At 35.4% G+C, this 64166-nt stretch overlaps 2 protein-coding genes and 1 pseudogene across 4 annotated transcripts; 1 reads left to right on the top strand and 2 right to left on the bottom strand.

Moving 5' to 3' along the window:
• Positions 1-1454: 1454 nt before the first annotated feature.
• NIP5;1 (NOD26-like intrinsic protein 5;1) lies at positions 1455-7449 on the bottom strand. 2 transcript variants are annotated; one of them, XM_010253426.2, is made up of 4 exons: positions 6355-7449; positions 2653-3072; positions 2520-2581; positions 1455-1950 (listed from the first exon to the last, which is right to left on the bottom strand). In XM_010253426.2, the coding sequence occupies exons 1-4, from the start codon at positions 6577-6579 to the stop codon at positions 1755-1757; spliced, it is 903 nt and encodes a 300-aa protein (XP_010251728.1). In that variant the 5' UTR covers positions 6580-7449; the 3' UTR covers positions 1455-1754. The 2 variants fall into 2 exon arrangements, with proteins under 2 accessions (XP_010251728.1, XP_088747817.1); XM_088891691.1 differs by lacking the exon at positions 6355-7449 and adding an exon at positions 3805-4241.
• A 30813-nt stretch (positions 7450-38262) lies between these two features.
• LOC104593534 (pollen-specific leucine-rich repeat extensin-like protein 4 pseudogene) lies at positions 38263-41049 on the bottom strand (annotated as a pseudogene). Its single transcript, XR_016078638.1, has one exon. The product of XR_016078638.1 is annotated as a pollen-specific leucine-rich repeat extensin-like protein 4 pseudogene (transcript).
• A 12358-nt stretch (positions 41050-53407) lies between these two features.
• On the top strand, positions 53408-54759 carry LOC104593699 (pollen-specific leucine-rich repeat extensin-like protein 3). Its single transcript, XM_088892248.1, has 2 exons — positions 53408-54579; positions 54687-54759. The coding sequence occupies exons 1-2, from the start codon at positions 53408-53410 to the stop codon at positions 54757-54759; spliced, it is 1245 nt and encodes a 414-aa protein (XP_088748374.1).
• Positions 54760-64166: the final 9407 nt, after the last annotated feature.

Here is a 64166-nt window from a genome sequence, read left to right as displayed (position 1 = left end):
ATACCCCCCTAAAAGTAGGGGTGTCAATTGGATTGGATTTGGTCCAATCCGGTCCAGTCCAATGTGAGTCCATTATAAATGGATCAGGCCCAATCCAATCCAATGAATATTTTGGACCAGTCCAATTCAATGTCTGGATCGTCCAATCTGTTCAAATTCATTTTGATTTAGATTGGTTTCAACCCAAACCTGGTCCATTGACACATATATTCTTATCTTGTATCAATAGACCAGATACTGGCTTAGTCCAACCCAATCCAATATAAGTATTTTATAGACGGACCAGGTCCAATCCAATTTAATAAATATTTCAGAACGGATTGATTGATCCAATCCAATGTCTTATTGGTCCGTCCAATTCATCCAAATTGATTTTGGACTGGATGGGTCCAATCCAAAACTGGTCCATTGACACCCTTACCTAAAAGTACCCTCCTAAATCTTTGTTAAGCCATTCAAATTTGCCTCAAGAACTATGCTTTTGGCGTGGAAACCATAAGTAAGGGTGTCAATGGACCCTCAAGACCCTATTGCCCTATTGTTTTTGTTTTGAAAAACAAAATCAGTCATGTTGTCCATCGCCCCAAAGTATTGGTTTTGGAGTTATGGATATGGAGGTGGAGTGGGCATTAAGTTTATATATTTGGGGCATTTTTGTTTCTTACATGCCACTAATTAAATTCTCCCAATTATTGTTATTCCCCAATCAATTATTCTATACTCCATAATTTTTATGGTATAGAAAACAATTAAGATTAATTATTCAAATAGGCCCATAATTTTCATGGTATAAGAACTACAAGTATATAAGATTATTCAAATAGGTTGTGAGACAAATGTTCCAGTTACTTGTCATAACAAAGTAAATTTGAAAATTTGACATTTAAACATTTCTCATTTATGTCAAAACATTAAATAAAAACAATTGATTATTAAAATTTATATATTTATAGATATTAGCAAAAAGTATTGGTTTCATATAAATATATGCATATTTAAGTTCTATGGTTTTTCCACATTTCCCAAGTGTGAACCATCATCTAAAAACTTGGATCTTGTGTATTGATGTACTTTTAGAGATTTAATTATTCGAAATCCCCAAATATATCCATATTTATTTTAAATTTTCTCACTGTGTCCATACATATCCAAAAGGCTATCTGATATATTTCTTAAACTTGTCTTTTTTATTATTGCTCCTTGTACTTCCATGCTTTGAAAATTGAGTTTAGCTCTTCCTGACTACTTACAATCAGCGTGGGGCCTCATACATTATTAGAACACAACAACAAATTAAGTCTAATTTATTAGTATTTTGGTAGGATATGTCTCTCACTAGATTATTTTATGGGTTTTATTTGTATTATATACTTCAATAATAGAGGTGAAAAGGGAATCAAAGCAAAACCAAAACAAAACAAAGCAAAGCAAAGCAACTTCACACAACAACAACAAACACGAATCATCTCACTTTTTTTATTCCAAACTCCAAACATCACACAACCACACAAACGTAACAAAAGCAAAGCTAATATCACAGTAGGTTCATGGCTCAACCCACTATAATGCGACGACAAACATTCACCTTCACACATCCAGTCAATGCATCTCCACCCATGTCAACGACATAGATTGATGGGATGCCAACAACCAAACAAGCAACCATTATTTCAGAGCTCACTACTACTGTCACGTCCCATCTTAATCACAACAGCAAACACCACTAAGGCCCCCGCCCAGATGAGACCGGGCGCTTAACGACGGAAACTCCTGACCGGCCGTGATGGCTCCACTTCGTCCTCTCGCAGCTTCACCAGAGTGTAGACACCCGCTCCTGCCACGGCCCCAAGAGTTGGTGCCACCAGATAGACCCACAGCGCCCTGTAGTTCCCGGCGGCAACCGCCGGTCCCAACGTCCTCACCGGATTCATGGAACCTCCGCTCGATGGCCTGTCAGTTGTCACACAAATTTTGGTCAGCCATGCAGCATAGCAGAGTCGGACAATATACTGTCTTCTATACAAAAAAGTCAAAAGAAGGGAGCTTTGTCTATTTGCCCAGAAGAGCTGATGAACCATCTTGTCACCAGGCCAAGCCATTTAGCCATTTGACCGGGTGACCAGGTTCAAGGGTCCATGACAAAGCCAAATCACTCATCATTAATTGGTTTATGCACACTTGGATCAGGTTCTATCTGTTAGGTGAAATGTCTTTAGTCTTTGGATGTTAGATTGCTTATCAAGTGGCAGAGTTTGTCCAGACAACAAGAGCGACATATTCGTCTCTTTGCGATCAAATTTCCCTTGCACCAGTACAAAATGCATGGAAGTACAAATCAGAAAAGTGCAATTCTGATTTTTTTTTTCTTTTCCCTTTGGATTCAACTTCATTCACACGGGAAATAAATAAAACAAGGTGAAAATTTGCATTCAACTAATTTGTAATTCCATACTCTTGCACCAGTGCAAATGAAATGTATAGCAAACAAATCAAGCCAAAAGTGCGTGGTTAGTACTAACCCGGCTATCAGAATGTTAAGCATCACTGTTGCCCCAACTGCTATTCCTGCTAATTCTCCCACCTGCAACAACACCAACGCCATGAGAGAGATCTAGAGATAGAGAGATAGAGAGATAGAGAGAGAGAGATTACCGCACGGGTGTCAGTGGCAACAGCAGTGACGACGAACAGGAGATTGAATGTGATGATGAACTCGAGAGCAAAAGCCTGGCCGTGGCTGACGGAGGGGACGGTAACTCCACCGGACAAGTAAGGATGGAAGACACCTTTGAGGGCAAAAGAGGCGCAAATGGACGCTGAAACTTGTGCAACGATATACGCAGGCACCTGCACCCAAGGGAAGTGCCGGAACACCGCAAAAGCTATAGTGAGCGATGGATTGAGGTGGGCTCCGGAGAGATGGCCGGTCGACAGGATCACGACCATCACGCCGAGGCCTGCACAGGCCGCGTTTCCAATGAGTGTCTCCGCCCCATTATACTTCTGGTTCACTATTGGCCCCGCTGTTGCCGCAAACATAAGGATGAAGGTTCCCACAAATTCAGCTCCCAACTACAAGCACCACCACATCAAGTTCATCCCAATTAGCCCCAATTCTAGGCTGTTCGTTTACAGTGCAATTTTCATTTGTACCGATACAAATGCATAAAGAGTGCAAATGAGAAGACTGCAAACCTTGGTCTTTATTTTTAATACCATTTTAATTTGCATTTTTCATACGTTTGCACCAATGCATATGAAATTGCACTGCATTAGATCGGGGACAGAAAAGATAACAAGTAGGGGATACATGGTTTTGTTAGCTACACGATTTCATTTCACTAGTACAAATGGATGAGAATGCAAATGGAAAGAGTACAAATTCAGATTTAAAGGAATATCCATTCCCTCCCCCTGAAAAATGAGAATTCCAATTTCAATTCTCATCTAAATAAAAAACATGAGGGTACTTGTAGTTGGGAGGGAATGGATTTGTAAATATTTAGGGTTCATTTGGTTTGCAGTTAAATCAGAATCTCTTTGAAACAGAATTGGAATGGTTTATTCCTTTACCTGTTTGATTTAGACTGGAATAACCCTTAATAAGGGCCGTTCCACCAGAAATAGTAATAAGATTTCGATTCTATCCAACCAAACAATTGGAATCAGCCAATTCCGACTCCGGACCATTTCGATTCCGAACTCCTTTTCCTATTTATGTAAATCAAACAGACTCTTATATTAAAGCAAAAATAACATGTGATATATTAATTATTTAATATAAAATAAGTGATGTGTATGTACCATGTATTGACAAATGCATACGTAGTGGACGGCCATGAATGAAGATGACTTATCACCAACTCTTAGAGATTCAATTTCTCTGATTTGTAATAGACATCATGCATGCATGCACATCCACGATTGATGTTGATGACTCCGATTCAAAAACCTTATCTTTCAACCAAAATACAGCCTGTTTCTCCTAGAAAATGAAAGCTTTGACTTCATCTCGTTCAGAAACAAAGTTTTATCTTATTTTATTCAAACCAATCAGCCGCTCTCGTTGGATATAAACCATGAGCACCCTACAGTGTTTGGGGCCAATGAGTGATGGACACGGTAGGGCGTTCATGGCTCACCCAATGGGAGCGAGTTCATTGGTTCACTTAACCACTCGTTAAGGAAAAATTATATTGCCGCCCGCCCTCGCACTTCTCATTTGTTTTTTATATGTGCCCACGTAAGATTCCGTCCGTGGGCCGCTTTAACAGCAAAGAAACAATGTGGCGAGATCAATTACTTGAAAGTTGCAATATAGAAAGGTGACTAAAGAGTAAAGGCCCAGGATTAACAGGGTTGAGTATTCGGTTTATTTTGTTAAAAATTAAATTGAATAAATCTAAATTTTAAAAATCGAAATAAAAAAAGAAAAACTGAATCAAAATATAATTATAGAAAAACTAAAATAATCAAAATCGAAAATTTTGATTTGGTTTTCGGTTAAAACTGAATTTTAATAATATATACTCTATTATATAATATATATTATGAAATTAAATTTCATTTTATTATATATTAATATATAAATATATCACATATTATATATAATAATAGAAAATTCGGATAATTCGGCAAATTCTAAAAATCAAAACTGAAAACTGAATTAAACAGAAATTGAAAAAACCGAATAAAAAAATCAAAACCGAAATTTTCGGTTCAGTTTTCGATTTTAATCGTATAGTGCTTACCCCTACCCAAGAGGGTTACGTCTTCTTCATACCACCCTACATTTTATGGCATGTGTAGAAATGATGAATCCCACTCATCAATATTCACCTTGTAATTGACTTGGGATTACAATGAGAATAGGACCCATCATAAAAGTTGGATCCCCCATATGTGGTGTCAGATCATGTTGGTAGAGTGTTGGAATATGTTTTGTTGACAAGAGATGGGACTCCTTATAATTTAGTTGATTATATCAATTAATACTTAAAATAATTAATTTTAAATTGAAAAAATAGCTTGATAAAAAACTAAAAAAAATCAGAAAAAGGTTGGGCCTTATGGGGCATATTTGAGAGAAATTTGAGGGTGAGGGAAAGACATTTGAAAGCAACTTGAATCCATGAATCAAGTGGGTGAGTAGTACAGTTGGGGCCTTTTTGGACCCTTAATCATGTTGTCATGCATGTGGACTGTTGATTGTTGGGCCACTAAAACTTTCTTCCCTAAAGTCTAAAGGGTTCCACCCACGGAAGCCCACTAAAATAATACGGTGAATTGTTTCTTTTCTGTACTTTTCTTTCTTAGTTTGGTTTCAGATCAGTGAATTGTTTACAGAAGCTGAACCAAGAATCTCAAAGCTCCCTTTTTCATTCTAGAAATTCGTTTTATATTGAAAAGTTGGAACTTTCAGTGGCTAATATCACTTAAAAGTCTAAAAATTGTTGGATCTGGTTAGAGAGCCGAATTTGCTCCTCACACCAACCTCACAGTATCTTGCTATTCTGCTATTCTGCCATTCATGGGGAGATGTTCCTAACATATGGCTGCGATGTACTGTAAGATCGGTGTGAAGAGTACTTTGTGAGAGCAAATCCGAATTCGTAACTAGGGTAGATAATGTTATCTAGATTAATTAACCAGATTAAAGCATGGTCAAAAACCAAATAAGGCTATATTTGGTTTGATAGACGATAAGAGAGAAACAGAAAGCTGAAGCTAAGAAAATGTTATTCAGAAAATTTGTAAAATTTTCCCACCCTACCAAATCAAACAAAGAAACCAAACAAACAAACCATTTGATAACAACTGAATTTATTGAACTGAATGACTTATTATTTTATGTTTTAGTGCATAAAATAATTAAAAATAAAATATTCAAAGATACATTAAGGAGCCCCTGACCTCAAACAATAAGCTTTTCATTTCAGCCATTTCAGCTTGTCATGAATTACCATCTAAATATTTGTCCTCAAAAGCTTAATTAGGTGATTTGGCCCACTTGATCTTCAAGTGGGACCCAGTGAAAGGTCAGTCCCTAACCCCAACTTCTTACCTATTTGACTTATACAAGGCCATTAACTAAACATAGCCCAGAGGACACCAACTGCATTGTCCTCCTTATTCTAAAACTGCATCAGATTGGAATTTTTCAGTCATTGAGATTGTTAAAATACTGAGGATTTGAGATTATGCATCGCCTACAATCACAATCATGGAAAATGGTATATTTCATCAATCCCCTAACTGTAACCAGTAGAATAGAGTTGATCTCTGAGTTCGATGATGGCGGATGGGGTGAGACACGTGCGAAGAAGAAAAAGGAGGGGGAGAGAGAAACAGTACCTTCCGGGTGAGGGAGACGTCAGGCGTGGGAATGTCGGTGAAACACGAGTGAGTCGAACCCAGAGCTGGATCTCCAACGGGAAAGCACTTGCATCGCGGCATCGTTTTCCTATCGGACCTCTCGTACGACAGCGAGTCAACTCTGTTCGCCGAGAACAGCGGCCCTCCTGGTGTCCCCGGGGTTGCCGGTGCCGACCTCGTCGGCGTTCCGTTCTCTTCCGCCATTATACTTTCAGCTGCTCTTGAAGATACAAGATAGAATTTTTTTTTTTCTGTTTTTGATTTTTTAAGGAGTTTGGCTGGGAGCCTGGGACTGATTAGCTAGAGAAGATGGAAGATTACATAATTTGCAGGTTTTTATAGAGTTTCTGCTACACGATGAACTGAATTTTTTCCAGGACTGATGACACTAGGATAGTGAAATTCCTCAAAGATACATGAAAAATAACAAAAAAAAAGACTTTTTTTTGGCTTTTTTTTTCTGGGTGGAGATGGCAGATAGAAACTAGACTGAAATTACATGTTTCGTAGGATTTTATAAATGTGCCACTAAGGAATAATGAGAACTGAACAAGCCAGTTTAACTACTACAGATGAGAAGAAACCGATAACTCCTGATACTGAAAAATGAGGAAAAAAATCTTTTTTTGGGTTTTCTTTTTTTTTTTCTGGGATTGAAAAACGAAAATTAGGCAAATTTACATGCTTGGAGAGCTTTTATAAAGGTATCGTCAAAGAACAGAGAAAATCGAGCGACCCAGTTTTAGAAGATCAAAACAGGCTAGAACAGTTGCAGAAACATGAAACTTAGAGCTTCTGAAAGTGGGTGGAGGGTATTATATATCGGGGAGGAGAACTGTGAGCTGCTTTTAGCGCGATTGAAGAAGCTGAGAATTGCAGATGGATCAACTGAAAACGGAAACCCAGATGGATGCGGAGAGGAAGCAGGAGAGAGACGAGATGGGCGATACGGAAGCACTGAAACTAACTTCAGATGGAGGTTGAATGCGGTGGAGGACTTCGAGGCGTGAATGCGTGTGTGAGAGTAAATGAAGAAGAATTCTGAGGATATATATATACAAAGGAAAGTGAAGGTCAATGCCTTCTCAGCGCATTCACAGCTAATAATGTAAAGAAGGAAACCGATTCCACCACCGATTCCAATAATAATTAATCCATTATAATAATAATATAATTCTAATAATGCATTAAAAAAGAGGCTTAATGTGCTGTTTTTTAAAGAAAAAAAGAAAAAGAAAAGAGTTAGTGTAAGTATGTCAGTGCGTCGGGTTAAGTGACAGAACCGCATGGACCCGACCCTATTGGGTTTGGATTAATTGGGTCTTGGGTTAGGGGCTTGGAATTTGGGTTGAGGTGAACCCTTGTCAAACTCGACAAGTTGACAATGCTGCAATCAAAATTTTGTATAACCTTGCTTGAGTATGTGTAGATGGGTTTTGTTGCCGAGTTGGGTTAGGGTCATAGATTAGGTTTCGTTCGGGTAGATCCAGATACGTACCGAACCCAATTCGTTGAATACTAATGCAACTAGTAAGAAAAAAAGAAAAAAAAATTTGGGAGAATGACCAATCAGCCCAGATCAGAATTTTATAGTCCCAAATTACAAAAGAATACATCTTAATGTGAATTGATGTCAAATTCACGAGCATGATGTAACTTATAGGGGAGAGGGCAAATAATAGGTTGGGCTGGAATTCATAATTCTGCATGATGTGTATCCGTACTTGTCCGAAAAAAATTTGCATGTACATAGTGAAATTAGTGACAGAATTTGACGAGAGAAGAGAAATCAGGAGGGTTTTTTATTTATGAAAGCATTTTGCTTGAATTGTTATTGTCAGTCCAAATGGAGTCTAATTGGGATGATGACTCATAAAAAAATATTAAAAATAATGGTAAAGTATAGACAGCCAGCTTTTACTCAGGGATATTGATACTTGGCCCCTGAGCATTATTTTGCAACAAAGACTCTTTCTCAACTTGTAGATTCCAACCCTTTGTTCCCTATTAAGCAATTTAACTGGATTGACAATAAAAGTAAAATTACTAAATTGCCCGCTTGAGATTTTATGGGTTCACAGAAATCACGCGTCAGTTTGGCAACGATGTCATTGGTTCAGAAAACGGTCATACATCAGTGTTATATCGGAAGAAGCGGTACTTCAGGAAATGTCTGTTTGTTTGGAATCGTTTTTTCATAAAAATTGATGCTTTAAGTCACGCCTTGAAAATTGAAAAGGTGTGATTTGGAGCAATGCCAAATTTGACATTTCCCGGAGGTGCAGCTCGTTGTTGCCAACAGGGACATGAGGTGGCAGTGACATGGACATGACATGGCATTGGATAATAGGTTTGAGTGCTGAAAACATTTCCAGAAGCATTAGTACCAAACAGAAAACATTGTTGTTGCTCCAGGAAACGTCCTACCTGACAATAACGTTTTCAAACAAAAAAAAGACAATTTTCTCAGAAAATGGTGCTTCCAACTCATACATCAGCTGCACCGTTTTCTGATGCTGTATCTTCAACATCGATGCTAAGCATCAGCTGCACAAAGTGTTCTCAAAGGTCTCTTTAAGATGAACTGTTGAAAGAAAGTTGAGATTTGAGAGAAACATGTGAGATTTAAGATTTTAGAAAATAAAAAAAAAAAACAAAGTCAAAAGGGTAAAATCGTCCCATAAAACAAGCGTAATTTGGGGTTTTAGAAATATATAATAAAATATTCCATGGAATTACCTGATACAAGGCTACAAGCCAATGGTGGGGGCAAAATATGGAATCCAAAAGTTTGAGGGGATAAGTGTAACTACCCCCTGAATACAGGGTGGCTATCTGTAATTTAGCCTAAAAATAAAACGGGATGAGAGAACCATCTATTGATTCCTAACTCGGTGTGTGTCATTTTGGTGTTAAAAAATTGAATATCAATGATATACATAATCAATCAACTGTGGGACCCAGCTCCAACAGGGGAAGACATATAGGACACCTCCGGATAAGAGATGAAGCAACATTGATTAGATGGTCTGTGGTAGGGGAATCATTTTTTCTCCATACCTTTTCCTACGTTTGTTGTTTTCCTGAAAGGTTTCTCTAACTGTATTGGATCAAATTAATTAGGTTTATTTTGGCAAAATTGGACAAAAAAGAACTGGATTTGGTTGAGCAGATAATTAGGTAAGTGGGTCTTGTACACCTACATATTTATTTTTAATACAAAGTATCTATTTATTGTTTACAAGAGATACCAATCTTGGGGGTGACAGCTTGACAAGAAGTGGTTCAATACAAGTAACAGGACCTAAAAGTGTTAAAAACAAAGAGGAAAAGAACAGAGTTCAGAAATGACAATTAACCAATTAATAATGATAATCAACTAAGGAAGGGGATGGAAATGGGAATGAGGATTTGTTTCACAATCTTAAACCTTGAATTTGGATTTAGATTAATTTAATTATGGTTAAAAAAATTAATCTATAGATTAATTTAATTATAACATTTAATAATTAATGAAGTAAAATTAATAAAATAAAACACTAATGGATAATATGAAAAAAATAATTATTCATAATTTATTATTTTTGTTAAAAACTATTAATATAATTAATCTAAATTATTAAATTATTTTTTATAACAAATTACTAAAATAAAAATTAATATAATTATTAGTTTCCATGATTTTATTGATTCTCAAAAAATAACCCTATTTATTAATAATTTTGCTCCTCAAGTTTTCACAAGAAAAATCCAAGATTTCATGTTAAAACTGGGGTAAATATACTCCTGACATCTACTACCTTTAACCCGTGCTAGATTTCCGGATGATCTTAAGGCTGCATTTGGAAACGATGTAAATGCACATTTACATGCTACAAATCATGAGACCTCCGATTCAGATGCATGCAAAACTGGGTTTTCATTTTATTTTATACTTTTCGTTTGGCAACTAACGATGCAAAACATGGGTGCTTCAATTCTCTCGTATAAAGAAGGGTCATGAATTTACTTTGTTAAAATAAGTAGTTTTATACCCGAAAATTGATCTTAAGACTGTGTTTGGTTGCAATGCAAATAAATTTGCACTGATGCAAAACCATGACAGTGCAAATGATTTGAATATAAATTCTGACCCATTTTTGTTTCAAATTTTAGCTTATTTTGTTTGATTGCAGTACACATGAAGTAAGTTAAGCAGAATAAAGCAAAATCAAAAACAAAATTAAATAAAAATTTACATTTTTAACATTTGCACTCTTATGCATTTGTATTAATGCAAATAAATTTGTACTGCAATCAAATACAGCCTAAGGGTATTTTTACAACATTTCTAAACACATGCAAATCAGGACTAAGGTGCAATAATGCACTGAACTGACATTTGCACCGTTCCCAAACACAATCAAGGTTCAATTTGGAAGGAGTACAAATGCAAATACAAATAAGTGCAAAACCTCATATTTTGTATTATTTTTATGTATTTATACTATTCCCAAACTGGGCCTAATTTACTTTGCTTAGACAGACAAAGAATGTGTCAGCAGATGGAATGAACATATTCAATGGTTTACTATCTCTTCCATCTCTTCTCTTTCTGTACTTCCTTTTATTATTTCTTAAGCCAAAATAGGGCAATAAAGTCAATCTATTTAACTGAAAAAGTGTAATGAATTTGAAATGATACCCAAACCACAAAGAAAAGGACTACATGAAGACCACGTAAAAGTGTAATGAATTTCGCAAGCACAAGCTTACTGATCTCTCACTAAATAAACTCTTAGGAGGAGAAGAGTTCCACCAGCACAAGCTTTTCGAAGCCAATTGATTTGTTGAACATAACGCCCCACTAAGCTATTGTCTGGTTGATGTTATTTTGCGTGTATCACATCTATCAATCTCATATCGTTTTACTTTTCTAAGAGTCCTGATAAGACTTCTAAGCTTTGATTGATAGTGGGTGTAATCTCCACTCTTGATGAATCAAATCCAGTGCTATGTGTTCTCAAAATCCCTTCTATAATCTGACCTTTTCAGATTCCCTTATATCTTCATCATCATCATCATCTATGTCTCATCCCCATTATATACATACACATATGAATTCTGTTTCATTATTCCGTTTTATTTAATATCATTTATCGTTAAATTATAAGTGCTGAAACACTCTAATAAAAGACAAATCAAATTTGGATCACGACCCTAAAATTTTGACAAAACTTTCAGTGATGATAAAAGAAAAATTTGTAGCCCTTCCCGGAAATAAGGCTTGGATGATGATATTGATGCTAACCAAACACAGCCCATCCTTATTTGGGCTAAAGGACTAGTATTGTAAGACAATCTTCCAATTGGTAAGCCTGAAAAGGAAAACTCATTTATAAATGCTTATTACAAAGCAGATCAAACGATTACAAGCAAGAAAAGTCAAAGCAAAAAGTGACCTTGAAATATAGGCATAATCTATCATTATGTAATAAACCAAAACTGCTAATATAGAAAATAGTACTAGCTAGTAGGATAAAAAAAAGAGGGCACAACTTTGTTTTTTTATTGTAGAAGTGGAGTAGTCCCACATCTATCACATACATTGCATGCAGTGCTGTGGGTGGATGAAAGGAGTTCGGATCTTCTGTACATAGGGAATATTGGTTATACTTTACATCACGGATATTCCTAGTGTACAGCTGGATGTACATGACCAGTAATGTATTATGGTCAGCAGATCCGGACTCAAACGTAAGGGGCTTCCTATGCACATGTTCAGGGGCGGAGTTAGGGGGACTCATGGGAACCATAGCCCCCTCTATAATCCAGAAATCCACACACTGAATACATTTTTTTATGTAAGTTTCTTTAAACACACCAATGGAGTTAAGGGTGACGCTAAGCCGAACTAGGTCAATAGCCCCCCAACCACAAATATGAGAATATAACCCACAACCTCGCTTTGATACCACTTTGGATCCATCGCTATTACTACATCCAAAGCATTCAACCTCGCTGAAACAGCTGAATCAAAGCCTTTAATTTGTTGCCATGACCCCACCATGAAATAGATGAAGTGAGTTTTTAGTGGGGCCACTATAGTACATCTAAGGTTATGATTTTCTATTTTAGCCCTGCGCTACGACAGTGTCATCATAGCAAAAGTGAACTCGTTTATCACATGCATTTGTGCACCATGCTTCGATTGAACATAGTGGGGCTTTACAGTGGACATGTGGCACAAGGGACTGACCTGGCTAGGCCAACAAATAGCAGACTGAGCACCAGGTAAACACATATTTACATAAACATAACTTGTCACCATGCAAATTCATCTATAACGTGGGAAAGATACGAAATGGAAAGAGTTTCGACCAATCAAATCCCACCTATGAATTTTGATAAATAACACTTTATTTGTTACCACGTTTATGATTCCATCACTTGTTTTTTCGATATCATATTTTTTCTATATTATAGTCGAACGAGAAAATTTACATATTATTATTATTATTATTTACTTATAAAAACTACCAACCTTTGATTTTAAATTTTTTAATATAAAAACATGGTAACATGAATGCATATTTGATCAATCTTTTGTAGATCGTATTACTTTTATATGACCAATTTTTGTCATATTTTATTTTTCTTAATTTCAAATTATACATGAACATTGCCAGTACCTTATTTATACCGTACACATTTACCAAGTATGGGTAAGGTGGGTCCCTTGTCCCAACGAATTACAGTGAACCTATCTCTAGAAGGGTAGGTAGTTTGCTTGAATACATTTCTCTTTATGCCTTTTTTTAATTGAAACAAGGGATGAAGGGAAACATGCAAAGAAAAATTTATGTTATCTTCTTGGGTTTATATCACTTTGCCTTTTGTTTTTCTTTTAAGAAAATTCAAAGTATTGACATATATCGACCCGTATTAATTGATATGTATCTTTCTGAGACCCCTTTTATACGTTCCTACAGTGAGTGTATCGGGGGTCTGACCAGTTCAGGGAATAGAGGAGCCCTAAACCGATCCCTTTGAACCGGTTATGAAAAAAAAATTTAAAAAAAGCACAAAATGCAGTATCGATTCGCCCAATACGCTTCTACGGACATATCAAGTGTTTGGATATTTTTAACCTTGTAAAGGCCTTCTCATTTGTCCACTTTTAGAGAGATTTGGGTTTTCATAAAAATATCACTATCATTTGTAAATTAATATATTAGATACAAATTTTATCTTTAATATGTATTTTAAAAGAAAATTTACAAAATAATCCTTATCTAAATAGTAAGATCTCTTTTTTAAGAGTTCAACTACCTCTTAATAACATTAAAGATATTAAAATAATCCTTATCACATTCATTCATTAAAAAAATCTTTCAATCAATCAACCACGCCTAAGATGTCACATCGTCTACCTCTTAATAACATTAAAGATATCAATTATGACGTATTGTTTTATCACTTATTCACATTTTTTGCTACAGGATGTTAAGAGAGAAGCGCATAACAGAGATGACCAGCAATAGATTTTTGTATCACGCGTAGAGGGATGACTTCATAGATCTTCATTATTAATTTGATTTGATGGAGATTTTTAAGATTAGCTCCAGTCTTCTGTGCATGCCGATCCTGCAAATATCCTTTGTTTCATTTCACCAATGAAAAGTTTCAGATTATTTTAGTGTTTAATTAAAAATAGAGAAAAATAGACAAGGTTTTTTGATAGATGAACACCAGGTCAGCCTGACAATATCATTAGGTGGTTTGGTTTGGACTATTATTCAGCTTAACATTTAACAGAATTGAAGTCATTTGCTTTCAAGTTTCAACATCATCATCATCTCCACTAAGAGGAGGTGTCCCAACCCCACGGGCATGGGTACATTGGTTCGATCCCTAATTCCCTTAATTGTTTGAGTAAAAGCAATATTTTAGGGGCGAATGGATTACCATTGAGATGGCTGAATTGACTGACTTAATGCTTATCTTTCACTGGATAAGATTATTAATTAGTAAAACATCCGAGGATATCATAATCAGACCAACTTCAGTTCACAAATTCTTTTATAATTTATTTATTAATGCCTCGTTTGCTTTTCGGTAGGTTATTTATTCGGGTAAATGCAATTATCTAGGTAAGTTTTTGTTGAGAAACATTTATCCGGGTAAGTGCATTTATCCATGCTCTTTTATTTCACATGAAAATAATGCAATGGTCATTTTAGCCATAAAAAATCTATTATTAAAAGAGGCATTTTTGTTCCATTCAAGTGTTGATAATTTTTTTCTCTAGGTGGGAAAGTTATTTACCCGGATGGGCATCATTTACGTGGGTAAGTGATACTCAGGAAGGTCCTCGCATAAATGTAAAAAAAGAACATGAGGTTCCATTGACCAATTTTCCCCCCTCTCAAAATCTCAAAAAAGAACACCCCCTTAAAGATAAAACAATAAGTGATTCAATTCAGCCATTTCAGCCGTTATCAAAATTTCTCAAACCTTTGCAATCTAATAAAAGATAAATTAATCTAGTAGAAGAGATCAGTCTCTTTCCTCCACATCTAGTATAAAAACTTTGAAAAACTAAGGATTGCTATGGGTTATAGCACACAGCTAGTATAAACCTCAAATAGACAAAGACAAATACATGCACACAGCTTGCCTCAGCAAAGAAGTGGTAGGGTATGGGCTGATAGTAAGTCATTTATTTGGTAAGTAACTCTTCTATGGGTTATAGTCAAAGGTCCTATAAGGCCCATATACATACATACATATATATATATATATATAGTTAGTGGTTAAGATATTGTATATATTTATTGTGTTGGAAAATAATTTAGCTATTTTAATTATTTAATTCTGCTATCTTTTTTCTTTTTTAATAAAAAAATTATGTTATCTTAAGAAAAAGCTAGTTTAAAAGTTGGTCAACTCATTCAGCTCTAACCATTTTTATTGAGTTTCTAAAGAAGCAAATTCCATTCCCTTTCCTAATGCATTCTTATAATTTCATTTTCAATCCTCTGGTGTCATTATTTGTATCTCTACCCACGAAATTAAAAATTTGAGGGCTGTTTGGTACTGTGATATTTTCAACTGTGACATGGATGAATCTGCACCACTGCTGCATAGGTGAATCCATAGTATTATTATTTTTATTGTAGATAGAAAACTGCAATATTTTGTAGATTTTATAATTTTCATAGCTGAAATTGAAATTCATCACCCTCAAAAGATTTGGTGTAGCAGGTCATGGAACCAGACAATCCCCACAATTTTTTCATACTACCAAATACACCCTTGATTCTCAGAATTAGCTTGACTAAGTTCTATAAGATACTATATTTATTTTGTTTGTCAATTTTGCATGTGAAAAAGTAGTAATTATCATGACCTAAGCCTTATCCCACCTATTTATGGGGTTTGGATATATGAAACCTCCTGTTTCAGTGTTTTGTCATTCTACTCTGTTTAATAAAAGTAGTGTAGCTCTTAAATTGCCTTCCATTTAATTTCCACCTTAGAAACAGAACTTGTCCTTATGTTTGGAATAAAATTATTATATATTAAATTATAACAAATCTTAAACATTTTTTTTTTGTCTTTGTTCGGTCAAATAAAATAATTTATATATAGCATAATTTCTTGAGGGATAATTGAATAAAATTAAATAGTAGGATGGGCCCACCCTACCTGGAGATCACATTTGCACCCCACAGAAGACACCTCATAAATGCCCCATATACACACTTCAGCATACATTGTGAACATTTGTTGAAATTGTTAGTGGGAGATGTTTCCAATATACAATTGGGATATATTGTGAACATTTGTGGGACACCCCCTCTGTGGGGTGCAGATGTGTAAAGAAATACAAGAATTAAATACAATCTCTCTCTCTCATGGATAAAGTAAATAGAGCCTGGTATATCGTAGCTCTCTTCTTGTATCAAGATACTTTAGAAACTATTTGGGCTTTCGTCTGCTTCCATATTATATACTCAGAAAAGGATCTTGTGAGTTGTGACATTCGTGCTTTCTTTTCTTATTAGTTCAAATCAGCTCTATATTAGATAGTATGATCCCACATTTCATATCAGTGCTATATATTTACTATTCATGTTATATATATATATATATATATATATATATATATATATATATATATATATCTGATTTGAAAATTGTTTTTGATTACTAAATTTTCATTGGATCAAGTTTTATATTATTAATTTTTATTTCATTTTGTTCATGAAACACACAATATAAAAGTCACTTTTAATTTACAGTATTCATACCATTCAATATCGAATTGTGAATGCAATTCAAATCCAAATGGATAAGATTTGATTCAATTCAAATATAATTGAATTACCAAAACGCCTCTAATTGACCAAAGTGTTGGTGCAGTGGCAAAAATAAAAATAAAGTAGATCCGGATCTTTCATAGTTTATAAACTCCAACTATTGCATACTGCACATGATATTATTTTTCATTTAGGTTCTGTACATGATAATGAGCGAACATGTCATGCCCATTTCGTTTGATCCCACTTTGGCCCCATTATCTTTTTGACAAGTTATTAATTCGGGTAAATTCACTTACCTGGCCCATGTTTTTTTATTTCCCAGGAAATATTTACTCACTAAGTGCATTTGTCCATGTTCTTTTATTTTTCATGTAAATAAGGTAATGATCATTTTAACCATAAAAATTCATTAATAAAGGGATATTTTTGTCCCATTCAAGTGTTGGCAACTTTTCCCATAGGTGGGAAAGTTATTTACCCACCCAGGAGATGGGTATCACTTATCCAGGAAAATAAACTTTTCCTGGTCCCCACATAAATCTGAAAAAAGAACATGGGTTTCTAGGTCAATGGGAATCAAAATCCCATTAACCAACTTTCCCCCCTCTCAAAATCCAAAACAAGAACGCCCCCTATATGTATTATATATGTAAACCTTTTCTGAAAGCATAAAAGCAAATTATAATGAAACTTGCTTGAGAGAAATCTCCTTTGATACAATAGGTTCAACAAAAGAAGGGGGAGAGGGCCAAGTATTGGTTCAAAACTTCAAATAATGATAAAAAGCATGCTTTGTGAGAAAGTGTTCAATAGTATATATGTCCTTTACTTTGGAATTTTCATTGGATGTTTTTTATCCCCTTGTCTAAGCATACAGTGGGCATAAAGAGGGTATATATGTCCTTTACTCTCACTTTAAAAATTGCCAACTTATAATCATTTAGAAGCTGCTCATGAATTACGTGTAAATGCACGCACACGTTTTAGGTGATCAATTAAAGTCTAAGGTACTGTTTGGCAAGTCTTTTCTGAAAGATCTTTTAGAAGATTTGACAATCAAAAGACGTAATGAGATTTTACATAAAGATCTTGGCAGCCCATAGACCGTTTGGTTGGAAGCATGTCTTTCCATGCTAAGATGAGATGAAAAAGTCGAAAAACTCTATTTGGAGCTTCTCAAAAATAGTCCGAAATGGGCTTTTTGCATATTTTCGATATAGAATCTTTTTGTAGCTAGATCTTCCCCCAACCATATGGGAAAAGATAAAAACACAAGCTGCCAAGCTTCTAAATAGCTGACAACTTACACGGAAAGATATGCCAAACAGGGCCTAAATATCTGTTCCCTTCTTTTATTTTTAATTTTTATGGTTAAAATATTTGGTCCCTTCTTTTGGTCTATTTGGAGTATCCCTATATGGCGGATTTTTTGATATATTGCGGCGGATGTTTCTGCTGTTATAAGTCCATATTATTTATGTGCCAGTTGTTAGATTTTGAATAGATGACAAGAATAATTGATTTGTTGGAGGGGTTTAATTATGGGTAAATGGAAAGAGAAATGAATTGTTCCATTTTATCTTTTTCTATTTTTTTTTATTTAATTTTTCTTTCATTAATAAATAGGCTGTGGTGGGCTTTTACCTAGAGAAAGGATGTTAGATATAGGAAAACTTCCAACTAATTTTTAAATAAAAAGGTAGAATTTTAAATGTTTTTAATATTTTGTTTTCAAGTTTTATTTATTCTATATATTTTACAAGGGCATAAGTGGGATTGAGAGTCTGTAAAAAATTGGGTTATCAGATAAATTAGACATTAAAAAAAAACAAAAAGAGTAAGAATTATCTAGGGTAATATCCTTTTGTGGGGTGAAACCATGAAAAGTTAGCAAGAATGAGATTTCTGACAAATACATTTTTTTTTTTAAAGATGATTGGGAAAGAGCCCATTCGTCATATACCATGTTATGATGAATGAATTTATCTTTGGGCTTTCGGGACAAAAAAATTATTCATCTAAAATCCAAACACTATACATACACATACACATACACATTCCACTTAATGCATGTGATCATTGTAAGTATGCCATAATTTGAGCCTAGATATAGAGTAAACAGGGGTTTGAATGTTTGATCATAAAAAAAGGCCAGATGATTGTAAAAAAGGTCCATTACACAATGAATATTTGGATCTACCACATCACCCTTGTACATGGCTGAAATACAGAAGGGTCAGTGCATCTGCTGTAAGGATGAACAATGAGTTAGGCTAAATGGGTAAACCCATCTTGACCCGACCCTATAGGGTCAGGTTTATTCAGATGAAGGGGTCGGGTTAGAATTTTGATTTTTCAACCCAAATCGGGTTCAGGTTTGGCATCCTATAATCCGTTGTGTCATGATACCACTATATATGTAGAGGGTATAGAGGATATTCTTGTTATTTGGTTAGACCCCATAAACAATGTTTAAGATTTTTTTTTATATATTTGTTTTGGATTTTCTTCTTTCATTATGGAGTGATACCTTAAAATCTATGAATCAAATTCCAACTTAAATTAATGGTTTTTGGAGTTTCAAAATGTGTTATAAAACATCCAAAGAAAGTTTGGAGTTGAATCGGATTGGGTCTGAACCCTATAGGGTTGAGGTAGGTTCTTTTTAAATCCACCGTTGATTTGGGCGGTTTAAACCGTCACCCAACCCTGTTTTCGTTTTCCTAAAACTCAGGATTTGACAAAATACCATTGGATTGATCAAAACTCATGGTTTACACACTACATGTATATGCAAGCTCCAAAAGTCCATGTCACCCAACCCTGTTTTCAGGTCTGGTTTTTCTAAAACTTAGGATTTGGCAAAAAAAAAAAAAACCATTGGATTGATCAAAACCCATTCAATTTGGATGATTCTAATGCTGACCCGTTCAACCCGGTCACCAAGTCATGATTTACACACTACATGTATATGCAAGCTCCTAAAGTCCATAACTTTGCCCTAAGTTATCTGATTAGGATGATCTTCCTTTTTCTTTTCAATCCTCAAGATCTACGTGTTCCAACTCTCAAATCCCAATTTTTAGCATTCTTTATTTATAAAAAGAAATTAAATTAGTCTAATATATATATAATACATCTAGAATATAATTATATATTATTTAATTTAAGTTGATGACATGTCATGGTCTGAACCATCCAACCTGAATGGTTGAACGAATGACCCATGGTAACTTTTGGATCTGTTTCTAAAAATTAGGGTCCGTTTGACAAGTCTTTTTAGAAAGATCTTCTAGTAGTTCTGATAGTCAAAAGACGCATTGAGCTTTTGCATGAAGATCTAAGCAGTCCGAAGCTAGTTTAGTAGATACATGTATTTCCGTGCATCTTTTTGTGCTAGAATAAAACACGAAAGAAATGAAAAGTTTCATTTGGAGCTTCCTGAAATCAGCCCAAAATGGGCTTCTCGCGTCTTTTCGGCACTCCAGCTTTTGGCGACTAAATCTTCTACGAACCAACCAAAAATTGATCTGCCCGACTTATAAACAGCCAAAAAACCGCACGGAAAGACGCACTAAATGAACCCTAAAGGGGCTGAGTCGGATTTCATGTGGAAGTAGGAGGATCGGGTTAGGGTGAAGGCAAACCCAACCCGTTGACATCCCTAAGTGTGTGGGAGACCCCACATCCCTTGCATTTCTAATTATGGGACCGACAGAATTATGCAAGAGATGGACATATTTCTCATTGCAATTCATACTACAATCTCATTAGGTTGTTAAAGAAACAAAAAAGCTTAATCAGATTCCACATATAAATAATAAAAAGCAACAAATAACAGTGTTCAAATTAGGTTGACGACTAAAGGGGAGATCAGTCTATAACATAATCTGTCACGTTAGATTCCTTAATCCTTCAAATTGAAATGAACCATCCTAATTATTACAAAGTGAGAATAGCTTTTTCTTTTTTTAATTCAAAATTAAGGGAAAGAATCAAAGGAGAATGGAACGGAATGGGATATAGAATAGAAAAGAAAGAAGCGATGTTTGAATCTCCCACCACCAAAAGAGTCATGAACTGGGAAAAAGGCAAACTGTGTGACTGAGATGTGTCGGTTGATTTTCAATGCCAATCTTCATGACCTCCCCTAGATGCAGACAGAGCAACCCCCCACTCTTGCATATAAGAAAGAATGTACAGAGTCAATAGAATTTCTATTATTAGCTTTTTAATTCGTGGTGCAGATAGGCTCCATTAAAATAATTAATTTTCACCATTAAAAGAAATTAAAGGGGGAGAATCATTCATCTCTCTCTCCCTCCACATATAGAGTTATAGAGTTTAATGATTTCTTTACTTGTATGGAGCTTGAAGACAAAGCTTTGTGGAAGTTCCTTTCAAGTTTCAAGAAGCTTCAATGATGAATCTTAGTACACAGGATCCTCCACCATCCTCCCTCCTCAATGACATCTTTTCCAAAGCTCTTGACTATTATTTTAAGGAAAGCCCCAACTCAGCCAACAAAAGCCATGAGCAAACTGGGAATAATATGTAATAACATATTATTTACATAATGACATTCACTTATTTAAGTGTTAATGATGAGAGTATGTAATTCCTTCCCTCATCATTCAGTTTTGTTTGTCCTTTACAAATATAAAGTACTAGGCACTAGCCATTGCAGGTGGGAATGCCAAAGTGTTGGACCAATGATCCATCACTCAGATACTCAATCCCAAAGTCCACAACCATAAAATTAACCATGGGCAATCCCTAAAGTTTTATTTGGTGGGAATCTTTCAATTTGTTGTTGTTTGTTGAGTGAAAGAAGAAAGATACTCCACCAGGCTCCCAGCAAGTTGCTTACTTTTAGGACTATGAGAAGGGTAGGGGTGATGGGCCAAATCAACTTTCTAAGGCATGCCAGCATAATCATGAATCAAGCAACATAGGGGAAGGACACTGGAACCTTCTCTCACAAAGTGGCATACTATGCATATTAATGAAGCATAGATATATATAGAGGGCAACATGGTGGACAGGCGTAGACCATGTGTTTATTATTACATTGGGTTCTCTGAAGGACACTTACAAGGTGCAATGCACCATTGCAAATGTTAATTAACCCACAAAAAAGATAAAGTGGGACCCATGAAAAAGAAGGTGGGGCCCACGAAATTAGTGGGTTTCACCATGTGTTTTAGCACGTTGGAAAGGTCCAACAATCCCTCGGGCCCCAAGGTGCTTCGGCTACTTGGCAATCCTCTTACCTGCAAGGTTTTTAAATGTGCTTGACAGGCCAACCTGTTACCGGCCTATCCCAGGTCGGACTTGACAATGGGGAAGGAAGGACAGAGTTAGGCAACGTGCAATGGTCCCATTACAGAAGGGGCAGGGCTTTGACTTGTGGTGTGTGCCGACCTATATTTGTTGGGTGCAAAGGAGAGAACCCATGAATGGGAGAATTGACTTTACATGTGGGTGAGGGTGATTCATTAAATTTTTAAATCTTCAATATTGGTCTATAGATTGTTTATAAAAGAGCAGGAAAATTCTCTGCAAGTACCACTCTCCATGTCTGAAGGAATTGTGGATGGAAAAGTATGCTTGCAAGCCGAACTCTCCCGTTGATCAGCCATGTGCATAACACATTCCTCTCCTCCCTTAATTAATAGTGTTTAGTGGTATTTTTCCATCAAAGCTACGAAACATGCTCTGGTTGAAAACATGTAAACAAGAGCCCATCCTGTACGCTCGTCGGCGACAAGAGGAACGCTGGAAAACAATTCCCTTCTGAATGAGAAAACGCGTCGAATAGTTGGCATGCCTTCCCACTCAAGTATGTTAATTCCTTGAAATGGTGAGAAAACTCCTCATTAGATGGTAGCAGTCTCTGGGGTGGGTGGTAGAGTGTCGGTAGAGAAAGTGAATAGGAAATCTGGTCATCCTCCCCCAGTGACAGGTGACAGGTAGGATTTGACCCCAACTCTCTGCTACAACCATTAGAGAACTTACCAATTGAGCGAATTGTGGCATTTTTTGACTGTTGGGTGTTGATGCAATTGGAAATAACTGACAATTAATGGTGATCATTCATAGTCGAGCCTAGAAGTCCAGCCCATACATTCTTGGGCCAGCCCTGGGCTAATACTTTAGGCCCGGTTGAGCCCATGGTTTGTAGTAAACCCCAGGCCCGGGCCTTTTACTATATAGGTGCTAAACCCGGCCCAGGTATGGTTGGCCCATTATCACCCTTTAAGATGGGTCAAATGTAGTCCAGGCCCAAGTCCGTACACTTCGAGCACTGAACCGGCCAAGTTAGAGAAGTGGAAGGTGGAATATGATAGAGATAGAGAAATGGTTTGATGGGGAAGAGAAAGATGCAATTTTGGGTGTTTTACCCAGGAGTGGGGGAAGTGATAAATTATAATGGAAACATAATCAGGGTGGGAATGGTACATAGAATCAAAGAAGCAATGGTGTGTCATGAGGGAAAACATGGAAATCAAAGGTGAACATCCGAGTCCAAATGTTTATGTGAAAAGCTTGTATTACTGGGCTACCTACTAAAGCTGAGTTATGACTTGGTATTTGGTGCCACACACCACTTATAACACCTTTTCCCTAAATTGGTGGTTGTAGAAATCAATTCCGCGTCAATATTAGAATGAATCAGCTAACATATCAACAAGGAGAATAGAACAGATTTGTTTATATATGGGAGCAACAGAACAGATTTGTTTTTCAAGGAGAAAGGATTGAGCCAAGATGGGTGCAGCAGTGGAGCCAACAATACTTGAACACAAGACTAGATAAAGCAATGTTCGGCCATCTAGCGTCAAACAAAGCTAACAAAGTTACATCGTAAATGGTTCAACCGCAATATATACAATATATTCTCAGATGGTTCTTTCATCGGAAATAATACTCCTACATCAGGCTTTATTATTGTTTTTAGTACTAATAGGAGTGTTCACGGTCCAGTTTGGAGAGGATTTCAGACTAAATCAGTAAATTATAGTTTGAGAAATTCTTTAACCAAATCAAAACATTTATTATAGAAATCAAACTATTCTATTATAGTTTGGTCTAGTTTCTAATATGGTTTGGGCCATTTTATTGGAATTAATCCAATCAGAAAGCCCAAATAACATAACCTAGGTTTTAAAAACCGACTTGAAAATAGAACCGTTTTGGGCACCGTTTTCTGGTTCGGTGGTTCAACCATCCGGGTCAAACGGTTTGACCCGTGATGTCATAAATAAATTAGAAAAATATTTATATATGATCAAAATACCATAAAATTAAATAAAGACAAAAATACACAGAAAAATACAGGAATATACCATAAAAATTAAGGCTTTAAGCTTCAAATAAGACAGAAATATACCAGTTTCAGCTTCAAATCAAAATTGAAAAACAGGGGATGTGATTCTCAGATTCTACAGTGGCTCTCGGCTCCAATGGAGTGGGCACCGGCGCAAATGGTTGTTCGGTTCTTTCACAAGAAAATGAGAAATCATAGTATTGCAAATAGTAATAATAATAATAATAATAATAATAATAATAATAATAATAATAATAAATGAGTTAATGGCTTAATGAGAAGATCAAATCATTTAAATGAGAGATCGAAGAAAAACGAAAAAAAAAAAACACATTTATTTACCTGAATAGTTGTCGCTGTACTCCTAGACTGGTCGCCGGAGGTTGGATGTCCATAGTGGTCACCGCCGTCCCCTTCAAGAGATGCCATTGAGCCGTTCCTTTCAAGAGATCAGAGTTCAGTTTAGACTTCAGAAATGTCAGAACTTTGGTTGCTGGAAGGTGCTTCTTTGGATTTTGGGAAGGAAGGAGCCAGTGTGTTGCCACCATCTTCTTTGGTGAAGGCCTAAAGCTTTGTCAAGGACTAAAGAGTTTTGGGCATTTGGGTTTGACCAAACAAAATCCTAGAGTAGAGTCATCGGATGTAGTTAGGAAATAGGATATGTTTGTCATTGTTTTGTTTTATTTTCATTTTAAAATAAAATAAATGTCAAACCGCTAACTATTGCATGGGTTGAACAGGTCGACGGTTCAGGCCACCATTTTTTTTTTTGACTTTTTTCAACAGTTTTGCACTAGAAGACGGACCGAGATAAATGTGGAACTGTTTGAGTGACCAGTTTCCGGTCCGAACAGTCCAACCATCTAGGTCAATAACGATTCGAAAATGTTATACATAACAAATATAGTTCAAATGTCAAATTGAAATATTAACAAGTGTCACCTATTACTATTATACAAATATAAACTACATTCACACTTTCTCAAACATAAAAACGTCTTGAATATCAAATTGCAAATTAAAAAGTAAGAAACAAACAACAAGAATAATATATGAGATGTTAAATGAATATATACATACATACATATGTTTAAGCACATATATTATATAAATTATATGCATTAATAGATATATTATTAATAGTTGGGTTTAATATGGTTTGCAGTTGGCTTGGTTTCTAAAATTTAGAAAACCAGACCAAACAAAATAAAATTATGGTTCAAACTGTTAATTTTGGTTTCGTTCGGTTTGGTTTGGTGGTCTAGACCATAAAATACCCCTAAATACTAATGAATTTATGATAACAGTATGATGCAGATGTGTAGCTAGAGCTAAGCATGAACAAAGCTCAAATCTGTACAGATGCTCAGCATATAGTAGGCCTTAGAGTCAAGGAAAGAAAATGTGAAGTGGGACGAGCAGGGCATAATTGAAGAAGTTAGAGACCTTACAAGTAAATTTGATGTTTATTTATTTTTGTATGTTCCAAGAAACAAAAATAGTGAAGCCCATGAAATAGCTAGTAGGACTAGAAGCATAAACGATGACCCTACCAATTGGTTAAGAAATCTTCTTTACATTCTTTCTCTTCAATGAATTAATGTTTATTTTTTCCAAAAAGAAAAAAAAAGCTTGAGCCTTCACCAGAAATTAATTCTTAACAAACATAAGGCCTAACAATGCACGCACATCAATCTCTGCTACTCTCATACAAGGTTTTTAAAATCGGATCGGACAGGAAATCGTTTTGAGATTGGTTCCTGAGTTGAACGGACCGACTGTCTGGTTTGAATGAATGCCTCATTCTGAATTAAAAAAATAAAAATAAAAAACGATTAAAAATCATTATCTGAGTCAACACTTTAACCGCCTGGATCAATGAATAGAGGCTATGATACGTTTTTTTCTGCTAAAAAACGATTTTAAGGTGAAACAAAATCAGTTACTTGACCGACTCTCGGGTTTATGCTCCAGTATATGGGTGGTGTGGGCTTGAATAGAGGCTATGATACGAGTAGCCCATGGGCCGCAGCCCAAAAACTCGTATTGCATATGATCGATCTTTGGTTAGGCCCACCCAAGTTGCACCCTTACTCCTTATACTTCACTTTTTGCCTAACAAAGCCCTGTGCATCACAGGGGTCCAACCAATCCCTGTGATGCACAAATATACCCTTATATGAAAAATCTAAAACAAGATTGAGAATTACCATAGGAAGCCAACATAGTTGTTAGAATAAATTGAACAGATTGGTGATGAGAACATTGATTTGGTGCATGGTTTTTGAACTGTCATTGAGTCAAATCAGCCTGAGAACAGTTCAGGTAACCTGTTTCGTTTTACTCTAAATTCGATTCTTGGCTAAAAATTATTGAATTGGTTAATGACCTGCTGATCCGGATGATTGAATCGTCAATCCATTCAATGATTTTTTATTATTTTTTATTTTTTTGTCAAAATGGATTGCCCATTCAAATCAGACGGTCGAACTGTCAACTTGGAAACCGATGGCCAGGACGGTTCTGGTTCCGGGTTGTTTTTATAAGACATTGATTTGGTGAAACCTTAAGTTCATTTAAGGGTTGTTCTACAATATGAATATCTTTGTTTTTATTTGTTTTTAAATTGCCATAGTAGAAAAAAAAAAGTGCTTATTGTAAAAGCAAAACGAAGTGGGCTTTTATTGAATCCCACAATTTTGTAATATTGGAATTCTATAAACTAACGGAGGGGCCCTGCTTCGCAGGGGCAGGAATGGAACCATCGACCCGTTGATCCGTTGACCCGGTCCTTAGCCAAAAACTGTTGAATCGGTCAACGATCCATTGACCCGAGTGGTTGAATCGTCGATCCATTGACCCGTTCAATGGTTTTTGGCCGTTTTTTTATTTTTTTTAATTGAGAACCATCTAGGCAACCGGTTCCATTTTATCCTAATATCGGTCCCTGGCCAAAAATCATTGAATCGGTCAATGACCCATTGACCCAGGTGGTCAAACCGTTGACCCGTTCAATGGTTTTTGGTCATTTTTTTATTGTTTTAATTTTCGTTGTCAAAATAGGCCATCCGTTCGAACCGAACAGTCGAACCGTCGACCCGAAAACTGGTGGCCAGAACGGTTTCGTCTTCATGTCGTATGAGTCACACGCTCGAATTAAATAACACGTATAGTACTGCTTAATGGATCACACACACTCAATTTTTTGCTTGTAATCTTTTTTGTCAGAATGGGTCGTCCATTTTTTTTATTTTTTTAAATTGGGAACCGTCCAGGCAACCAGTTCCGTTTTACCCCAATCCCGGTCCCTGACCAAAAATCGTTGAATTGGTTAGTGACCAATTGACCCGAGTGGTCGAACTGTTAACCCGTTGACCCATTCAGTGGTTTTTTGCCATTTTTTTTGTTTTCTTAATTTTTGTTGTTAGAATGGGCCATTCATTCGAATCGGACAATTAAACCGTCAACTTGAAAATCGGTGGCCAAAATGGTTCCATTTCCAGGTCGTATGAGTCACACGCTTGTATGACATAACACATATGATACTAGTTAATGAACCTCACACACTCAATTTTTTGCTTGTAATTTTTTTCGTTAGAATGGGCTGTCCATTTGAACCGAACAATTGAACCGTCGACCCGAAAACAGGTGGCCATAATGGTTCTGTAATTTTTTGCTTGTAATTTTTTGTTGTCAGAACGGGCCATCCGTTCGAATCGAATGGTCGATCCGTCGACCCAAAAACCAGTGGCCAGAACGGTTCCATTTTTGGGTTGTATGAGTCACATACTCGAATGACATAACATGTATGATACTACTTAATGGACCTCACAAACTCAATATTTTGTCTATAATTTTTGTTGTCGGAATGGACCGCCCATTCAAACCAGATGATTGAACTGTTGACCCGAAAACTGGTGGCTAGAATGGTTCCGTAATTTTTTGCTTGTAATTTTTGTTGTCAGAATGGGTCATCCGTTCGGACCAGATAGTCGAACCGTCGGTTCTCAGAATGTTAGTAATAACATTTATTAATAATAGTAAGTAATTATACTATTTAATTAAATAATCTTTAGTAATAGTTTTAATAATATTATTTAGTTTTAATATAACAGTAAATATTAAATTTATGAATAGGATTTATTAACAATAATCATTAAATTAATAATTACCAAAATTAAATTAAATTAACAGTATTTATCAGTAATTATAATATTTTATTAAATAATCAATAACAATACTTTTAATAACATTTTTAATTGTTTTTAATATAACAATAATTACTAAATTTATTTATAGTATTTATTAATAACAATATTTATAATTTTAATTTAAAGTAAAATTAAAGTAAATATCTATTTATTAACAATATTTATAATAAGTGTAATTATTAATTATAATCACTAATTATATATTTATTAAATTACTGTAATAATTAGTAATTTATTAACAGTATTTATAAATTTAAAGTAAATATCTAACTATTAACAATATTTATAATAACAGTAATTATTAATTATAATCACTAATTATACATTTATTAAATTACTGTAATAATTAGTAATTATTAAATTACAATAATTAATTATTGTAACAATCAGTAATTATTGTTATTTATATGACAGTAATTATTGGGTTGCTCTCAATCTACTCGCAGGAATAGATTCCATTTCCTGCACGAGAGAGCATCCGTATCTTATTATCTAGTATGATATTGAATAGGGTAGGGATCAGCCACCAACAAAACGCTCCTAAGAGTGTCCCAACAGCTCACTAACCCACTGCACCTACATATTGGGAACACCACCCTTATCATTCATAGCCTCCCTTATCAATTTATCATTCACATAGAGATGTACCCAATGTAAAAGGTGCAATTAATGGGTGGTTGGGACGTTGTTGGACCATGCATTGGTAATTTGGTAGCTGATCCAAACTCTACTTAGTAATTTGTTCAACCAATGTTTTCAAAATTGGACCGGACCAAAAAACAGGAATCGGTCTCTGTTTCACCCAGAAATGTCTTTTGGTCAAAAACCATTAATTTGGTTAGCGAATTGCTGACTCAGGTGGTCGAACGATCGTTAGAACCGTCGACCCGGATAATAATTTTTGATATTTTTTATTTTATTTTTTATTTTTTTGTCAGAATGGGACTGTTCGGTTCAAACGATTAGACTGTTCGACCCAATAACCAGACCCCTGAACGGTTCATTGTCCAGTTCGGTTTTAAAAACTTTGGGTTCAACCACTACAATGTGATTATTTTCTTTGTTGCAAGTTCCAAAAACAAAACAAACAAGCTGCTTTGAATTTAAGTTGGTTCTTAAAGCTCAGTTTGGAAGGAGTACAAATACAATTATGTACAGCACAAATACATGCAAAATAGTACAAAATACAAGGTTTTGCACTGTACATATTTGTATTTGTACTCCTTCCAAACTGAGCCTAAAGCAAAAATATTGGTGATATATATGTTTTCTATTTTCAGAAACAAAAAATGCATTTCTAAATTTCTGATTAAAGACTTAATATCATCTATCCATCTGCTTATTCAATGCAGTCCGAATGTGCTATTCACAAAGTACTCCTCACACCAATTTGTGCTATTCCCAATACATGATGTAACCGACTCATTAACGAGTAAATTTGTGACATAATTAATCTATCCGATCTTAGTATGACAATATTGATTCTACTTAAACATACTTATTAAATACAATAGACAACTAATATTTGAAGCTGACAAATTGGAAAAAACATTCTCTATCTATTGCGGGTAGATTAACCCTCATTAATTCTTCAACTAACATGATGCCACAATATATAATGAGTTCATTTTGAATCCCAAAAAATTTTGTAGATGAATTGAACAAGATTCAAAGGGATTTTCTATGGGACAATTCAAATGGGAAGAAATCTCTTCATTTGCTGAATTGGACAAAAGCAAATAATTGGGTTAGGGTGGAGAATCTTAAATGAAGAGGACAACCTACGGGTGAAAGTTATCAAAAGCAAATATTTGAGGAGGGGAAATTTCTGGAATTGCAAAATTAAAAAGGGTATCTCTTGGGCTTGGAGGGGTATTCTCCTTGCCAGAGATCTCATTAAAAAAGGCACTCGTAGGCAAGTTGGAAATGGTAGGTCTATTAGCTTTTGGCATGATAATTGGGTTTATGACAGACCTCTTTCTGAAACTATGAACTGTGAGATTATGATAAATCATAACATTAAAGTCTTGGACATGATTGATTTTGGAAGATAATGCTGTAATGAAGACAAAATAAAGGCGGAGGTATCTGACCAAATTTGATAAGATATTAAGACAATGGAGGACAAAATTATTTGGGGGTGCAACCCTGAGGGGATTTTCTCTATAAAAACAACTTATTTATTGAAGTGCTCTTCTGTTCTTAACCTAAACGGTACCTTTAATTGGTTGGCTAATATTTGAAACATCAAATGCCCCCCAAAGATAAAGACTTTTCTCTTTTTCCTTCTTAACAATAGGCTTCCTACTAAAAGCCATCTTAGGAAAAAAGGATATAACATCGATGGCTCTTGTAGTTTTTGTGGGGATGAGGAGGATACTAACCATATTTTTAAAATTTGTGCCCACACAAAACAAATGTGGCTTACCTTAAACACTCCCCTGGAGGGACCAAATGAGAATGAAAGTTTGAGGGATTGGTGGACATGGGTCGACAATAAAAAGGAAAACAAGATTCTTTTAGTGAAGTAAAAACTTGCATTTGTTCTTTGGGTTATCTGGAAAAATAGGAACTCAAAAACTTTCAATAATGTTTCAACTCCCATTCCAATTATTTTAAAACGGGCTCTTGATATGTTTGTGGAGTTTCTTGATGGGAAAAAAGATAAAGGCATTGCACAAATGGACAAAGTGTGGAAACAAATTATTTGCAGTGCTCCAAAATTTGGCGCTATTAAAATAAATTTTGATGCCTCTCGTAATAGTGAAAGGAAATATTTTGTGGCTAGTATTGTTCGTGACCATCTTGGTCGAGTGATAGCGGTTAAAGCATATAAATTTGACACCTATACCATCAACCAAGCAGAAGCATGGGCTGCATGGGAAGCACATATTCAAGCGACAAACTATAGGAAGCATCCTATTATAATCGAGGGTGATTCATTATTGGTCATCTTGTACCTCAACAAAAAGGTGGAAGTTCCTTGGAATTTGAAAAGCATCATCTCTTGCTGCTTGAAGAGGATAGGTCTGTTCGAGGGAGGTCTTCGGTACTAACATATCTTCAAAGAAGCTAACCAGGCGACAGATTGACTTACTCATGAAGCTCTTTCTTCTTCCCCTTCCCTGGACTTTTGTATCAATTCCCTTCCCCCTTCCCTTCTTATTTGTTTTGCAGATTTTTGGGGATGTACTACCCCCGCCCCCACCCCGGTTGTGTGTAGTACACTTTTCTTATTTAAAAAAAAAAGATAATTAAACTCACATATTTTCCTTTTTATTATAAAGAACATTATTTAATAATTTTAATGATTCTCTTCAAATTGCTACATTTCATATGGGCTTGCAAGATTTTCACATTTGCAATAGAAAAGAAAATTGGGGTTTTAAAAGAGAAATGACAATAGATAACTAGGTGTATGTAATTTTTTTTATTTCTGCACAGATTTCTAGTGAGGTCAACTCTCAGCTTTGCTCCTTGCCATCCTATGACTGTGGGCATTTATTGAATAAACGCTGTTACATAGGTGCCACTTCAGCATTTCTCCCATTATTTGAATCCGTACACATAGGGACTTGCAAAACTAGACTTCAGTTTATATGCATACACTGTTGGGGAAAGCTTCATCAGGGTGGCTCAAGCCTGGCCCAACCTAGATAATGTTGGGTCTGCAATCCCATTGAACATCAATATTCATTTGATATTTATATAAGGGTCATTTATTAGAACACCCCTTATAATTTCATAGATTTACTTAACCTATCCTATAGTTTGTGTTTTACTAAAACACTCCTTATAGTTTGTAACTTATTTATTTAATCAACCTTTCATTAAAAACTACTGATTTTGCCATCTGAAAATAGTAACATGATCACCTAAACTAAGTAGAAAATGTTCAACGGCATGGACCCATGGTTATTTATTCCAAAAGTACCAATAAACTGAATGGAAAATGTTCATAGTATGGACCCATGGTTATTTTAGCAAATGACCCTTTATTTAATTATCATACTCAAATTTTGTCAAAATAATATAAACCGAATAGAAAATTTGGCTTTTAACTCTTTAAAATGCCATATTGTCCTTCGTTCCTGTCCAATTGTTTATACCAACTACTTCCGTTGTAGGACTTGTTGAGATGTTCATTTTGATATCTGTTGCTTTCCAAAATTATATTTGTTAACTATACTTTGCACCTCTTGATTGGGATTTTTAATTTTCTTGAATTTCCCCATTTTTAAGTTATTAGTTAATGCAAGTATGCAACAATCTATATCATTCTTTATTAGAGGAATGTTGGGTTGTGCTGAAAAAAAAAAACAATGTTTTAAAAACCGATCCAGAGGTTGAACCATTTTTGTCTCTGAGTCGTAGGTCACCGGTTTGACCGATCGAGGTTCAAACCGTGTCACATCAGCGCATATATGTATTAAGTATATATATATATATATATTAGAAATAAATAATAAATATATTTTAGATATGTTATATGTATTATTTTATATTTAATTTATGTTTTTTAAATTCATTTTTTAATGTTTTATGTATACAAATATTAAAAATTGCAATTTAAGGCCAAAAAAGGGGTTTTTCGTGAAAATAGCGGGGCAAAGTGCCTATGACATCTTGGGACGCATAGATCTTAAAAAGTTACCCAAAATAATAAAACACCCTAATTGAATATCGGAATGCAAAGTTATGGCCTCTAAAAGTTTTATATGCATTGAGCCATTGAGTGTGCAACCCACGACTTGGTCACCAAGTCAAATGAATCATTAGTTGAACCGGCCGGGTTGAACGATTCTTGACCAAGTCAATGATTTTTTACTGTCTGGCATGTCTTGACTGAATCAAACCCGAAGTCCTAATTAGGTGATGATTCAAACGATTTGACTGACCGAGTCAACGACGAATTAAAAACGTTGAAAAAAACACCGAATTCTGAAAAGTCAAAAAGTTTACGAATTTCAGGCCATTTTGGTATCTCTTCTTGTTCAGAGCCTCGTTTCATCCAAACGTTTTTTTTCACATATTTTCAAAATATTTTTTGGCATTTTCAAGGAATTTCTTCCATAATGACAATTTACAAGTATGGAGATGTTGATGTTGGGAAAATACCAACTGAACATTCCTGTAGTCAAGAACTCGGTGCTTTTTGGCTTCTCAGAATTCGGTGCTTTTTTAAACACAACCCGACATTTCTGTAGTTAAAAATATCACTTGGATTGTTTCTTGAATGTGCAAATTGTACCACAAATCACTTTTAGCAACCTATTTCCATAGAAAGTAGAGTTGGTCATGTCATCTCAATTGTATTTATATCTTAAATAAATAAATAAATAAATAGTGATTTATTATAAGTAATTTATTGTAAAACATTAGTCCATTATTAATTAATTAATTATTTAACTTAGTTATTAATTATCTATTATTTATTAGCTAATTTAAAAAAATAGTGATTTAATGAATTATTTATTATTTTATAAATATTTTTTCAATTTATTGATTAATGAATTAATAATTTTTTGTTGAATTGATTAACTAAAAATTAATTAGTAATGAATTATGAATAATTATTTGTTATTAATTTATTAATTAACTAGCGAGGAATTGTCATGGGAAAGTGAAACAACAGAAAATGATATATATTAAAACTAGGCCTTCCATGTTAGCATGTCTCTCCTTTCTCTCCTACTATTTATCTATTTTGTGTTTTTTTTTTAATTTTTATTTTTAAAATAGAAAAAAAAAACTCAATTAGCCAATCAACTTTAAGTCCTTAAGACTTTCATCTCTCTCTTCTCTTTCTCACTAACTCCTTTGATTATTTCTCCTCATAATCATTCAGACTATCTCTCTCCTCCAATAATTCTCTCTCCCTTTTCAATAACTCTACTAAATTGCTTAAAATTCAAAGACTCTTTTTCCTTTTCCCTTTTTATTTTTATTTTATTCTCTCTCCTCTCCACGTTAATCTAATAAACCAAAAGCTATTTGCTTAGGGGTGATCATTTCAATACGGCTTGGGCCTAGGCCCGCAGGCATAAGCCCAACCTAATCCATAAACAAATAACAACTTAAAAATTATTTAATTATCACAAATAGTTAAATCACCTAAGAATAAATTGTGTGTGTATTTGAGAGAGAGAGAGAGAGAGAGAGAGAGAATTATAAGACATAGGTTCCACCCCTTCCATCATTAACCTATTTTAGTATATTTCTATAAGCCTCTTCCATTATTATTAGCTTATTGTACTCCAAAGAGAGAATTTTACTCTCATCCAAATTCCAATTATTGTTTCATATTCAAATTTTATTTCATTGGTTAATTGTTAGAAAATTATAATTTGAAACCTAATAAGTAAAATTAATAAAAAATTACTAATGTTTATAAAAAAATATTAAATTTTAGCAAGTTTTTATCCAACAACTATTAAAAATTAAGAAATTAGTAAAAATTGTAGTTTATGAATTAAAAATTAGAATACATATGATCATTTATAAGTTAGCCCAATTAAAATTAAAATACATATATTTATTAAAAATAAAAATTAATAAACAAACCATTTGCATTCTGTATAAAAAAAAATATAGAAATTAATTAAAATAATAAAAGTAATAATGGCCTAATTTGAAATGTCATAAAACTCCTTCTACTTAGAGATGATCATTTAGAACTTAGCCCAACTTGGATATACCTACAAATTTTCGGGCTAGCAACAGTTTTATGGGCAGTAGGGATCTAAAGGGATTGAATTCAAAGCATGTCCAACTGCATCTATAATGATTTTGGAATCAGATCTGCATTTGCATCAAAGTATTACGTCAGATTTTAGATCGGATTTGGATTTAATTCATATTATTGTGTTTAGAATGACCCAAAAATTAAAAAAAAAAGTTTTAACAACTAATTATGATATTTGTAATTATACTAAACCGAATCAGTAACAACCCATGCATGTATTATTTTTGGGTTTTTAACTATTTTTGGATAAAAATTATTAATATTGAAGCTGAAGGAGCTATGGGGGATAGGCTACCCCCATTGTGTAGCCTAATGAACAAAAAATAAATAAATAAAAGACATTGGTTTGATAGTGTATTAACAATTTTTAAGGTTGCTTGGCCCAACCCAGCCCACACCTAAGTGTAATAATATTTGTCTAGGCCTAGGATAGGGACATGCTTTCCTGTGTTATTTAATTTTAGTTTATTATAAAATAATTAATATAAAATTTGTTATCTAAATATATATGTATATAATTTCCAAGTCAAGCTTAGGGGTTGCTTAGCTTGGGCCTTGCCCACTAGGGCTGTCAATGGACTCCAATTATCTTGGATTTGGGTGTTAGAAGCTGCATCTAATAAATAATCATATTAGACATGGATTTAACCCCATCAGGCTGACTAAAATTCGAGTCCAATAAAAAATATTATTATATATGTAGTATAATTATATACACATATAGATATTATGTATATATAAAGTTTATAATTGATAAGTTTAATATTTTATATTTATAATTTATTATACATATATACTTTAAAAATAGGGTAAATTACAAAGACCACCTTGAACTATATATGGGGTCAGTGACAAATACCCCCTGAACTTTCATTTGTGACAAATCCACCCCCTCGACTTTTAAGTCCAATGACAAAATGAATTAAATTACCAAAATACCCGCCTAACATTCCTTATTTTCTTTTTCTTTCCCTTTTCTCTTAAACCCTAATTGACCAAAGATATCTCCATTTTCTCTAGACAAAACCATTTAAAATAATAAGAATAATTTCATCGGCATAGATAATAAAGTTTTTTTTTTTTAATTCTTGATTCATTTCACTCACATGAATGTCTCTCTTCATCTTAAAATGTAAAAATATTAAATCATTTCTCCAATAATTTAAGACAAACTAAACAAAACCATAAACCTTTATCTGTTAGAAAGAAACTTCTAATATTTCATTTGAATGTTGAATCCAGCAAAAAATTTGCAAGGATCTATTGGAGAAACCAAGAGGGCTTCAATGTTATACTTAGAAAACTAACTTCTAATATTTCTTTGTTGCAAATGAGATTTTAGGGGGTATTTGTCATTGAGCCCATAGTACAAGGGGTCTTTTTAATTTACCCTTAAAAATAATTAGTTTGTTAACCATTTTAATTCTAACCACAATAAGATGGTTGCAGATTAAAACCTGATTCAAAATCTGACATTTATAATCAAATGCAGATTCAACTTGATTTGATCTGAATTTGATCAGCCCTACTGCCTACATTATGTACGTGTTGGTTTGGTGCAGATTTGGGCTAGGCTTAGCTCAGAAGAAAGCAGTTGCTTGAGCCTATAAATCCGTAGGTCTAGCTAGGTTGGATTAAGTTGTATATGATCCTAAGTAGAAGTAGTCTTATAACATTATTAATTTTAACTATCCTATTAATATTAATTATTTTTAAATAGAATTCAAATGTATATTTATTTTTAATTTATAAATGACTAAAACTTGCTATATTTTTATTAACTTTAGTAATTTTTTTATTAATTTACTTATTAGGTTGCAAATTATAATTTTCTAACAATTAACCAATTAAAAAGAATTTGAATATGAAACACACAAATAGAATTTGGATGAGAGTAAAATTATCTCTCTCTCTCTCCCTCTAGAATACAATAGGTTAATAATGGTAGAGGCCTATAGAAATATGCTAAAATAGATTAATGATGTAAGGGGTGGGACCTATGCCTTAGATTATTATTAGGTTGCAAATTATAATTTTCTGACAACTATTAATTAATTTTTGAACTATTATTTGTTTACGGGCTAGGTTGGGCCCATGCATGTGGCCTTGAAATTTGTGAGCTTGGTGCAAACCCGGGTTTATGCCAGACTGAAATGGTCACCCTTGGGAGACTGGGAGTTAATGAAAGAGAACTAGAAAATGGTTTTATATTTTATATTCCATTTCTGTCATTAATAAAAATATATTTTTATTTATCAAATATGTGCCTAAAATTTTCTACAAATTTTCTTTATATTTTATATTTTCTACTTTAGTTATTTTTTGAAAATTGTATTGTTTAATGATGGGATCATGGCATGGCCCATCTGACCTAAAAAGGTTGAACTTCTTACCACCACCAAGAAAATACTATTTTTTTCCGTCAATTTTAAAAATATAAGTTTTTATATTATTAAAATTATTATGTATTAATTTAATTAGTGGAATTTAGTGATGAGAAACAAAAGTGCACTAAATATATAAATCAATAAGGGAGAATGTGAGTAGGGGTGCAAGTTGGGCAGGTTGGGCTGGGTTTATGGTAAACTCAGGCCCTGCCCTAAAACTTGGGTTTAAAGCCCGAGCCCAGACTGAGCCCAAGGTCAAGCCCGGTTCTCTCAACCCGAGCCCAGCCCGCACTATAATTTGATGCACTCAGGTTGGGCTCGGGCCCGAGCCGGGCTTGGGTTAGTAAATGAACCCACACTCTAAAATTATACATAGAAAATGTATTTACGCAAATATATATACATATATTTATGTATACATGTAAATGTGTATCCAAAATATGTATACAAATGTAATATATACAAATATGTATGTATCTATATGTAAATATGTATGCAACATTTACATATATACACATATGTATGTATAAATGTATATAGTTGGGTTAGGCTCAGACTGGGTTCAGGCTACCCAAGGGCTAGGTGCCAACCCGGCCCGAAAAATTAAAAAGCCCAACTTCTTGGCCTTGAACCCAGCCCAAAGATAAATAATCTAAGTCCAACCGGTGTAAAATTCCAGGTTGGGCTAGTTCGAAATCGGGCTGGGCCCACCCAAGTTGCACCCCTAAATGTGATTTAATACTTAAATGTGGGACTTAAAAAAAAATTGAATGAAATTAATAATATTATTCAAATTACATCTTTTGCCCTTACAAAAATACATAGTAGTATAGATAATAGGTATTTAAAATATAAATTATGGCCGGTCAGCCAGTTTGGGTCTGGGGTCGACCCGAACAGTAGTGTACCAAATGCTCTTCGTCATTCATGAAACTAGCGATTATGGAGAATATTCTTACACAATAAATAAATAAATAAATACATGAGCTTGCAATATGAAATATAGAAATTTATTTTTTTTCTGTGTATCATAATTATATGGCGTTCCTCGTAGTGCCCTCTCGTTCTATACAAAAGTAGCATATCCTCTTGATCTGGGTCGTGGAGAAAATTATATTTTTCTTCTTGTAAAGAGAACAGAGGAAAAGTGTATGTGTTTGTAGGGTGGTGTAACTACGAGGGTGAAAAAAATAGAAGAGGGAGATTTACGTTTGGGGTTGCTACTTAATAGCCAGGGACCATTGGTGGAGGAGGTGATGAGTACTGGAAGCCGATGTGTGGAGGAAGGTTGACTTCGGGGTTTAAAGGAGGTGGCGACTGGGTAGGAGGAGGAGGAGGAGATGGAGAAGATGGTGGAGGAGGAGAGAAGACGGGTGGTGGTGGTGGGGAGTGAACAGGTGGTGGTGGTGGTGAGTAGACAGGTGGTGGAGAGTGGACAGGTGGAGGGGGTGGGGAGTATACAGGTGGTGGAGGAGAGTGCACGGGCGGTGGTGGAGGAGGTGAAAAGACAGGTGATGGAGGTGGTGGGGAGTACAATGGAGGTGGAGGAGGTGATTGTACCGGTGGAGGTGGTGGTGGGGAGTACACGGGTGGTGGTGGGGGAGAAGAAGTTGGCGGTGGTGGTGGTGATGGAGGAGACTGAACTGGTGCAGGAACGGGTACAAGCTGTGGGGGCGGGGGACTTCTTACTGGATTGCGTGGAGAGGCGTTAACGGGCGCCAGAGGAGGTAGGCTTGGTGCGATGGAAGGCGTCGGTGTGGATGGAACTGGCGGCTCTTGTGATGGTGCTGGTGTTGGTGATGGTGGGGAGTAAATAGGTGATTGTGTTGGTGATGGTGATGGTGGGAAGTAAATCGGTGATTGTGATGGTGTTGGTGTTGGTGGGGAGTAAATAGGTGTTGGTGTTGGTGTTGGTGTTGGTGTTGGTGTTGGTGTTAGTGATGGTGATGGTGGGAAGGAAATAGGTGATGGTGATGGTGTTGGTGTTGGTGTTGGTGTTAGTGATGGTGATGGTGGGAAGGAAATAGGTGATGGTGATGGTGTTGGTGTTGGTGTTGGTGTTGGTGATGGTGGGAAGGAAATAGGTGATGGTGATGGTGGGAAGGAAATAGGGGATGGTGATGGTGTTGATGTTGGTGATGGTGATGGTGGGAAGGAAATAGGTGCAGGAGTGGGTTGCTGTTTGGGTGTGGCTGGAGTTGAAATTGGAGATGGAGATGGTTGGGGCTGGGGCTGGGGCTGTACTGAAGGAGGTGAAATTGGTGATGGTGTCGATGGTTTAGATGGCGACGGTGATGAAGAGCCACCACCACCACATAAGGCCTTCCCACAGTCAACCTGTCGATTCACCACCGGAATGCAAAGGCTGGCTGTCTTCTGTCCAGGACGATCAGGCAAACAGTTGCTCGTATCATCCAATATCGCGTCTGTCCTCTTTGATGGCATGCATCCAGCCTCTTCTCCATTGAAGTAGTTATACGAGAAGGTGAAGTTCACCAAAGATGGCAATCTACAAATATTCTCTGTAACAAACCCTGTTAACATGTTGTATGAAATGTCCAAGTACTCCACACTCTTCATCTCCGAAATGCTCTTAGGCAACAGACCAACAAACGAGTTGGACGCAGCAGCAAACACTGTTACATTCTCAAGCAACCCAATCTCCGGCGGCAGGCAGCCAGTCAGGTTGTTGTTCAAGAAAACTATCTCATTCAGTGTCTTTCCCATCTTACCGATGCTACGTGGGATGCACCCAGTAAACCTGTTATCGGCAAAAACTATGACTGAAGCCGGTGAGTTTCCAATATTCTCAGGGATGTTGCCTTCCAATCGGTTGTGATTCAAGAACACTGCATCTAGATCCTTATCGAATAGCTCCGGCGGCAGGCGACCTTCGAAGTCGTTATATCTGATGTCGAGGTACTTGAGTGCAGGTATGGAGAGGACTGCCCTTGGGAACGGACCTACGAAGCGGTTGTTGCTGACATCAAGCTCATGAAGAATGGTCAGCTTAGAGAAGCTGTTGGGAATGATTCCACAGAAGCGATTGGAGTTGATGTGGAACAGGGCAATGTCTCTCAGGAGGCCGAGCTCGACTGGAAGGAACCCAGCAATGTCTTCATTGTTGAGATCAATGCCGGCGACGACAGTCAACTTGGGCTCATCAAGTGCATTTGCGCAGAAGACACCGGTGTAGTTACAGACATCGGCACCGACCCAGTTGCCTGTAACGTTATGTGGGTCGGAGTACATGGCCTTCTTCCATGCCTGGAGGGCGATGTAAGCCCGGCGGAGCCTTGCGTTGGGAAAGGTTATGTTGATATTAACCTCGTATTCATAGTCGTCGGGGAGATCACCATTCTCAGGGAGGGATAAGAGCTGGCGCTGAGTAATGTAGGAGGTTTCGGCCTCGGTGAGAGCTGAGGAGAAGGAAGCGTGGTAAGAAAATAAGAGGAGACAGAAGATAAGAAAGCAGCCAGAGGCCTGCATTTTGGATGCTCAGCTCCAACCTTGGAGAGGCCCAAGGCTGCTTATTATGAAGAGATCTGAAGAGGGAAAGACGCGTGGGGTTTTATAACGAGGGAGATGAGGGAATTGATTGGATGGAGAGGAGAAGAAAAACAAACCTTTGGGAACTCTCCAACTATCATTCTCCCATTCTGGCCAATTTTTTTTCTTTTTCTTTCTCTGGTTATTTCTGGTTTCTTAATGGAAACTGGAGGGGTTGTTTTTCTCAGGCATCGCAAGTTTGCTTTGATCTCGGATCTTTGCCTAAATATGAACATTGTCGAACAACTAACAACGACCAAGTCATCGATAATATAATTTGGTCACTTGGTGAGATATCAAAGGTAGAGCTTGATTGTTTTAAATTTGGTCATTTGATGTTTATTAGTTCTGCTTCCTCATCATCATTCATTCATTCTCCAAAATCATTCTCGAAAGGGAAAGAGCTCTGGACTTCTTTTACTTAATTGGTTACGTACGTATGAAAATTTCCAAATCTCTCATCCAACGCCACTTTGGTTGATTATGATCACTGGGAAAAGAAATCAGAACCGCCATTGACGAGAAACTCGATCGAAGGGCTCTGGATCCAACTGTCATGAATCTCGAAGGGATCCGCGCGCCATTAACAAGAACCTGCTTTGTATCAAACCCTCGGGATTGTGTCGTTAATCTCCTCTTTGCGGATCAATATTGGAGTATTCTTAGGACCTCCGGTGCGCTGTGCAAATTCAAAATAGGCCTTGGTCGTTTTGCATCGGCCCCGGCCGGAATGCCATTGGCGATTGGCCTGCAGCAAGGAAGACAACGACTAGATCTTCGACGCCATAGCTTTTCCAGGAAATCAAGTTTCTCTCAAAAGAAGACCGAATAGAAGCATTTAAAAGCACTAAAAAGCAGTTGAGAGTTCAATTAAAATTCATAGGTTGAACAACCAAAACCACATTAAATCTCCCCCCCCCCCAAAAAAAAATAAATAAATAAACAATGTTCATCACTTTCACCCACATAGGAAGCAGATCTAAGCTTCCCTCGAACTACCAAAGTCTCGGTCCAAATGCACCGGAAACGTTGGTTTTTGGATGGAACAAGGGAGACCTACGATAGTTCCTCGCAAATTGCTGAATTCGTCAATCACAGAGGTTGGGGAGGGAGTGGAACTGAGGTGAGAAAAGTGGGAAGAAGGGAGAAGGATAGAGAGAGAGAGAGAGAGGGTGGGAGTAAGGGGCGACCACTGGACTGGTCCGGTGGTGTTGGAAAATCGGGTCACGGAAATTTGGATGAAAAACTGCAACTGGCTTTGCAGTGTATCTAAAGACACTGTATTTAGAATATTATTTGCCCTCACCAGTGTTTTCTTTTATGAGTTTGTTGTCGGTTTACTAACAAATTCATTTACAAAATACAACAAAGCCTTTGGGTGAAAAACTGCAACCAACAAAATTAAAGATTCTTCAAAGAAACCTTTTAAGAGATAAATCTTTTAAGAGATAACAAATCAAAGTTATCAGAAAGACAAATGTATTTGCAATGAAAAGTGAGCAAAAAACTTGTCTATAAATCGGATGGGTTTACACCCTTTAATAATTTTTGGAGAGTCATCACAAAGAGATGTGTGTCCATCTAAAGAATCTCTTGGTAAAGTTATGAATTCAAATTCTGTGATTGTTCACAATTAATTAATGGTTAATGACTGTTAACGTTTGAATAGTATCTCTTAATCACACACAATCAACTCATGACTGTTGGATTAACTTAATAATATTTGTAGTGCAGTTCTACTTCTTAATTGTGATTTAGTTCTTTTTTTCAAAGCTTCTCTAAACATGATTTATTTCTGATCTACACCACAAAGCTTTCATCTTAACATGTGACTTAAGTGCAAAACACCTATAAAATGGATTGTGAGATGGGATTGAAAATCTGCAACTGTACATGTTTCAGATGAGATTTGAATTCAAATTCAAACTTGGCTAAGTCCTATTCTTTGCAATATTGACAACCCAATGTCATTTACTAAGTATTGAAGTTTTGGCTCTTGGGTCGTGCTTTAGTACCATTACTGTTTCTACAATGTTTTGGGTTAATTGATACAAATTGACATACAATTGTTATTTATGATGTTTATAGTTAAAAATGGGCATACATATATAGGAGACCATTACATAAAATTAGCATTACTTGCTCCATGAAGAGAGTGGAAGTCTAATTATTCTAGCTAAAGTGAGTTTCATATGTGATGTGAGAACACAAATCTCTCAAAAATGTTTAAACCAAACACAACCGTACCTTGATTGGGTAAAGTTGGTTAAGTCATGTGGTTGATTGGGTGCTGCTTTCTTTGACCTCCTTGAACTGTTAAATCATCTCATTTCTTAGACCAATAACAATTTGAAAAATTAATTGCGAATATTGGTTCAAAGAATTCCTCGTTGATCTCAGAATGTTCTGAAAAAACCAGCAATTCATCCCTAGAAATCTGAAAAGCATTAGTACTCCTCAATCTGCGCTTGATTTCTCTTCTGAAAGTTTTAATTAGTACTCCCCAATAATTTTTTCAATCAAGGGTTTAGAAGTTCTTCTTCTTTATTTTCATATTTTTCTAAAATCTTAGTATTATGGCCCCGTTTCCTCAGTAAGTTATTTACCCGGGTAAATGCAGTTACCCAGGTAAGTTTTTTTTAGGGAACACTTACCACCCATGTTCTTTTATTTTTCATGTAAATAAGGCAATGACCATTTTAGTCATGAAAATCCATTATTAAAAGGGTATTTTTGTCTCATTCAAGTGTTGGCAACTTTCTCCCTAGGTGGGAAAGTTATTTACCCACCTAAGAGATGGGTATCGCGGGTAATTGATACCCAGGAAAATAAACTTTCTCTAATCCCCACGTAAATCTGAAAAAAAAAATATAATATGAGATTCTTAGTCAATAAAAACCAAAATCCCATCGACCAATTTTTCACCCTCTCAAAATCCAAAAAAGGAACGCCCCCTATTAGTAAAATTCACGGTGGCAACGCCTCTGCTGTGAGTAAATTTTGAGGCTCAATTTAATAAAAGGTAAATCTTCAATCTTATAGTATTGTCTGAATTTAGCCAAACTTCTTGCGATTTAGAAGATCTTTCAATTAGATATTGTGTTCTTTGTGAGTCAAATAGGTTTCCACTATTAGGAATGGTTCTCGGACTAAACTATCTTATTACAAAACCCTTAAGAGACAAATCATAAAATTTTATTATATATAATTATTTAAAATTTCTAATTAATAAATTCAACAATTTATATTTATATGAATTTATGTTATATAAATTAAAATTAATTAATTTCTTGTAACTTTTTTTTAATTTTTCTTTATTTTAAATACAACAAAACAGATTCAGATTAAATCCGAAATTCCAAATCTAATGTTTTTAGATTTGAATCAAATCCAATGTGGCTGGATCCCAATCCGAATCTGACCTTATTACATACAATAACCTAACCCTACCTAAGGAGACCAACCATCAAGAGTTCGGAAGAGAAGAACATAACTTTGTCTACACAAACAACAAGTCCTTAAAATGTGATCCGTTTACATCCTGTTACATCGCTCAAAACTTTAAGAGGTTTAACCTTAACCTCATTTATTTTTTATTAAAATCATCAAAGCTAAAGAAAGTAAAATTTCCCCCATTAAAACGAAAAATTCTTTTCTTAATCTTAAATAAATTAATTAGAAGAGAGCCAAGCATGCACTGGTGTTAAAAAGTGCCCATGTTCTACACAGAAGTAATTACATTTAAGCTATGTTTGGTCTGAAGGAAAAAGTAGGGAAAGGAAGAGAAATGTAAGGAAACCTATACAATGTTTATAAAGGTTTTCCTACCTTTTCCTACTTTTTCCTTCAAACCAAATACAGCTTTAATTTTCTAACGGAAAGAAAACTAAATTGATTACGAATGATTTTAAATATAACCCCATTTTGATGTTTCTATTTTTCTTTTTTTTTTCCTTTTAATTTCGAGGGGCTGGTAAGAAAAGGGAGAAAGATGGAGGAATAAACTGGCTTATACACACACCAATTATGAGTAAATTAATTACTTATACCTTCTTGTGATTTGGGTAAAATACCAAGAGATTCCCTTGTTTACTTATTAACTTATGCCATTTGACCAAGAGGGCTTATTAATGAGAGTCTGGATTGGTTAGACAAAATCATATATAGTGGGATGGGTGACAAACGTATCACTAGGCCAGTGTTTTGTGTGCATAAGGTATGGGTTTAACACGACCTCCATGTATACAATACCGGTGTGTTTTTAGGGGTTTAAACGGACTGATTTTGAATCAAACAATGCAATATCTGAATCCAAATCTGATTAGAAAATCTGATATATAAATTTGATTTAATATCTGATAGATATTAAAAATTAATATTCGATCTCGAATTCGATTCGAATATTCGATTTGATTTGAATTCAGCCAATTAATTATTTTAGGTAATTAATAAATATATAAAATGAATATTTTATTTATATAAAGTATATAAATATAAATATTTATATAATTTAATTATTTTATATAAAATATTTAAATATTTTATATTATATATGAGAATTAAATAATCGATCAAATTTGGATATTTACTGAATTGAATCAAGTTATATCCAAATTCGATTCCAATTAACTATTTGATATGAATATGATATCTGAATTTGACAAGTTAGATATTTGAATTATTCAAATTCGATTCGATTATACCAAATCTCAAATTCAAAATCAGATTTTTGAATACCGTTAATATTCCTATATATTTCCTCATGATATGTTGCTAAGCACGTTATGTATCAATTTTGTCTCTCAGCCAATCCAATCTGTATTACAACCTGGTGTCTTCAGCCCACACCCATGTATACGGAATATTGGTGTATTCACTTATGATTGGTTTATGTAGCCACCTACACACAGTGGTGCATGCAGCCCAGATTCGAACTCAATAAATGATGAAGGTACAATAACTTCAACCTTATCCAATCCGAAACCCACCACATGAATTTCAATGAATAGTAGTCGCTGCACGTGCGCATTGGCTTTGTTAATTAAGACTAAATCAAAAGTAGCTTATGGTGTTTCCAATTGGAGCCTGGATCCCCAGCCCATGTTCATCGCAGTCATCGAGAACATCTTATCCTCTGTACAGTATTATATAGGAAGAAATGTTCTCAATTCACGGGGGGTGGTGTATTGTGGGTAGGCGTGTGTAGGAGATCCAGAGTCTTCCAATTGGGCCAAGTTGGTTCAGACCACCTCAAAAATTATTTTTAGTTATTAGTGTTACATCATTTTTAATAATTTTATTATTAAAATTGTGGTATATAAAATGATTTGTTAGAAAAAGACCGTAAGGGAGATGTTAAAGGGAGAGAGTGAGTGAGACGTGAAAAATGGTTGGTATAACAACAGTTTTGGACAATTAATGTATGTAGAAGACTAAAATGACAAATAATTTGTTTATTTGCTCTCAAGATTTCCTTTAGCATAAAAGATTTCTTCTAATGTAATCCTTTCTTTGGTACCCACCTCCGATTCAATTATTTAGGGATGGCAATGGGGCGGGTTTTGTAAATTCTAAATCCTATCCGCTTTCCTAAACATCTCAACTTGTAGCCGCCCCAAAACCCATAGTGCATTGGATTTTGAGAATCCAAACCTTCCCCATATATGAAAATGCAAAGCTCTCCCCAACCCTGCCCTCCCCACATTCAAGGGTAGGAACATATTGGGTTTAGAACCCACATCTAATTTTTTATATTTCTTGTCATGTATAAACAATAAATAAGTAAAATAATACAAATAAACAACAAAATTTGCAGTTAATTAATCAAGACATGTAAAAAACATATAAGCTATCAATTATCCTTCACATAAAATTCAAAATATTATTTAGGGTAAAATACAAATACCTCCCGTGAAGTTTTTGACAATCATAAAAACCTCTCCTATAATTTTATTTTAACAAATACCTCCCCTGAACTTTTGAAAAACTCAGCAAAAACCTCCGTTCCGTCACTGTCCCAGACGAAAAATATTAGATTGATGCACCATTTTTTTCAAATACCCATTCTACCCTTTTATAAATTATTTTACATACAAAATTACTGAAAAAAAAACTGGTGCATCAATCTTACGTTTTCTGTCTGGGACAATGACGGAAGGGAGGTTTTTGTTGAATTTCTCAAAAATTCAGGGGACGTATGTGTTAAAATGAAACTATAGGGGAGGTTTTTATGAATGTCATAAACTTTAGGGGAGGTTTTTATGCTTTCCAACGATATGTGGGTTGGGGAGGGTGGGGTTTAGCCTAATACCATACCCTACTCGTGCCTAGGAATGCAAATGGATCGGATCAATATTCAAATCAAGGTATATTCGAATCCGATCCGACATAGTTCATGTCTGATCCGAATATCCGCTCGAATTAGATAGGACTCGATTTGAATTCGAATCCTATCGGTAAGTCAGATCTTCTTATCTAATCCGATCCGACTTGTTTTCTTTAAAAATAAATAAATTATTAAAAGAAAATTAAAATATAATAATTTAGAATCCTATCAGTAAGTCAGATCTTCGTATCTAATTCGATCCGACTTGTTTTCTTTAAAAATAAATAAATTATTAAAAGAAAATTAAAATATAATAATTTAAATAAAGTAAAAACAAAAGATACAAGTATTTTTTAATTATTTTCATCATATATATACATATTTTTTATAAAAAATAAATAATATAACAAATTTATAAAAATATAATATAAAAAATATATTTATAAATAAATAAATAACATATATGTGTATTATATATATATAATATATATTGGATCAGATCTTCTCGGATAGGGGTGATTCGAATCCGATCCGACTTTTTTTCGTATTCGTATCCTATTATTTGATCTGATCTGAAGATCCAATCAAGGGTGATCCAAATTCGACCAAAAAGGATCGGATCATATCATAATCCGATCCATTTGCACCCCTACCCATACCTATATGGGTTGTAGAATCCCAAAAGTCGCCCTTGCTCCAAAACCTTTCCTTAAAGCAAGAAAACCCACCCCATTGGAGAGGGTAGGGGTAGGTACCCAACCAATAGGGTAGAAATTGCCATTCTTATCTCTATCAATAATCAATGCAATGGAGATCTTTGAAAAACATAATCTTACATAACCAAACCTATGGCCCAGACAATGTCTCTCTCTCTCTCTCTTCTTTGGTGATTACACCTCCAAGAAGTGAGTTCACATCATGGGTTGTAGAATCCCAAAACTCGCCCTTGCTCCAAAACCTTTCCTTAAAGCAAGAAAACCCACCCCATTGGAGAGGGTAGGGGTAGGTACCCAACCAATAGGGTAGAAATTGCCATTCTTATCTCTATCAATAATCAATGCAATGGAGATCTTTGAAAAACATAATCTTACATAACCAAACCTATGGCACAGACAATGTCTCTCTCTCTTTCTCTTCTTTGGTGATTACACCTCCAAGAAGTGAGTTCACATCTACCCACATCTACCCACAACACGAGAACCCTGCCCACATCTACCCACAACACACTACCCCCCATGAATTGGGAACATCTCCCCCTGTATAATACTATACAGAAGATGAGATGTATGGCTGCAATAAATGTGGACAGGATTCTCATGGGCAGGAGATCCAGAGATCCAAAAACGCCCCACATACATATCTTAATTTGCATTGAAAACATCTTCTACTTATCATTGGAAGATGTTCTCAATACAACGTTGAGATGTGATGTAGGATATTGTTGGGCCACATTCTTTGGAGGGCAGATTTGAACTCCCAGTAAGTAACTTCTGTCTAACAAAGCTTTCTGGATCATATTTTTAGATTTTTTCCATATCTTTTATATATGAAGTTATATCAACTCTAGATTAATTAAAGATAACACATGTGCATTCGCCGTTTTCCAATAAGTTGCCGGAATGCAACGATTTTGTAAGAGAAAACAAAAATTGAAAAACATTTATCTATTTTCAGCGTACATTTGCATTAAAAAAGCATATTAAAATGTAAAGAAAAAGAAAACCCAGGATATCAACGTTATCTCAGTGTAATAGAACATGTAGAAAACCAAGTAAAACTAAAATGCTTCAATCCCATGAGCTTGTCTAGCATACCCTGCAGTCGTCCTACCTCCTCTATCAAACGGTTAGCTTCTCCTCCATCCTTCACCACCTCCACGTTAATTAATTCCTGACTATTAAGCTTGTTCTCTGAATTATCATTGGCTTCAATAATGGGCACAGATTCATTAGCATCAGTTTTTCTCTTAATGTTATTCGATTCGAGGTGTCCTGAATTGAGGTTACAGTTAGATAGTTCTGTCAACTTGTGAAATTGAGGTGGAAGGATGAAGTCATGCAGTAAGATCTGAAATCAAGAAAAATATCAGAGGCCTGAGGAGTTATTCCCCGGGTAGGCACTCCAACACTCAAGTCAGTAAGAAGAATGGGTGGTCAGGCCGAATAGTTGAGAGAAACGTATTAGTCCGAACAGAAGAAGAATAACAATATGGGTGCTGAAGAGTCAAAAGTCCTTTACCTTGAGCGGATGTTACCTACTTATAGCCAAAGATTCGTGTCCGATTTGGATGAGGCTTCCGGGGTTGTTGGGATGAGGTTGTCCGCCGAAGTCTTCGGGATAAAACCTAATCCCTGGCGGAACTGTCCTCCTGATCCATTCGAGGTTCTCCTTTTTTAGTCACGCTTTTCCATTTTACGTGGTGTTGACGTGGCCAAAGAGATAAGATGGCCGCGGAGGTGACACATGACACTCGGGGCCAACTCAACCATAACCCACACACCATAGCTGGTTAATTTGAGACATCAACAAATGGTTATCCCTTGCCTACACCATCAGTTGGTTTTCCATCATCTAGGCTACGCTATACAAAGTGGTCTGAGTTTCCAAAACCCACCTCCAAAAACCTAGAATCCTGTGTTTGATATCTTTTAGTGCATAAAAATATAATAATTAAAGTATATTTCATTCTAAGTGCCCGTGCAATTTAAAAAAAAAAAAATCATTGAGTATTGAGAAAATGAAAAAAAAAATGCAGAATCAAAGGTTGTCATATATTCCTTACCTGATCAACAGGAGAGTGCATCTCACAATGGAAGTTTCCTCATTACCTTCATGGAGCCTTCGTCATTCAATTGTACATGTTCGACCAGAACTTCGTCTCTCACACTTTACTTCTTGAGTATCAATGGAGAATTTAGACTGCATGCCCGATTATGATTTTACCTTGAACCAATGTTGCCTTCTGAGTTCTAAATATTGGAAGAGAGCAAGGTGCTGCAAGCCTACAACGTGAATGACCTGTTTTAGCCCATGCTTCATGGTGAGCTGTTGTGACTTATTTTTTTCGTCCAAAATGGTGAGGGACGATGGGAAGAAAAAGACACCTAATGAGGGACGATGGATGGTGTGAGGGAGGGGGGAGGATTAGAAGTGAAGGACAATAGGAAAAAGCACAAAAAAAAAGAAAAAAAAAAAAAAAAACAGAGGAATATTGTTGGATAGAGAGAGACGTGAATAGTTGAGTTTCCTGTCATTCATGACTGTTAATCGTGATAAATACTTCCTAATTTTTTGGGCAAAACCAGGGAAGATTGCCATGCCAAATGGCAACTCCATGGGCTTCTAGAAGAAATCTTGCACTCCCTATAGAATTGTTCCCTTGGAGTAACATTAATTTATTATATATATAGATTAGTTGATTGGTTATCAATTGAATGATACCACTTGATTGGTTATGATCAATCTTTTTAGGTATGACACTGTAATTTGATATCATGGTTACATTGAATTCAAAAAATGAATATGACATGTTTATGTTGAGATGATAGTATCGACAATGAAGTCATACAAAGAAGCCTAACTAGCTCCAATAGGTGATAAAATGAGAGAAAGCAGAGTGCATGAAAGATTTTTGACAAAACCTATAAAAAGAAGTGATTTGTTGCAAGTTGAAAGGGCTAGAAGGGGTAAGGATAGACAAAAAAGACATGGGTCAAAGTAGTAAGAAATGATTTTTTTTTTTTTTTTGCTTCATGGATCTATAGACCGGGGGACTAGCCCATCCCCCTCACTTTGGATGAAAATTGATTGGATTGTTATCAAAATTCTTAGGTATCAACTAGAGGGGGCCCGTGCAATTTACAGGATTTATTAAGCGAAGGCTAAACAATAGAGACACATACTTTTAATTTTTAAATAATTAATAATTATTAATATTTTGGGTCAACTATGATATCGGAAAGATATGATATCTGAAATTTTTTGACCAATCAACTGGTTCATAAATGTGGTAGCCAATCGGATGTTATTTATCAAAATTCATGGATGGAGTTTGATTGATCAAAACTCTTCCGATACCATATCTTTCCCGCATCATAGATTTTCCCTTATATTTCATATACTACTTTTAATAATTGTTTTACAATACAAAAATAATAATAATTAATTTCAATTAGGGTTGTTCATCAAACTGTTGAAACCAACCAATCTGACCAACTTGAACCGAGCTGGTCAGTTTTCTAGTGTTTTCGGTTAGCTTTGGTTCAACAATTTTCCAACCTGACCAGGTTGGATCAATTTCACTTTGGCCATTTGTAAATCGACCAAAATCAAATGACTTGGTCATTACGGGAAAGTGGAAAAATTCTCATATTTCTTAGTTTAAAATATTTGATATCATAAATTTATTTTTTAAATTTTATTTTTTAAGTTTAAAGTTTTTGAACCAACCGGCCAAACCGAAAAAAATGACTCAAACTAATACAACCCAAGTTGTCCAGTTTTCACTAATGGTTCGGGTGACCAACTCCCCAACCTAACCAAGTTGATTTGGTTGGCCAAACAAAACCAACCCATGAACACTCCTAATTTCAACTAAATTAATAGTTTAATATGTCTCTAATAAATAAAAATAGTTTAATCTCCAATAATTATTGAAAATTTATTCTGAAAATACATAATTAAGAAAAAATATTGATAATGAGAATACAATAAAAATACAATAATTACAAAAATACAATAAATACTAAAAAATTAAATTAGTTAATAAATAGTGTAATATCAAATAATAGTTTAATCTCTAATAAATATTAATCAATAAATTATAAAAAAAATACAATAAGTATAATAAATTAAATTTAAAAAGCTAAACAACAGTAGTTTAATCTCTAATAATTATTGAAAAACTTCTATTAAAAAAACAAAAATAGAATTATACATAATTATTGAAAATATATTTATCACAAAAAAAATAAATAATCATTTAAAATACAATAAATATTAATTTTAGTGTATATTAATATATAATAAATATAGATTATGATTTTAAAATTATTATTAATAAATATTAATTCTTTTGGAAGTTATTTTCTAGAATTGTTAATTAATATAAGTGAAATTAGTTATTTACAATATTATTTAGTTATTTAAATAATCCCATTATTTAAATTTGAAAATATTAATTATTTATTGAATTTAATAATCCATAAAATTATAATTTATACTATTATTACAAAATTCTGTTATTAAATTATTATTAATTTGAATATTATATCATAATTATTTTTCTAGTTTAAGATATTTTTTAAATTTATTACATAATTTCATTATTTTAACTGTTTAAAATCTAGTTATGTTATATTTCTTTAGATAAAATATTTAGTTATTTAAATATTTAAATAATATATAAGATATTTAAAATTTTTCGTTATTTGAAATAAGGGTATTTTGTCCATATGATTTACAAAGCAAGGTTTTTAAAACCGACCCGGTGATCGAACCGATCAAGGGTTCGATTACCAGGTCGAATGGTCCAATCTTTCGAACCAAACGCTCAACCCGTTCTGATAGAAAAAAAAATAAAAACAATCAAAACTGTTCAAACCGTTAACTGCCCGATTCAACAGTTTGCTGACAAAAATCAACGGTTTTGGGGGGAAATCCGGTTTTTAGGGAAAACGAACCAGTTCCCAGTTTTCCGATCCGACCGTTTGGTCCGGTCCGGTCTGGTTTTGAAAACCATGTTACAAAGTGTTATTAAAGGGTCAAATAGACTATTGAAAAGTTTCAAATGTCCTTTGAACTAAGACAAGCAAGTGCAAGAGGACTTAGTATTTGACCAAAACATGGGCTGTGGAAGTACAATTATAAGTAATTAAAACCCGCCAGTTAAGGGTTTGATGTTCATTGATTTTCAAATTTAGATAAAGCTCCGACGTTAGAGCATGTCTTGGATGGCTCAGACAAAACCCTTAGCCCTTACCACGGAATCAAAAAACTAAAATACCAGAAAAATGACTAAATTTAATGGGAGAGAAATGGTTGGAGAAGACTCCCAACCAGCCTTTTATCTATCCATCCCCTTTGTCTCCCTCCATATAACACCCCTACCTTAACTCTCTTCTCAAGCAGCCTTGGGCTTTCCATGATTGGAGCTGCACCAAATAACTAGCTAATTAACATGCGGTCCTCTGGCTGCTTTTTCCTGATTTTCTTACTCCTCTTCTCTTCCCAAGATTCTTTCTCCTCAGCTCTCTCTGAAGCCGAGGTCTCCTTCATTGCTCACCGCCAACTCTTATCCCTCCCGGAGAATGGTGACCTTCCTGAAAATTATGAATACCAGGTTGATGTCAACTTAACCTTCCCCAACGCAAGGCTCCGCCGAGCTTACATCGCCCTCCAGGCATGGAAGGAGGCCATAGTCTCTGACCCACATAAAATCACGACCAGTTGGGTCGGTGCCGATGTCTGTGACTACAAGGGCGTCTTCTGTGCGCCTGCACCCGATGACCCCAAGTCTACGGTTGTCGCAGGTGTCGATCTCAACAATGCTGACCTCGCCGGCTTCCTTCCCGTCGAGCTTGGCCTGATGAGTGACCTTGCGCTCTTCCATGTCAACTCCAATCGCTTCTGTGGAATCATTCCCCAGAGCTTCTCCAAGATGGCTGTTCTCTACGAGTTTGATGTGAGCAACAATCGCCTTGTTGGTCCATTCCCAATGCCAGTCACCGCCATGCCAGCCCTCAAGTACCTTGACCTTAGATACAACGACTTCGAAGGTTCGATACCTCCGGAGCTATTCGACATGGATCTAGATGCTGTGTTCTTGAACAACAATCGTTTCCAGAACGAAATCCCTGAGAATCTAGGAAACTCTCCGGCTTCAGTCATTGTTTTTGCTAATAACAGGCTTACTGGGTGCATCCCACATAGCATCAAGAAGATGGAAAATACATTGAATGAGATCATATTCACGAACAACAAGCTCACTGGTTGCTTGCCAATGGAGATTGGGTCGCTTGAGAATTTAACAGTTTTCGCTGCTGCGTCCAACTCGTTATCAGGTGTCTTGCCTAAAAGCTTTTCGGGGATAAAGAGTGTGGAGCTAATCGACATCTCAAACAACTTCTTAACAGGGTTTGTTCCTGAAGGTATCTGTAAATTGCCTAATTTGGTGAACTTCACCTTCTCGTATAACTACTTCAGGGGTGAGTCACCAGAATGTGAATCATCAAGGACGAAGGACGTTGTGGTGGATGATACAGACAACTGCTTCCCTGATCGTCCCAAACAGAAAGCAAGCAAAACTTGCACGCCGGTGGTGAACCGACCAGTTGATTGTGGAAAGTCCAAGTGTGTTAGGCCTTCATTACCAACGCCGTCTAGACCACATAAACCAAAGCCAACACCTGATGTGGAGTCTTCAGTAAAACCAGAAACCCAACCATCTCCATCACCAGTTTCACTACCATCCACACCAGAGAAACAAGAACTGACTCGTCCACCTACATCCTCCTCACCATCACCATCTGATCAGAAGTCAGTTCCTACACCTACAACTCCCTCTCCATTCCGTCCATCTCCAACACCAACTTCTTCTCCAACACGAACTTCATCTCAGACACCATCAAATCCATCATCACCTTCGTCTTCAACACCATCAACCCCATCACATTCATCTTCAACACCATCAACCCCATCTATAACTCTAACTCCAACTTCATCTCCAACACCAACTTCATCTTTAACACTATCAAATCCATCACATTTATCTTCAACACCATCAGGCCCATCTCTATCTCCAACTTCTTCTCCAACACAAACTTCATCTTCAACACCATCAGGCCCATCTCTATCTCCAACTTCTTCTCCAACACCAACTTCATCTTCAACACCATCAGGCCCATCTCTATCTCCAACTTCTCCAACACCAACTTCATCTTCAACACCATCAGGCCCATCTCTATCTCCAACTTCTTCCCCAACACCAACTTCATCTTCAACACCATCAAGCCCATCACATTCATCTTCAACACCATCAGGCCCATCTCTATCTCCAACTTCTTCCCCAACACCGACCTTGCCTTCAACACCATCAAGCCCATCACAATCATCTTCAACACCATCAGGCCCAACTCTATCTCCAACTTCTTCCCCAACACCAACTTCATCTTCAACACCATCAAGCCCATCACATTCATCTTCAACACCATCAGGCCCATCTCTATCTCCAACTTCTTCCCCAACACCGACCTCACCTTCAACACCATCAAGCCCATCACATTCATCTTCAACACCATCAGGCCCAACTCTATCTCCAACTTCTTCTCCAACACCAACTTCACCTTCAACACCATCGAACCCATCACATTCATCTTCAACACCATCAGGCCCAACTCTATCTCCAACTTCTTCTCCAACACCAACTTCATCTTCAACACCATCAGGTCCAACTCTATCTCCAACACCAACTTCATCTTCAACACCATCAGGCCCAACTCTATCTCCAACACCAACTTCATCTTCAACACCATCAAGCCCATCACATTCATCTTCAACACCATCAAGCCCATCACATTCATCTTCAACACCACCAGGCCCAACTCTATCTCCAACTTCTTCCCCAACACCGACCTCACCTTCAACACCATCAAGCCCATCACATTCATCTTCAACAGCATCAGGCCCAACTCTATCTCCAACACCAACTTCACCTTCAACACCATCGAGCCCATCACATTCATCTTCAACACCATCAGGCCCAGCTCTATCTCCAACTTCTTCTCCAACACCAACATCATCTTCAACACCATCAGGCCCAACTCTATCTCCAACACCAACTTCATCTTCAACACCATCAAGCCCATCACATTCATCTTCAACACCACCAGGCCCAACTCTATCTCCAACTTCTTCTCCAACACCAACTTCATCTTCAACACCATCAGGCCCAACTCTATCTCCAACACCAACTTCATCTTCAACACCATCAAGCCCATCACCTTTATATTCAACACCATCAGGCCCATCTATAACCCCAACTTCTTCTCCAACACCATCAAGCCCATCATCGCCTTCATCTTCAACACCACTAGGCCCATCTCTATCTCCAACAGTAGCAAGCCCACCTCCAACTCCAACTTCTTCTTCAACAACATCAAGCACATCTCCGACGCCAGCTTCATCTCCAATCGAGCCAACAAGAAGTCCTCCGCCAGTTACTCAATCTCCATCACCACCACAAGTTTCTTCTCCCGCATCACAACCTCCAGTGTACTCCGCACCACCACCACTAGTTTCTTCTCCCACATCACAACCTCCTCCTCTTCCCCCAGTTCACTCCCCACCACCATTAACTCCAAGCAACTCCCCTCAATTACCTCCCCCATCTCCTCCCCGCCATGACCAATCATCGCCACCTACAAGCTCTGAATTCATCCTCCCTCCACACTTGGGCACTCAGTACGCATCGCCTCCTCCACCAATATTACCAGGCTATTAAGCAGTGTCTCTCTGATCACTCTTTACAGTTTTTACAGCCCCACAATATCAAATGCACATTTGCTACTTGTTCTGTCCAAAAAGAAACTACAATTGTTTCCGTTGCCCTATCAACTGCAAAAAAAATCAATCAATAAAGGCCACTACAAGCGACGCATCATGTAATGATCAGAAATCAAGATGAAACAACATTTCACATTTCTTATGGAATGTAAAGATTGTTTTGGAGGGCTTATCCATTTCAAGCTCTGTCTTGCAACTACGTGTCAACTTGTCAATGACACAAGCCAAATGGAGCCTCAATTCTCAATGCTAAGATAGAATACTGTTGAAATTAATTGTGATATATATCCGGATATATACCATCACTGGCATAACATGCTAGCCAAGTCCTGCTGAAAATGTTATTGCACTGTAACATGTAAATATTAGGGTAGCTGTCTTCCTAGCCAAGTCTTGTTAATGATGATATAAACTATGTAATTTAAGGGAAAATCTATTATACTGGACCAAAAGAGTTTTGACCAATCAACCCCCCATTTCAAATGAATACCAACTGATTGGTTATCAGTTTTTCTAGTATCATGTCTTTCTACTCAAACCAATAATTTAAACTTCTTGGTAATGCTCATCATCGCCACAATAGAATCCTAATGATACCACATTGATCGTTTCAAGGCACGACTGTACGTGAAGGGGTTCACTCAAGAGGCCGGTATTGATTACAATGAAACTTTCAGTTCAATTGTTAAGTTTCAAGAGATACAATTTGTTCTTGTCGAGATGTTTTTTGTAGAAATTGAGATTTAATCTCATTAGAGATTAAATTAAATGAGTTTGATTTATGACTACATACCTTGGCTTTTGCTTTCTTATATTAATAAAGGTATTCTTCTAAAACATTTGGTCTTTCTAACAAAAGTTTTGTATTATTACTTTTTCTTCAAAGTCCTACATGGAAAAATTACAAAACTTCTCTTTGATTTATTAATAGAAACTTGCATCTACATCCTTTAGATGTATGGAGTAAAGAGTATATAGACTTGCTATCACACAATGTGGGTTTATGCATGATGTAGTGCAATGGGGTGCTGTAGAGGTGCACTTTGTTCACATTTTGCATGCAACCACATAATATGTAAGGACACCAAAGGGAGGCTTGATTATAGCTGTTGTTTCGGTTTTTTCTTTCATCCAATGGTCAAAAATTGATTAGGTGTGATCAATAAACATAGTTCAAATTTTAGCAACTATTAATTGATTAAAAATATCCAATCGAGTCAATAAATGCTTATATATGAGTAAATAGCAAACCTCACAACTAACCAAATGATTGAATCATTAAAGCATGTCAATGATGTTAAAAGGGTTTAGAATCCATCACATGGATGGAAAAACCATGTTAGATGGATGGGAAAATTTTAAAAATATTTTTTAACCCTTCTAGAAACCGATTTCCCTGTAAGTTTGAAAACTGAATTTTCAAAATCGATCTTGCACTGAACCAAACTAGATTTGAAACCAAATTGAAAAGGAATTATACCTGATACGGAGACCACAAATCACAACTCCCAAGGTGGAAGTTCATGCCCAATATCATTTTAATATTTGAATGTATGTGATAAGTAATGTAAAATTTAAAATATACAAAATTTAAATCATAATGATATATTTTGAACCATATATTAATATATTATGATAATATACATATTAAATTACTCAATTTAATCAATGAAGATGATATAAGTTTTAAAGTATATATTTATATTTATTGAAAATCAAACTTTTATAGAACATGTTTTGTTTGTTTGTTTTGAAGGAGAGAGTAAAGAAAGAACAAGTTCCGGGGGTAGACCTGGAACCGACCCCAAAATCATCAAACCTAAAACCAACCCTAGAATTGACCTTCATAGGGTAGGTTCCGATTCCAAAAACATGGAATTGACCCCTACAGGGTAGGTTATAGACTTAAAGGTTTTTCCAGGGAACCGTACTAAACCAACCCATGCTTACCCTTACTCAACGCATTCAATTTAGTTTAGATTGTTCAAATTTTTCATTCAAAATAGAGTATTTCTTAGGGGACATCTCCTACTTGTATAGGGATGGCTTCTCATACCTAGAAACTTTTTTGCTCAATTTTGGGTCTCATGAGATGACTCCCAATTAACCTAGGGATATCCTCTCATAACTAGAAATTCCAAGATCATTGTGCAAAACCTCAAACGATGTCTCCTTCTTAAGCAAGGATCATCTCTTGGTTCCCCTAGTAGTTTTTCTCCAATCAAAACTACTTTTTCTTTCCCTAAACCATTTCAAATTTGACTCAACCTTTATAACTTGTTCCAATGAACATCACGATTCTAAGGTTTAATTAAGTTCATCTTGAGCCCTTAGCTTATGTACATCATCTGCTTAAATATGATGACACTAAATGCCTATTCTAAAGGATTAAAACACTTCTTGTGCTTGAGATTTTTTTTTTTTAGGAAATTGACCAAGTTGAGTCCATTGAGTAGCAATCAACATCGTTCCTTTGCGAGCCTATTGAATGAGAACTATTTGGAATACTTTGTATTTATTTGGGTTGTAAGACTTAAACACTTCATTAGCATCAACTCCTCATTGTGAGTTTGTTATCATTGAAACACATGTGAGATTAACCCAAGATCAACAAGAAGGCCAAACCCTAAAGAACTATGAGGAATAATTAATTTACTAGTCAGGACCCTATGACGCACGAGCTTTATTTATCAACAAAATTGAAGATGGAGCTCTATGGAATTTCCAATTAAATGGTGTCCATCTAAGTTCAACTCAAGTATTATTTGTTTGGGGTTATCTCTAGTATATCTTATCACAATCTTAGTTGCGTTTTAGTGAGAGTAGCCAATTTCCTATTCTCTAGATAACTTTGTATTTTTTGTATCTTAATGCTTTTTTTACTAATTTTTTAGAAAAGACTTTTTAGTAATTTTTATTGGTTTATTATTATTTTTAGGTAAAATTATAAAAATATCCTCTTATAACAATTCTATAAACCAAGTTTGTGTTTTGACCTTAACAAAGGCCTCCCCTATAGTTTTGAGAAAAAAGTGCAAATACCTCCTTTCCCTTGGCTCTTCGGTAACAAAGACATTAAAGTTACCCAAATACCCTTATCATTGTTAATGCATTATCATACATAATTTAAAGTTTCAACATTACCCTTTACTAATCTATATTGCTAGACAACTTTCAAAGAATAATTCTCCTTACTCTCCTTGGACAAATGTAAAAAGGATGAAGTGAAGTAAAATTAATACATTACATTAACATTTTTTTTATTTGGAATGTTGACTAAAGGAAGGTATTTGCACCTTTTTTTCAAAAAAATAGGAGAGGTTTCTATTAAGGTCAAAATACCAAGGAGTTTCATAGAATTGTTAGAAAACCCGAGTTTTTATAATTTTCCTTATTTTTAAATGAAATTTAAATTGATTTTAAAATAACTAAACTATGCTTAAAACTAATATATTTTTATTAATTTTTGAAATTAGTAAAAATTCAATTCATTTAAGCATATTAAGTTTTTTTTTAAATTTAAATTCCTTATGAAATTTAATTAACTATATAAATATTTATTTTTTTAGTGGAACTTAAGTTAGTTATAAATTAATAAATTTTAATTATAAAACTAATAATTGTTAGATAATTTTGTATAGTTTTATATTAATTTTAAATTGATATTCATTTTTAATTTATCTTATTAATTTTATTAATTAAATTATTTTTAGTATATTAATAAAAATATTTTTATCAATATCAATAATTAATAGTTATTTTTGTTTTATTTAAGTAACTTACTAAACTATTTTTATTATGGAAAACTGATTTTTATTATTTTTAAATGGAATATAAGTGGATTATAATTTTAAATGGAAGTAGATTATATAGTGCAGTAATATATCATTGAATATCTCAATTTCAATATAATTAATTTTTGTTGATAATTACAATTTAATGCAAATATATCAATTTTAAATTGAAATGGAGATATATAGATAAAGTTAATGAATTTTATGCAATTTAATGGAGTAATGGAGATGAGAGAGAATTAGTGACATGAGTTATTGAAGGAGAGAGTTAATGATATAATTAATGAGGAAAGAGTTAATGGCATAATTAGTGGAAGAGAGATTATTAAAAAGAGTTAATAGGAAGGAGGGGAGAGAGAGAGAGAGAGAGAGAGAGAGATTTAATGGCGTTTTAATGAGGGGTGTTAAAATTCTTAAAGGTGATTAGTTACTTGAGTTATTTTGTTCAATTTAAAACTAGAAAATTCAAAAAAAAAACAGAAAAAAAGATAGGTGCCTTAGAGAATAAACCAGAAAAGAGATAAGTGGTTTTGAGAATAAACCAGAAAAAGATAGGTACTCAAGCAAGAAAGTGCCAACTTGGCACATTGCATTTTAATATATAGATATAGATAATTCTTGAGTGATCAAGAAATATTTGAAGGACCATAGGCTTTAAGATCAATTGTAAGAGAATTAAAAAGAAGCTTATGCTTGTGCTTTAGTTGTGAAGGAGAGCCGAGGATTCTAAAAGGAGAAACAGATTTTTCAAGAGGAGGTCTAATACCAGTATGGTAGTAGATTCATGGGTAAAATATTTTGAGGTAGGTTAGGAGGAAAAACCAATACTTGAAGGCTTGTATGAAAGCAAGGAAGTTGAGAGAAGCAGTTGGAGAATGACTTGCATATGGAAAAGATTTTGGGGTTAGTACTTTTTGTAAGTACATGTAGTTTATCATCACCGGCATTATGACGAGGACGCCGAGGGAAAACCATATGGAGGAATCTCAATTAGGACACCCCTACAATAGTACAAAATTACTCTATCAAAATGATGGAAAGCTCATACACTTGCAATGAGCACACAAAGCCACCCGGGATGTGCGATGGGCATGAAATGCCTTCTAGGATCTATGATGAGCACAGAGGGCCATCCAAGACCTGCGGTGAGCATAAAACACCTCTTGGAACCTGCGATAGGCATAAAACACTTCTTTTGACCTATGATGAGCAATGAGCATCACCTAAGGCTTGCAGTGAACATAAAATAACATCGCCAATCTAAGACAAACCCAATACACAACTAAAACCTTGTGATGAACACGAAACGACATTCCATGTTGTAATGAATGATGGATAGACCCCGAAATCGGTGACACCCGCCTATGAGAGATCAACATTCCCTCTAGTCACTACGAACTATGATAAGGCATCCCTAAGGCGATCAGACAACCACCCGAGCATACTAGTCAGATTCAGATCTTGTCCTTAAGAGAAGGAAACTTTGCCTTTGAAATATCTCACTAGACATGTGGTGAAATCCCAATGATACTCTCTTAATAGCCAACGTAAAGATAGAGATCTCGTTTCCTAATAGAAAATGTCTCCTTTTAGATCCTTCTCCTTACAGCCTTGGGGTCCTCTCCATAAAAAGGGGAAACAACTCTCATCCCACATAACCCTAACACTAGGGTTTCTCAAGGAGATCTCTCCCTTCTCTCCTTTCTTCCCCTTCTTCCCCTCTCTTCCCCGTCCTTTCTTTGGACCTTCGGAGACTTGACCAACTGCCAAGGGTCCATGGTGATTATACTTTTAGGAGAAGGAATGAATTTGATAAATCTTTGATTACATGTAATAGAAGGACTATCCACAAGGCTCCGTTCAAAGATGTTTGGTACAAGTTGAAAGGCGAATAGAGGAACAACAATGGGTTAGAAAATGAAATGGGCATACATAACAATGGGGGCTTCTTAGAATCTAGCTTCATAAGATGGTAGATTCATATGTGGAAAAGTGGTTAAAGCAAGCCCCAAAGGTTTTAAGAGAGTTAGAGGTCTTGGCAAAGGGGGCAGAGGGAAGAAGGGAAGAATTCTACATAACTTGGGGACGTGTTCATGTTAGATTCTTTTTTCTCAAGTTTGTGGTCAGTCGATCTGCTTGGTGTTTCTGAGGTTATTCGGTTAAGGTGATGTTTGGAAAGGTGTTAGTCAAGATCCTCTGTTTTTATTAGGTCTTTGTCAGTTTATATATATATATATATATTGTAGCCATTTTTTTGTGTTCAACATAACCTATCTGATCCACTAACCCATTAATGACCCTAGGAAAATTTAAATGGGTTAGCTTCAACCCAAAACAGCCTTATATAACCCAACCCACTCAACCCATTAATCCTACAGACATAAATTACATAAAAATATAACATAACTTATAGAAAATTAAAAACAAAAATTATAAAAAATATAAAAACAAAAATTACAAGAAAGTATAACAAAAGTTATAAATAAACATAGAAAATGAAAAGATAACAAAAATTATAGGAAATATAACAAAGATTATAAACAAATATAGAAAATAAAAATATCAAAAATTACAAACAAACATACAAAAGAAAAAAAAAACAAAAATTTCAAAATCATAAAATGACGAAGTTGAAGAAGAGCATGAGAAAGAAATAAATTTATAGGGGTTATCATTCTGGGCTTGGTCCAACCCACAAATTTCAAGGCATGGGCCCAAGTTTTTGCTTTCAAGCCTGACCTAGGCCCGAGCTATAGCCCAAAAATTTCTCGACCAAGTTTGGCCCCAAAACTTAAGCCCAACCTACAATACAATATAATATATATTTTTAAATATATAATACATAATACACATATTTTTATATTATAATATATGTATTTTTATATGTTATATATACACAAGTATATTTTATTTTATATTAAGTGTTTATTATTTTACATAAAATATAAAAGGTTTAAAGGTTTATTTTAACATATAAATAAATATTTATGAATTGACATGTGCAAAAACATGTAGCCACACTTGAGTCAATTCCAAGGTTTTTAAAACCGACCTGGACAACGTACCAGTTAGGGGTCTGGTTCCCAGGTCGAACGGTCTGACCATTCAAACCAAACGGTTGGCCCGTTCTGATAAAAAAATTAAAAAAATTAAAAAATAAAATGGTCAAAACCGTTGAACGGTTCAAATAGTTCAATCAACTAGGTCAGCGATTTGCTAACCAAATCAACGTTTTTTTGGTAAAAATCTGATTTTGGGGAAAACTGAAACTGTTCACCTGACCGATTCCCATTTTCTTGTCCAACCATCCGGTCCAGTCAGGTTTTGAAAGCCATGGTCAATTCAATTCAAGTATGAGAATTGTCCTCATAAGCAAGGCTTATATAGATGAAGGCAATGCCCTCATTCTCAATCCCTAAGCAACGTGGTACTTAGGAAAACACTTAATAGCTGTACTAACTGTTTAATGTTGTTTTAAGTCCTACATTACTCAAGAATGGGAATGTTGTTTTAAGTCCATCTATAAAAGGATAGGTAAGCCAAGCCAAATCAAGCCTAGCAATTAAATGAGACTTATCCTTT

The sequence above is a fragment of the Nelumbo nucifera genome, chromosome 7 (assembly GCF_055504915.1).
Source record: "Nelumbo nucifera cultivar China Antique chromosome 7, China Antique-T2T, whole genome shotgun sequence".
Lineage (NCBI taxonomy): Eukaryota > Viridiplantae > Streptophyta > Magnoliopsida > Proteales > Nelumbonaceae > Nelumbo > Nelumbo nucifera.
Note: the sequence above shows the minus strand (reverse complement) of the source record. Positions and strands in the feature narration are given on the sequence as shown.

Coding starts and splice junctions, on each gene's coding strand:
- LOC104593699 (XM_088892248.1), top strand. CDS start 53,408: ATGCGGTCCTCTGGCTGCTTTTTCCTGATTTTCTTACTCCTCTTCTCT. Junction 54,580..54,686: donor GTTGATTGTGGAAAGTCCAA/GTGTGTTAGGCC, acceptor CTCCATCACCAG/TTTCACTACCATCCACACCA.